This window comes from Embiotoca jacksoni, unplaced genomic scaffold, assembly GCF_022577435.1.
Source record: "Embiotoca jacksoni isolate LCO1_2020_lvr unplaced genomic scaffold, fEmbJac1.0.p SCAF_6, whole genome shotgun sequence".
NCBI lineage: Eukaryota > Metazoa > Chordata > Actinopteri > Embiotocidae > Embiotoca > Embiotoca jacksoni.
Window position 1 is genome coordinate 6013460 of NW_027185414.1, and position 72089 is coordinate 6085548.

Consider the following 72089-nt stretch of genomic DNA (forward strand, 5'->3'; position numbering starts at 1 on the left):
AATTTAGTAACTACAAGGTTACAAACAGGTTTTTCCTGTTTGCTGAATCCAGCTGTTCCATAGAAGAGCAGATTCACCTACAAATTTAACTGATTTTCAGCTTTGAAAAAAAATTAAAAGCTATAATCGTGATTCAATAAACAAATAAAAGCACTTAACTATAAATACATGTAGTTACGCAGCTTTGCAGTGAGGGTGCCAAAAACAGTAAAATAAGACATAAAAGAACTGCAGAGTGGTGCATCTCTCAAACCAACCCCATTCATCCAACAGACTTCCCTTTAATAACTAAAAAAAAAAAAAAAGAATGAGGGGATGTGATTTTCCATTAATCAACAATGGCAGAGCAAGCTCATTTGTATTGTTACAGAGTGCAATTTTGAATTTAGGACATTGTGAAGAAATGACCCCCTTACACATGTGAACCGCCTCTGAGAGGGGAGGCGGGATGGGAAGGGGGAGGGGGGGCTGTCAAAGCGATGTTGATCGATGATGCTGCCTCAGATTATGAACACAGAATTAGCACATTAGGACTTGTATGATAAATAGACCAACCACCAGCCAGCCCCTGAATCACCTCAAAGAGCTGCTAGACAAACTGACTGCACTCTCAGCTTAAGCTGATTTCAGTGGTCAGTGCGTGCCTGTATAGAACCTCTTACTCAGCTTGCTTTGGTTATCCAACCGGTCGTGTCACGTTAGGCAACAATGGAGCCTAAAGGTGATGACAAAACTCTTTAGATCTGCTCACACCAACATTTAAAAAGGCAAAATGTTGAGACAAATTGATTCAATTTAGATGAAGTCATTGCAAATAGTGGATTAACTAGAAGGGCCGTACACAGGTAAATGCAAACTTTTCAGAACTAGTTTAACTCTGACCTTTTAGGAAATGGAGAGCCAGAGAATCCAAAATGAAGGAATTTATTAGAGCTTATTAGCTAAGTTGCATCACACACTTTCATTTAATTGTCCTGTCAGACTAAACACATCTTCACAAAAGCGAAATGGTTATCATAGTTATGTGTCAGGACACAATTTCCGAAATAGATCTTTTGAATGAACTTTGTAAACTGCTAACTGTCCTGTTCGCAACCCGGAAAAAAATGTGTTTGCTCATTAATACTGTATACCTGAAGCTATATGAGTTATTGGCCACACCTGTTCAACACAGTTGTCACAGTGTCAACACATGCTGTATACACAGCACAATGTTTTACTATAGTATTTAAGGTGTAATGTGCTTACTTAATAATTCATTTTTTTAAGTATATTCTTATTGACTGCATTGCAAAATGTATTTGTTTTTCATTTTGTAATTCTAATGCATTTTGGCAGATTTATTAATTCTGTTTTCAATGAGATTTTTGATCAAATATTTTCCTGATTTACATTTTAAGTTGCTTTATTTACAAAATGATATATATTATTATTAAACATATTCCTAATATTAAACCAGTGTTACAGTTTTATACAGCTAAAAATTAAGCACTAAATAATAAGCACATAATATATAAGGAATTTTTCATCAATTGATAGTTACATTAGCTTGGCTTAGATTAGCATAGTATTGACAATCACATCGATCTATGTTAGTTTAAGAGAAGGATCACTTACTTACTTCGAAACAGGAAAATATTGTAAGACAACTTCTCAGCCGTGAAATGTCTTTCCCCGTTGCTTGGTGTTGAAGTGGTAACGTTGTAAAAACACCATTACTAAGCAACAGCAACGTGGAGAGCGTCTAGCCATAGAGGCTTAAGTTTTAGTAAGCCAACTGGGGGGGTAACGTAATGCAAGAAATGCAAAGGCACAAAGGAAAAGATGAGGCCGTTTGGAAGATCAACATTTTTCTCAGACAGTGTATTATCTAAGTTATGAAGACAAATGAAAAAATAACTTGCATGGCCTCTGCCATTTCAGTACACGTCAGCAAACACGTCACAACTCGTGAACTCGAGGCTTATAGAAAATGTATATTTCCAACGTCATGACCAGGAGTTCATAACATTCATATGGACTCCTGTGTACACGGTAAATACGACCCCATTTGAACACAGTATTAGATTACTGAAGCATGGAGGGAAAATACCATATTTTCAACAAAATTATTTCCTTTTCTTTAAAGTTAGATACGCAATGCAAAAGATGGATGGAGTCATAACTTTAGCTCATTACTGTCCCACACATCCAGATCAAAAATTCAAGGTTTGTTTGGGTCCTAAAAAGCAACACAGTGTTGCTACTGACATTGACCTCATCAAGTAAATATATCACAGCAAAGGACATTTGAGAAAGTCATAATCCTTTATGACAGGGGGATTAAATCTTATTTTTCCTTATCAAAGACAATTTTTCCAAGCACCTAATGCTCTTGTTTGTAGGCTATTCTAAAGTTGTAAATGATTTTACAAGTTAACAGAATGTTCTGTGTCATTTCTTGTGGTGTAGATTCCAGCCTGAACAGAAGTTTGTCTGACACGATAGAATGAACTTCAGTCACCTGTCCGAACTGTCTTGAATATGGCTGCAGTGAACGTACCTGTGACGCACAGAGCAAACACTGAACATGCTTTATGAGAGGAGCAGAGCCACTTCAGTGAGCATAATTGGCTGCAGATTCACACCTGACAGACACTGCAGAGATAAGGATGGAAATAGGAAACTTTTCAAAGTGCAAATGAGCCATTCATGACCTGTTTCTTTCAAGCAGTGATAAAGTGGAGATGTGAATTGATTTGGAAATATAAACAGTTGATTTTACACTACAACCATTATTGATACAACTACACATACAGTATATATAGATATATCTATACATAGATATATCTATGTCTATATATAGATATAGATAGATATATAGATATATCTATATCTATATATTAATCTCCTACTAATAGTGTGTGAATACATATTCTTTTAAATCGAAGCCTAACTTGTCAAACTAAACTGGAATTAATACTCATGCCTGGTCCACTTCTCTCATCTGACTGAATTTTTCCACAACAGCATATTAAACCAACTGATAGATTTTTATTACAATTTATTTGTTGGTTGCTTCTATCAATTAATTTTTCCATTTGTTGGTAATTGATTCATTGTTGTAACAACAGAAAGACCACATCTTAATATACTCCCAAAATAATAAAAGGAGCACAAAAGTGATTACAAGGACCAGTAAACTTTTTACAACATTAACTTGCATTTTCTTTCAGCTTCATAATGGAGCTGGATTCTAACATGACATACAGGAGGTGAAAGACTGGAGAGATGAACTATTTACTGCAAGGATAATCCAGATACAGTAGATAAACTTGTGTGTGGAAGCCATATAAACACCACTGAGCCAACATGCAACAACTCAGTGCTTCCATATTGTTCTGCCCTGAGTATGTTTATATTTTGAAGAAGTGTTCAAGTTAACTGTTGAAAATTGTTTTCATTGTTTCATGCATAAATGGGTGTGGTGCTTTTATTTTGACACCTGTAATGAAGCAGGAAGTGAGAGGCAGGAAGTAGGTAGTAGTAAATTGAGAGCTGTAAACTGCAGGGAGCATGGTCGCAGCTGTGGAGCATCCCATATTTAATCCACAGTAATCCTTCGTCTGTATTCCTCAGAAAGCAATGGCTGTACGTGTTTTATGTTCTTCATGTGTTGAATGATTGACAATGGTGACTTTTGTTAGGATTTCGAGGTAAATGTGAACATAAGGCTGTTTATATTTATCTGTTATTCATATTGCAGTCAATTAAGGTGTTTTGTATTTTCTTTTCTAGTTTCATTCCGATTCAACATTGTCAAGCTGGTTTAATTTGTATGAAGTCATTAAAGGACCAAGCACGCTCGCATTCCTGGCTCTTGAAAAGGAGTTTGGCTGGCTGTTTATCTACGTTAACACTTTGGAAGTAAAACACAGAGAGAACAGTACACACATATAGACTAGGAAGCCAACAAATATTATGGTAACTGAGAACTTCCAAAAGCTATAAAACATTTCACCATTTCTCATAGAAAAATTTACATTTTCAAATAGAATTTCTGCCAATCAACTTTTCTACTCCCAGATAGCGCGACCAGCCTGACAGACAGTCCACCATTTTGGATTGCTTGCCATGACATTCATGGTACTCAGAGAATTAGTCATAATGGTTATTTTGATAATGCGATGGCATTTCCTTCATGTGTTGCCAAAAGGCTGAAACTTTCAATACCTATCATGGTGCCCAGAGGATAGATCCTACAGACCCGAATGATTTACTTAGTTTGCTTCCAGGATCACCAATAAGCCAAATCACTTATCTGAAGACATATCTTAACACCTTCTCAATGTTTGGCTCATAATTTTGTTCAGACATTCATTGTTCCCAGAGGTTATATAGGAATGACTCTGGTGATCCTTTCGTAAACATTTTTGTTAGTTTTTGTTTGGTGGAACAACTCAACTACCAGATGCATTGCCATGAAATTTGCTAAGTTCCTTCATGTCCCTGTCAGGATGAACAACTTGGTGTCAGGTCAAAATGTCCCTTTTTTTACATCACTTTGGTTTATGACTAAATATGTCATAAAGCTAAACAGACAAAAAAAACATCCCATCAGACTCAGTGTTTTGTGCCAATTAGTAAATCTTAGCATGCTAACAGTAAGCTATACCTGCTAAAGATTTCATCAGTTTTCACACCAATGAGGTCCTCAACATGTTTTGCCATCTAAGAATTTGCTTGGTTTGTTTTGAGGCATGCAAGTATGGCCTAAATGCTTCCTACAAATATACCCAGCTCCACACCCGATTAGCATATTTTAGGTATTAGTCTTTGTTATAAGGCAAATTTCCATCCACTCTTTAATAAATGTGGCAGAAATGGTAATAAAATATTGATTCTAACTGATTTGATTGCTTTGATTACCAAACCTGACTGCAGTTGGTTTGAATCTGAATGATGACCTTCTTTTCCTTTCACCCCTCTTCTATGTTAATTTCAGTGTAATTTGCTTGCAAGCAGATACTAACATTAGTACCAATAACATAAAAATCTGTGACATTTATCTGCTTTTATGTTCTCTAAGTAGCATCATAATAAGAAAAGCAACATTTATCCTGCCTGCTGGATGCTCAGGAAGAGTCTGTATTTTAATATGTCAGATGCATGTAGAAAATGATCACCTGTAGTGTAAGGCTATGTGCAGTGTCTTCAGTATGTATGTGTGCCACAACACCGGTACCCATAATAAACATTAGGCAACGTGGCCTTTTAGGACTGTAGGTGATAATGTGTTGAGGGTAAGTGCAGACCCCTGGCACCCAGCGAGACCCCAGCTCTGCTCCTTCCCTCCCCTTTAGCTGGCCCCTTCCCTCTCTGCAGGCACCAAACAAAGAGAGGACCCAAACAATGGATCACTCTGAGAGCTGAATGGCTTTGCGGGTCAAGCACTACCCCCCCCCACCCCGCCCCCTCCGCCCTCCCTCCCTCTTTGACAGAAACACAACCCACACTTGTTCTGCTGAAGAGAGGCTGACCCTCCCGGCAAAGAAATAATGAACGCTGCCGGGACATTAAACTGATAAAACTACTGGGACTGAAATCAGTTTGGCAGACAAATCACCTCTAATGGCGAGAGGCTGGAGCCTGTCTTCTGTCCTGTCTCTCCCCTCTTCATTACAAGTCTACTGTACACTGTCCAGGCATCCACGCAGCCATGTTGAGCTGCTCGGCAGAGTTCATAGCTCAGGACATGACCTTTAAGAGCAGCTGTCCGCTCTTTCTCCAGGCATCGCTCATTTTGATCTCGTTCTGAGTTTTCATTCAAGGTTGCTTGAAATGGTGTTACGAGCGACGAGGTCATTGTGCGTAGTCCACTGGAGACGTGTTGGGGAGATATTTGTTAGGCAAATTGACTGATCAACTGCCACAGAAGAGTCTGTTTGTAAATAAAAGCTCCACCTATGGCGCCTCTCAGCAGCAGGGTTTAAACCAGACATTTGCATGTTTCATAGTCAAATTCAAAATACGTTTGCAAATTATCTCCTGAATTTATTGTGCTCCTTCTTCCTGGAGATTCATATCTGGCAGCTTGTAAATCACATCACACAATAATGAAGTAATTTATTTTCTGTGCATGTCTGAGCCTTTCTGTACATATTTGCCTGTTTTATGGGTGCAAAAACACACCCAAACATCTGGTCCTGTGAGGTTCAGGAATTATTTTAATGTTTTGAATTATGTGCGAATGCAATTAGATCCAGGTCTGTTCATAGTCAGCATAAGGTACAATAAGATGAAACTTAATTATCCCCATGGGGACCATGGGTAAGATCGTCATAATTTACTGATGCTTCCCTCTTCTTCTTCTTCTTCTTCTTCCTCCACTTTCACTCTGCCCCCTCTCAGACCGCTGTTTATCGGCTGTGTTGTGTATCAAGTGCATTTGAGCTCCTGTCAGATTTGTATACGGCTGCCGTGACACTTCCATGTGGCTTAAGCGGTGTTTTTTTACGACTCCCCGTCTGCATGGGCAGCTGAGGTCTGGAGGCATGCAAGCTGTTTGGTCTTTCACCTTCGCTCGCGGCCCCTCCCCCAGGTCAGCGGCCATACATTAGATCAAGCTCTGCCTCAAAGGGTCGAGGAGCCGGTGCCAATCACACAAACACACACAATGCAGCAGTGAGGCAGGAGTGGAAGGAAACTATACACCTCGCTGAAGCATGTGTTTTTCATACCTTTATCCCTTATTAATGAATGTATTTGTCCCCAAATAAAGAAGTAATCTCGAATTATTGTCATTAAAATGTTCACGTTTGTAAATTGTTATGAGATTTCCTGTATTATCTGCCCTGAGTGATTTATTGAAAATCTACTAATAGTAAGGCAAGGTAAGATCTTATTGCTTTAACATTTACTTGTGGTGCAATCTTATTCTTACATGTATTACAACAAAACATGGTCCATATGGTAATCAAAGAATAGTAACAAACAAATTGCTTAATGTAATAGGAAGGGTGAGTACTTTACATTTCCCTGATAATTTTTCTCTACTTAGTAGTAAAAAAAACATTTTTTTTTTTATTTTTATTTTTTTTATATACGTACTGTGTATTAAATAAGACTTACGGAACAGTTGAAATCATTTTACACTTTTTTTCTCTAATTTTAGGATCCAATAATACATTAATTGAGAAAATAATAATTGTTAGTCACAATGATGAAATAGTAAGCTTTAAATGCCAGCAGGTGTATACACTATAAAGAACAGTAGCAGTTCTCACTTCCTAGATGCCCTGTGTGTATCTCTGGCTGCATCTGCTGCTGCTTCAGATAGATTCATACACTGTGAGGAGACTCTATGGCTCATTTGCCTCAGCTCCTGCACCCTGAGAATTGACTGTGTAAAAGAATCATCCTCAGCTTGAATCTATTATCACCTGATCCTGTACTGTTGCAAGTATGCCAGGCCCACAGATGGAACACCTCACGTTTAACCCTTTCCCCATCTTCTCTGCTGGATAGCATCCCATTTCGCTGACTATTACCAAGAGTAAATGTTTTCCTTCACCCTCTCCAATGAGTAATTTTTGCTGTCGAACTTGTCTCTAACCTTTTCCTACCCCCTTTTGTTTGTCTTTTGTTTGGCAACAGCTGTTATCATGGATTTCTTTCTTTTTCTTTTTTTTTGGTCAGCTGTGATTGCTCCGGGCAAAACAGGAGCAGATGGTGTTTTGCTATGCATGAATGGAGCGTTAGAGGAGTTGGACTGAATAGGCCAAGTTTTGAATGGTGTCTACACAGCACCTGCCTCTTGTAGCAGCAGGGACATCCTAGTGGCATGATCTGTCTTGGCTTCGCTGCCATCGTAAAGGATGAAAGAAAGAAACAGAGGGGGAACCTTGTTGGGTACCGTCCATATTTATTGATTTTCCTGCAAAGTCGTGGCATAATGTGGTGTACAGTCAGTTTGAGTTAATTGGATGTGACACAGCGTGCACGTGTAATCTATCACTCCAGTCTCCTGGTACACTTTATCAGTTTTGTTGCCATAGAAACATGTTGGCTCTGTAATAGCCAATATTAACAGGCTAAGTAAGTTGCAATAAAAGGCAATTTCAGAGTTGGGATCCTCTGTTGAACACAAAGCCTATAAAATACTGATGAAATAAATCGGAAAGTGGCAGCGGGGGGAGAGCGAGCTGGATTTTACATTCTTAAACCAAACAAAGTCCAAATAAAAAGAAACTGCTATCGTTTCCATGCAACGCAGGGACATCTGTCAACCTCTGGGGCATGATGATCTGTCACAATAAAGAAAGCTTTTTCAAATCACTGACAGCTTGCTGAGCATTTTTTTTTTTTTCTTCATTTTAGAGCGACTGTATAGCTCGACTGAGAATAAATGCTCCAGATGCATTTGGTCTGCAAAATACTGACAATACACAGTACCATACTGGGCCAACCATAATAATCTGAAACAAACCAGCTCCTCACTCATATGTCCACTGGTGTTATTGTTATGGCGACAACTACTTCCAATAAACAGTTTCTCTTTGGGCTTTAGATGTTTGTTCCATGACCTTTCTGATGCTGACAGCAGGATAATAGCAATTTGCTTATCTGCTGTCACTGTAGTTTGTGCTCACTGGCAGAATTTATACTCAAATATATTAGCAAATTCTGGCTGAAAATGTATCATCACTCATGTAAAATGTATCTATTACTGTTCCTGCAGATCAGGATGTGTTTAAATCTTCTGTTGATTATGATTATATACTGTTGATCATGCACTGCGTAACACCACCAGTTAGTTACCAGAGTGAAGTATGTTGCCCGATTTCTGTAATTTAGCAAATGTGTATCAGAGCTGTGACGCTGGAGTGGTGCACGGAGGCTGGCAGAGGTCACAAGACCGGCAGATCAGACGTACCTTAACAGAATTCAACAAAAGAGGGGGATAAGCCTAATGGCTGAATCACTCCGTCTCCACGGCAACATCATTGTGCAGAAATCCAAGGAGGGAAAATGTGTGTACACATGCATGTTGCTTGTGCAAACATGTGGCGGAAAAGATGGAGAGGGAACGGCGAGAGTGCATCTCTGATTATTTATGCTTGGGCTCCTATTTTCTGCAGCTGAGCCAATTTGTATTTATTGTATTTTGTTTTCAAGATAATTCATAAAAATGAGCGGCGTCTTATTTTTTATTAAATTAAACTCCCAAATTAACCGGTGGGTATGAGAATTAACATGCCCGCGTTTATCAGAAAGGTTGTACAAGGCTATCATAATATTTATACTAGCCCTGCCGAATGTGTTATTAACTTTGCTCGGAGGCATCGTCTGCGAAGCTCCTTTAGTCTGGCAGGTCAAAAGTTCTCTAAACAAACGTTACCATTGGTCAGGGACGTCAACAGTCGAGCCTGCTTACAGAGCAGCCAACAGGCCACCCCAAACAAAGTTCACTATTCATCTCAGAGGTCAATAGTTCTCTCCGTGAGGCTCATCAACACGAGGTCAAGAATTCCTTAAATGTAGTCAGCCATTTGACTGGAGGTCTAGTTCCTCCTTGTAAACAAGGCCTGGCATTGGACTTGTAGGGTCAGCTGTCTCTGCGCTCGCCTGGACCAGGACTTATCAGACAAAAAAAAAAAAAAAAAAAAGAAGAAAAGAAAAAGAGGCCTGGTTTTTGTTTTGTTCTTCTTAAGGAGGCTAAGTTTAGGTTGTCAGATCAGAGTGGCAGGTTCTGCATCTGTGAGCAGACTGTGAGAGTGGCTGCAGCGTGGGTCTGATGGTCAGATGGTCAGTGTCAGCGGGGCTTTTGTTACACTCACATTGTATCTGTGCAGTGAACGGGAAGACAACAAAAGAGCCAAATAAATCATTAAAATACAGAATCCCTGAGCTTCCACATCTGACTCCTTAGTCATCATCGGCACAGTGCCGAGCAACTGACCTCAGCAGGGAAGAGGGGGACAATTAGGTCACCTCATGATTTCATTACTCAAATGACATATTAATGTCATAGTGCCCTTCATGCGTTTCATCAGCGTTAGTTAATGATGAGGACAGGAAGAAAGAGGCCCATAAGATATTGATTGCTTCACGCTTCTACGATCATATCATATTGCACTGTGGAAAAAAACAAAACAATATTTATCTCACGCATACAACAGACAGTCTGCTGCATAAAGAAGGTGCAATTTATTTATTCACCTATTCAAATTTAGCCAGGCTCCATTATAGGAGGAGCGCTGTGTTATTCTTGTAAATTATGTGTGTGTATAACAGTGTTTTGAAAATATCTGTAACCTTTTTATTGCACAGTCCCATAACTCCAACCCTGGCTGTGAGATATTTGTACACACAGTGACCGCAGTACTGAGGGGTTATGGAATAACAAGGAGCTCCATGCATTATTAATGGGCTCTGCTGTGAATCTGTTCAGAATAATAACAGCCATTTCCCAGAGCCTCATTACTGTGTGTTTTTAAAGCATGGGTTTGGTATCCATGGACACCCGCTCTCACATTCTCCTCTTCTCCCGCTGTATTGAGATTCAGGTCATGCACGGCACTTGCTGTTTTTAATTTTCATTTCATCATAAGCACTTTAAGACTGTTGCCAGCACTTATTTGCAGTTTTCCTGCAGACCTCTTCACTCGGGCTTCTGACAGGACAGATGCTGCAATTAATCACGGCAGAGAAATGGGCATCGTTTCCATGCCGAGCTGAGGAGCCAATCACCGCAGCCGCAGCAGCAGCGGAGGCAGGCCAAATTATAAACGCTTTCCCTAAAACTAACTAATTGAAAAGAAAGCAAAATTTGAAAATTCTATCAAGCCGCTATCACAGAAGCTCAGGAGCAAATTCTCTCTGATAATTTGTAACTAATATTAACCCGTGTTTAAAATGTCTCAGCTGCTGTTACAGAGAGAGCGAGAGAAAGAGAGAGAGAAAAAAAAAAGGGCCCTTCTCGGGGCCAGTGGATTCACAGCCTATTGTGAAGATATGATAATTATTGTTTGCCTGCCTTCCCTCCCCCACTCAGCATATTATTCAAGGGAGCTCAGCAAACCCCCGGGGATGTCTTGGAAATGAAGCGATTTTGAAGGGAGTAAGAAAGAGGCAGAATCCAATGCACTCGTGTGTGAGAAGGGGACTGTTATTGAGACAAGTACCAGTTACATTCTGACCTTGTCCCCTGTTCTTACACACACTTACAATGGACTTCCATTTAAACCAGAGAAACAGCACACACTATAATAATGCCAACATGGATGCTCATATATCCCTGCAAAGTATTTGTTTTCCCTCCGAATTACTCCATAAATATCTTGCAAAGAACTGATTTGTGTCTGTGAATGTTTATCAGTGTATTTATTTTCAACAAGGAGACATGAAGCAATACCTCATAGAAATGATGGCTAATATAACTTCTGAAAGAAACCGATTCCTTCAAATAAATATTTGTGATTGATAGTTTTAATTTTGAACAGAGACACAAAGAAATATATAATACTTCATACAAAATTATGGCTGCTATCATATTAGTGATGGAATGTCTCTGGATTCGTCTTCATGGCTGAGCGAAACCTCCAACATTAAAATTTACGTTTCCTATCGAGAGCTGAAAACAACTTTTCAAGAACTCCATACCGATATGCATTTATTCTATGGACAGCTTCCAATTCAGTTGGTTTGTAAGCAAAATACAAACAAAATTAATCGCTGCAATTGTAACTCATAAAAAAGTATAAAAGAGCAGAAATGCACTATGTGATATAGCAATCCACAGGTCGTTTAACAATGTTTTAATTAAAGCCTCACATATTAAAACTTTACAACAGGTGATATGAAAAATGTACAACATTTTCTTCTTTTTTTTTTTTTCAGGGACTTCTGTACAGCCGGCAAAAATACCTCCGATGCCTTTTTAGTTGGCTTTGGCAGTGCAACAAACTGGCTCTGCTAGTTTTCTTTTTCTTAAAACAGTGACAGTATCAAGGAGCAGAGTAAAAATACTTCATTCTCCAAACCATCTGCCTTGATCCGCAAATTTGTATTTACCATAAAATATCCCCTTTGTTACACAAAATAAAAACATAATTTAATTGTTAAACATCTGAAGTAAAAACAAATAGATTAAAGAAGAATTTTTTTTTGGGGGGGGGTGGTGGGGTTGCCTGTTACACGCTTTTGGGCAAATTGTTTGGAGGGTAGATTACTGGATAACGGAGGTCTCATCTCTCCCCACTCTACAAAACATGTACAGCAGATTACAGCTACAGTTTGAGGATGTAATGACATAAATGATTTATGGCAGTTTCTGTCTCAGTCTGTTCCGTCGTTCGTCCACAGACCTGCGTCCCAAGACCTTGTATTTTCAGTTCCCCCCCCTCATTCTTCAAAAGACATTGTCTGGGTTTGTGACATGGTTTAAATGTGTGTTCAAATATCACCGGGCCTCTGACGCGTGATGATTTGAACAGTAACACCTGCGAGAATGACGGTGAAAGCGAAAAGGTTGGAGTAAAGAAAGTCTGCTATATACTGGCCAGTGTGGGAACAAAGACTGATGTGTGGGTTACTGGTTTCCAGCGAGGAACCTGTGAGTCATTCAGTCCAGGCAAGAGCTGATAAAAATCCTTTTGTTGAAACGCATTCAAAACGTCCTTTTACTGCGCTTAACGGACAACTCTGGCCTCATAAATAAAGCTTTATTGTTAAATAAAACAGTGAAAGATACACGTCTTTCAACATATCGTGTGTCCAGTCAGTTCAAATTGACAACTGAAAGACCTCACAAACAAACAAATAAACAATCACTGGGTGCTCACCCTAACAGGCTTCTGCCATAGCTCAGCCTATTTCATAGACAAAAACCCAGCTAACATGTTTACCCCCCTGTACACGCATGTGCATATCTGTCTATAACAATGGACAACTTCTTGGTATAACATTCTAAATCTGACACACTTCTTAAGTGCAACTTAGAAAAGCAACGTGGGATGATGCTTTTATTCTATTCCTGTTCTTTGAGAGATAGGATTTCCATTTGGCTCAGTAAATGCTGACCTGGGACAGGACCTGGGCGTGGGCCTGGATTTGGGAGGGGTGTGGTTGCTGCTGCGGGGCTGGTTGGGGGCTGCCGAGCGATGCAGAGCCTCCCACTGAATGGGGAGTACCAGGAGAGTGCTGGGGTGGGGAACACTGGGATTGATGCTGCTGTTGTTGCTGCTGCTGCTGCTGCTGCTGTTGGAGATGTTGTATCTGCTGCTGATGCAGCTGATGCTGATGCATCTGCATGTGCTGCATTTGCATCTGCTGATGTTGCTGTTGCTGCTGCTGTTGTTGTTGTTGTTGTTGTTGCTGCTGCTGCTGCTGCTGCTGCTGCTGCTGCTGCATGTGGTGCTGCTGCAGCTGCTGCTGGAGGTGGTGCTGGAAATGCTGATGCTGCATCTGCTGCTGGATCTGCTGGTGATGCATCTGCTGCTGCTGCATCTGATGGTGCTGGAGGTGCTGCTGCATCTGCTGCTGCTGTTGCTGCTGCTGTTGCATGTGCTGCATCGCATGCTGTTGCACCGGTTGCATGGGAGGGCTCATCTGAGATACCGCCGTGGACTGGGCACCCGCCATGGCCCCTCCGGCGCCCATCTGGCCGAGCAGCTGCGGAGGCATCCCAGAGGGCAGGTTCTGGTGGGAAACTGTAACCGAGGTCACGATCTGGCTGCCCCCTAGTCTCATCTGCAGAGGTTTTGGGGCAATGGCCCGTGGCAGGGCTTGTTGAAGGGCCTGGGCAGCTGATGGCATGGAGGGGTGCTGGTTGAGGGGTGAAGGCAGCACCAGGCCAGGGGACAGGCTGGTGGAGGCCAGAGTCTGCTGCACCGAGCGGATAGTCTGAGCCTCGGCCGATTCTGCTGCAGCCTGGATGGAGGGAAAAATATAAAACATTATTTATAAAGCCACAGTTTTCACTACTTCCTCCATCTATAGGTGCACGGTACAGTTTCTACACCAGCTTCTGTTGTTTCAATCGTTAATAGGCCTCTACAACTTCAGTGCAAAATATGATGCAAAGAATCTTAAATAATTTAATTAACTTTTCTGTTAAATTCACAAATTTTTCAGGTGAACAGAAGAAACAGTTTCTCACCTTGGAAACCAGACTAGCGCGGTATGCAGCGAGGGCTTTTAAATATTCTTTCTTGGCAGCTTCTGTTTTGCTTTTGTAAACCTGTTATGACACACAAAAAAAAAAACGTGTGAATGGACAAGTACAACTTCTTTTAAATTAGAGATAATTACAATGACTTCAGGCAATATGGAGGACATTAGACAGATTGTATACATATACATTTGTTTCCCATCTAATCTAAACTTTTGCTAACTACATTTTATAGTACCTGCTTCTGTTCCTCTCCCAGACCGTCCCACATGGACGCCACAATCTTGGACACCTCTCCAAAGGTGGCATTGGGATTCTGACCCTTGATGGCAGCCTGGGTGTCTCTAAAGAACAGGGCGTAAGCAGACACCGGCTTCTGGGGCTCATTGGGATCTTTCTTCTTTTTCTTTTTCGGGGTCTTGGGCTTCTTCGTGGGATCTATGGGGGCGGGTCGCTTCTCCCCAATGACCTAAATTGACAGCAATAGTTAAAGAAATTAAGAAAAATGTCCTTTAACATCACCACGTCTATTTCCTACAATTATCCTTTAGCACAGCTGTCCAAATGATTTGTAACTCTTCACTCACCCTGTTACCGTCGTCCTGGTCGTCTTCGTTGATGGAGCTGGAGGGAGAGGGTGTGGCGGACTTGCTGGCAGGCGGTGATGGGGACGTGTGGGTGATGTTGGGTCCTCCCATGTTTAAGCTCAGCTGTGCGTTGAGTTGGGACTGGTTGATGGTAGTCAGCTGATTCCTTGATATCATGCCATTGGGGCTGTTCATGCTGATGATGGACTTCATCACCATGGCTGGGTTGGGTGTGTACTGACGCAGATGGCCCGGTCCAACGTTCTGAACGGAAAAACAAAGAGGGCTTGTTAAGAAAACAATAATATTATGTAATTTTCTTTCTTTTTACTATTCATTTGATTGATGCCCTTTCCTCTCTCTACTCGCTGTGACACCCTGCTGTCCAAGCCCATGAACCTGTATCTCTTTACCAGAGTAGAAACCGGGTCATAGGATTCTGTGGATTGTTATGTGGCAGATCACATGTCATAATATCCTGGGTGTTAAATGTCTCTATTACAAGCCATGATAAATTGTCTTGACACCCAAGGAGCCAACTTTACAAGCCAGTGATAGATGGCTACACAGCTCGGTTGATTCATTTCAAAACTCTATTGTATGGAGATCAGTGATCCAGCTTTAGACTGCCCTGTCCCTGAAGGGGAACACTGAACTCGTGCTGTGGTACGGAACTTCAAAAGCCACAATAAAGAGTGCATTTGTATGCATGCACCAACATGTCAGTTCAGCTTGACGTAGCCACACAGCTATATACTTTATTTAAGGTAAAGCTCTGTGGAAGAGGCACCTTTCATATATCATGTTTGACTGTCAAAGAGTGGAAAGAAAATACTTCCATGCCATCAACCTCATAAATCAACCAGCCGAAAGCATGAAGCTTCAGAGCACCAGACCTCCTTTCTGCCATCCGCAGTATAATGTAATAACATTTTCAACATCTATTTAACTTTTTACAGGTAAAACATTCAGTTCCTAAAAGAGTCTTAAAGAAGGTGCAGGCAACATGTTTGCAGTGATTGTGGTGCGGATGAAATTACGAGGCCTGCCAGCTCTCTAGAGGGAAGACTGATCAGAGAGCCAGCAGAGCTGACATGGAACAGAGAAGGCGACGTGATCACAACAGAAAAGGTGATTTGTTCTCCCTGGGTACATCCATCTGGTATTCAGCAGCGCAAACTCAATCTCTCCCAACATCAACACATCATAAAACCCACGCACCTGGCTTTATTGAAACAACCTTATGAATGCCCGTCTTCAAAAACAATATTGTGACACCGTTTCAGACGGAAACATATTGGATCTACAATCCATTTCTTTCTCATATGCCATGTCTACTGCTTATCATAAATACAATCTATGAAGTGAGAGCAGATTTATATTTACATGTGCAAGCAGGTTTCTGTGAAAGGCGAGGCCAAGTTGGGGAGAGAAATTGAAGACATATTGTCGTGATTCTTCAAATATGGAAATATCACACATGAAAGCTGCAATAAACAAGCCTGCGTCCAAATGAATGTGATTTACATATCTGAAACCCGCCATGTTCCAAGTGCTATTGTCATCTTCATTACTGAGAACACGATGGCCCGCCGTTTGCTCTTTGCTCGCTGCGAACATCAAAGATCCACACACTGAGCTCATTAGTCGTGGCCATCTGTATAATAACACTTTTGCCCAATCCTTATGGTGCAGTTCTGACTTAGAGCAATGGCCCATTCTGCCATTTGCTTGGAATACGGCGAAATCTTCGAAATGGCTTCAAACTGAAAGCTGTGCATTTCAAAAACACATGCGCTAATGGCCACAGTTAGGCACTCAATTATATCACATTCAACAGCCTGCTGAATATCGTATTCTGCCACATATTATCACAATAACTGGAGGAGCAGTCGCGGAGCTGTTAGCACCTCACGTTACAAAGGAGAATTGACAGTTACAGCAATGAGGCGTCAGCATTAGCACGTCTGATCTGAATGAAAACATAACAGCTAATAACAAGCTAGTCAAAGAAATCATCTTCAGTAATAGTTGTCTTGATTGTGAATCTCAATCTAATACTAGGATGTTTATTTATGTCCCTCTGCCTTCTCATTTGCATTTTGATTGCAGTATTGTAAGCAGTCGCAGCAGATATCCAACTAGATATTTGATAGTCATCGTAACGCCGCAAATAAACTCTTTATCTTGAGTACACAGTGGCCAGATGTGCCCTCCCGAGTCAGATTTGCGAGTGTGTCGAGGTGTGTTCTGCATCTGAAACACTAACAAGCAGAAATGCACTCTCTGATCAATAAAGGGCTTCTTTTTTTTTTTTTTTTGTCTTTTTTTTTTTTTTAAATGTAAATTCTGTTTGTAACATTTTCCTTTGTGTTGCTTTTAATGTGAAAGCTGAAAACAGCTAGCGAAAACAAAATGCTTCCAACAATATGTTGCAAAAAAAAAAAAAAAAAAAAAAAAAAAGGAAGAAATGGCTTTTTTTGTACATTATTGTTGGCCTCAATCACTCTTAACACAGCAAACACTCCACGCAGAGCCACATAAAGCATTCTGAAAACTAGCAGATGAGGAAAAAAAAAAAAAATGCAGACTATTGACAATGTGTGAAACCCTTTCCACAATAAGCACAGGCCAATAAACACAACGGCAGGGCTCAAAATAGAACATTATGCATTCACCAAGTGATAAAAATCTCAACACTGATGTCAATGAAAACAGGCTCCGGTCTGTTCTTACAGATATTGGAAATCAGAATTTGGGGAGAATTTATGAACAGTGGCACCAAGCTGTAACAGGCTGAAAAGAATGTTAACAAGTTCAATTTCCATTCAATCAATGCCAGAGCTCTTGGAAATGTTCCATGGCAGGAGAGGGGTAAAATCATCTATATGGTAATTATAAGGATGAATCCCCCAGTAACTTTCGCCAGCATGAAAGGTCAGTCCTATTAAAGATAGTTTATCAGCGCTCTGCACATATTCCTTTACTCGCCTTCTAAACGGGTACATCATTTTATTTTTCCTCCATTTTCAGCAACCTGCTGAAGTCTGTGCTTAAGCCAAATGAGAAAAATGGAATTTTGAATGCCAGTAAAGGCTATAATAGCACAGAGATAAATTGTTTTTCTTTCCTCTGCCCTGTCTCAGTCAAACACACTTCGCTCTCTTTCTCTCTCTGTGCTGTGCAAACTCAGTCCATCTATCTCAGCAACCTCTAACCCCCACTTAAAAACAAATCCCCCCCCTCCCCCTAACCCCCGTTCTCCTCCCCCCTCAGACTGAGGCCAGTAGGTTCCCTCCCCCTTGGTCTGCTACAGCCACTGACCCATACCCCTCTCCACCATTCCTCCCGGTGCATTATGGGTATTTAAAACTTGTCCAACATGACATCATTTCAGTTTGAGAGCTGCCTGAGAAAAGTAAATTACAGAATCAATCATGCAGAAGGTCAAGCTGAGACTTCATTACAAGTATTGCATGCCTGCATGAATATCTTTCATTTCTGACTGACCCAATATGTCACAATAGCTGTCTGTCGAGAGAGAGAGAAAAAAAGAAACGGAGCGAAAAGAAAAAAAAAAAAAATCCACTCTCTTAAATTGATGTACAACTCATGTCAGTGCTTCTTGACTTGGAAGGGAGATAAGAGGGAAGTGTAGAAAAACATGCTTTCTGCAACAGTGCTCACATTTTCCATTTGATTCAGGATATAGTGGTTTTTGACCAGTCAGAACTGAGGGTATTATACTCATTGCCAATCTACACAGTATCAAGGCATATCAAATCATGTGAACAACAAACTACAAATGGCTTTTTCAGCCTCACTTCCATCTCGCATGATGCAGCCTGAATAGACTACTATTAGATATTAGCATATCTTTGCTGCTGTAAAGCTAATGACATGTGAAACAGCTCATTGGTAATGAAAAATATATAATGCGTCACCACATGGTGGTAAATGTAATAAGACGGCAGGGCTCATATCTCCTAAATATTGATTTTAACATCTAATACAACCAACTGACTACTGTAGGTTTCAAATCCAATCACGGAGGACACGGAGCCCATTTCAGTACATGCCTACATGTGTCAAGAAAACCCTAAAATGTGGTGAAGGCACCAGGTGTTTTTGAAATGGAACCCAGAGATCCTCGCTGTGCAGCAGGGAGAAAATCGAGGAGAAATTGTGAATAAAGCAACACTGGCAGCTCGAGCTCCAGTACTATTTGGCACTATTGAGACTCAATCACAAATCAGGAGGACACATGCTGGGAGACAAAAATGAGAGTCAGAAGCTTGTTAGGAGAGCAGATTAAATAAATAATGACTTCAGATTCAGGGCTTGCCAGGCACATTGCAGCTGAGAAAATGTATTTCTCTTTGTAGAAGCCCGGCATCTGTGGCCAATTTGCAAGACATACGCTGAACATTAAGGGGAGAGGAATTAGCAGAACACTTGGCAATGTGATGACATGGAAGAAGCTTTAGAAAATAGCCCAGGTATATTCGCTGGTTGGGTTTCTCATTAAGTTCTGATAAGAGACAGGCTTTCACACACGCTAAGTATTCTCCACCAGTAAGCTAGCACAGAGGAAGAAAACCAAGACAAGTGTTTGGGAAATATGAGCGTGGTGGCTTGATGAAAAATGTAATTGCAATAGTGCACGGTTTATTTGTTTGCCCCTGCAGCCATAACAAATAACACAGAATGTAATCATGTATATAAGGTTGTCATTCCTTTATCAGTGTGCTGACAAAATGACAAAACACCCCTCTTAGGGCCTTCGTAAATCATTGTCTCTGTATATAGAATGCACTGCAAACAGCGCTGTTACTTATCTCGTTTAAAAAGTTGCGTGCTCTTTTCAAAGCAAAGATAAAACCAGAGATGAATAGAATTTCTATAGGCATTGTCACAGGACTTTTGGGGATCAATCCCATTTACAGGAAAAATGAAGGGCCACCGCAAGCCATCCTGCGGTACAATGTGCGATGACTGATAACGAGCGAGTGGTGTGCCAGCGACAAAGCCACGAGGCAAGGAGCAGAAATCCACATTCTCCCCTCACTTTTTAATAGAGTCTCTGCACAATCAGAGACATGAGCCATGCAAATGGTGTTAAAGAGGAATAATGTTTGAGAATCAAATCTAATCCTCCAGCAAGTCGTGAGAACAGTCAGGAATGTAATTGTGTCAAGGTTCCGTTTCTTCCAGATGCAGAAAGCTTAACTGACCATGAAATGAAAATTCTTTAGGCGAAAAGCCTGCTGGGGCTCACTTACTGTACGGGCAGAGATATTTTAAAAGCCGCAATTATTTTACATGGCAGAAGCAGGGAAGCAGGAAAAGGAGCTGTACATTTTATAGCCCCTTCTCATATGGAAGGTAAATAAATATGTGATATCAGTGTGATTTAACAAATGTGCTATCGAGAAGGGAGAGGAGGAGGAGGAGGGGAGCAGGGGGTGTAAAATACATTTCATTTATTCACACAGTTATAATGATAATAGCATCTCTTCTAAATGCAATCTGATTTGTGACTCACAAAGCAAATTCCGCATCTATATCATCATTTCTTCGCTCATGCCTTTTGTCCTTTCATTTCTTCTCTCCTAAATGAATCTTCCATTTCTGTAATAGGTCTGGAAGACGACTAGTCAGCGAGTGACATTTCCATTTTTCCCTCCTCAGTGCTCCTATGATTGTGGCATTTCAAAAATGCCTTTCCAACCCTGAGACAACAATCTCACAATCTGTAATACATAACAGTATCAACATAAAGAAAGTGATTATTCCACTCGGCAGTTCCATGTTTGACCATCCGTATCATTTGAGAGGAGGATTGAGCTACAAATATGTTCATCAGGACCTTACTAGGAGGGTAATTTTTGACACCTCTAAGACCAAGCTGATCCTAAACTCCAAAAACATACCGTGTGTCGGTTTTGAAGACCTCGTGTGACATTGGGCTGAAAGCATGGATCAGCATTTACAGCAGAGAGAGAGAGGAGAAAAAAAAAAAAAAAAAGCTTCTGAAGGTAACATGAATTAAATATGAGCATGTGAAACTGTGGCACTTTTGGGTCCCGTTTTCACTGTCCTTCTGGGGATGAATGCGCTTTGTACTCTAACACCTGTGATCTATTCACATCTGTTCACCTTACAGAGGGGGGGGGGGGATCATCCATGCTCTGGGTGCTTTAAAAAAAAAAAAAAAAATCCTCCCAGTAAGTAACACAATATCATGACATTTACTCAATGTGATCATATACCTCCTGTGTTGTAAACAAGGCCAGATGCTGTGCCAGATGCGCTGACAACAGGAGGTGTAGAAAAACTGTGAAGGTGACATTATGGTTCAGTAAAAAGGCCTCATTTAAAGATTGAAATCAGGGGTCTCCAGTAGTATGTGCTTCTAAATCATATCTTTCAGTTTGGATGCACCATCAAAAAACACATCCGGAGCAGCACTAGTGTAGGACTTCTGTGCGTACACCAATGACGATAAAATAGTGGTTTAATAGTGGTATGTATGCATGGCAGTGCTCACCACAGGATGGCCATTGTTGACAGACATCCCTTCTTGGTCCATCATGTTGCGGGAGATGGTAATCGAGGGCAGATCCAGGCTCTGTGGGGGGAACTGAGGGATTAAGGGACCCCTGTGCGGAGCTGGCGGCTCTGGCATTGCTGGGAACGGTGACTCGACGTCCGAAAGACCCAGACCGGACTCCGTCTCAGGTGGAGGTGTAATGGGAGGAATCTCAAACTCCTCGTCTCCCAAGCTGGGCGTGTGAAAAGTCTGAGAGAGAGAGAGAGAGGCAAAGAGGAAAACTGTGAAATCCAGCAACACAAAAACAGCCAAGAAGCATTTGCTGAGGTGGGCCTTATCTAACATGCCGGAAGGAAACCTTGAGGGATTAAATCAGACGACTTTGTTTAAGAGATGGAGTGTTTTAGTAGAGTGGTAATACACTTGTCTGTAAGTGCACTAAGATGTAACATTTCCTAAACCTATTAAAGTCCACTTGTGTGCGGAGGAAGACGTCAAAAGTAAAAATATCAAGCAGCAATCATGGGAGAGAGGGGATACATGATAAAAGCCCTTAATCTTGGGGATGGAAGATGTTGGGTTGAAGTGCAGTGAAAATACACGTCACAGGGAGATGGGTTTAAAGAACATTTTCAAAGATTATTACGCTTGGCCAGAAGTGTTTCTTTTTGTTCCCCTTGCCTGCACCCTTAAATCTGCTCATCAAACAACCTAATCCTTCTGCCTTTCAAATTAAAGCTTTTGGTCACACTTAATTTGCTTATGTGCCTTCTTGGAGATGGGACTGTTCACCTACTTGGGTCTTGTTTTCATCTGCACATTGCATTAAGCTGCTCTCCGAAAAGCCAAAATATTCATACCCTCACAATGACCACTCTGCAGGTCCACATAAATGCAGGGCCAAGCAGCATGCTGTCGGAGGTGCTGGGCTCAGCTTCTGTTGTTAAGTTACCGAAAGCCTCTTCAAAGCAAGGCTCTCTTAGTAAAAGTGACATGGTTTTAACTGCTAACACTTTTTTGAACACATAGTGGCAGAGTGCTAAATCACTTTAAACTCCCGGCATTATTGAAAATGTTGAACAGCAAGAGGAATGTAACAAAAAGAAGCCAGTATCTGCATCGGAAGATGCTTCGGGTTGATCTCGAACGCTACTTGCTTGGCCCTGGGTCACTTTTACTCTTTGAAATTTCTCAGACAATCCTGGCATGGAAATAATTGGCCAAAAAACAGGCGTAAACGGGCGTCTATGCCAATGCAAACAAGCACGAATGAGCCTCTCGTATGCCGATTCACCTTTTCACACACATGCATTTAATTCTCAAAGGGACTACGAGTCCTGGAGTTGATCATGAATTGCTTTTTGAGATAAACCCAGCGTCTTTGAGAGGGGTGCTGGCTTTTATCAAGCTCTCTTTTCACTCACTCTTACCAAAATTTGACAACCTTAGAGCATTTATCACATGTAAAGCATCCCGCCAGGCCTTTCAGTTTTAGCATGTTGTATAAATAGGAATAAAGTTCCTAACCCCAGCAGACGTGAGGTTGTACTGTACCTAAAACGACTACAAACTGATATTGACAGTTAACTACAGTCAGCAACGGAGCTAACAATCTTGTCTTCCTCGGTTCTGTCACTCTGTCTCCGGTCAGGGATGGAATAACAGAAGGGAGACAACAGAGGGAATATGCCAACACAGACCTTGATTAGGGAGTATTAATGTTCCTCTTGCTTGCTTTAGCACACAGACACTTGAAACTAATTCATTGCCTACTCAGGGCAGCTGTCTTGACAAGCACTGATGAATTCCAGTGGCAGGGGAAGCTAATAGAGTTTTTATTCTCCCATTTTCTTACTCTCCTCCTGCTGCTCCCTACCATCGTTTCACTTTTCAGCGCTTGTTTCACAGCCAGAGAATCAGTTCTTCTTCCAAAAGGAGTTAAGGTCATATTCATCACAGCCCGGGCCTCTGGCTCGCTGAGTGCAAAATAAATCACGCGCACCTTCTCTAGGAACCATTTACTATCAGTCCTCTGCTGTCATATTGTGCTTCAGTCCACTCCAAAAAAAAAAGAATCTCTGGAATTTAGTCCACAATGTCTGTTCAGCAGCATGTGGATAAAAAAAACAAAAAAACAGTATGTTTATAAAGTTAATAAAACAAAGCTGTCATGAGACATTAACAAAAAGTTTCAGTAGCACATGGACAGGATCAGAGGTCATCCATCATCACAGTCTTCATTCATGTTCTTCAACTTGCCCTGTGGTGCAGGGTCAGTCTCCATACCAGCCTTCAGATCTCTGGTCCCAGACTCATCTGGATCGTATCACGTAGCAATCTGAAGACACTGCACACTATTATAATTTTTCCAACAGAAAAGTATCACCCTGTCTTGGTCTTGCCTTGTCGACTATTGTCAGATATACTGCTCAGGCTGTGATACTTTGGCTGCATTCATCAACATAAGCCCTTGCAGGGCTGCTTCTGAGGAGGGAAACATCACTTACATTTTTTGCTCTTGCTCGACTTTGGATACTATTTGCTGATGTAAGTAGGTTTCCTGGGGTGTTACATTGTGTAAGGTAAATCAGGGCAGAACTATATAGGCCACTGGATCCTATATTCTGGTGCACCGTGGCCTGAATTACAGAGCTAACCTAGAGATTTGAGAGAAATGTCAAAGTGGAAGGTTGGCTGAGGTCAGCTCTACCTTTGTAGGAGAACAGCACAAGCATGACTGTGACCTTTAAGTGAAACACAGACATGTCGTTGAAGGAGAGAGATGATGGTGTTTAGTATTTGCTAAACAGCCAGGAAGTGGAGGATAGAGGAGGAGAGAAAAACAAGTTTGGGGAAGATGGAGCAATATCAGTATCAAAGACTGTGCTTTTGTGCATCTTCTCCCTTTGTTAATATTCGTATTTGATGATACAAATTAACATCAACAACATAGGTGCTGATAATGGAGGCATGGAGTTTGTGTCTCATATGGTGGTAGTGGTGGTGGGGGCATGGAGGATGTCAGTGTGTGTAGAAAGGGCCCTCTCCCCAGAGAAGAGGTGCCAGATTTTACTGGAACCCACAGAGTGTTACAGTGTTGCACAACGTCTGGTGTCATTTCACATAAAGCCAGTTTAATTCTGCACTAGGAGCAGCTTAGGGGGCTCTGATCGGAGATTAAGAGATGCACAATCCACTTTCTTCGCATCACCAGCCCGATTATCCATTTAAATTGTTCTGAAAGGCTCAGCATAGCCATGTGCCAAGCCAGATGCTGGCTTGGGATGTGCAGGCATGTATATGTTAAGGGGTGCGCAAAGGAGAACACAACAGAGTGAAAGAAAAGGCATAGTGTGTGTGTGTGTGTGTGTGTGTGTGTGTGCGTGTGTGTGTGTGTGTGTGTGTGTGTGTGTGTGTGTGTGTGTGTCTTTTCATTGGCAGCCACAGGGTTCAGTGGTATGTAGGGAGAGCAGGGCTTGGAACAGAGAGGCCTGATGTGCCCAGCATGAGCAGGTGTGTGGGAAATCCCCAGTTCTTAGGGCCTATTGGAGGTGGTAAAACTGGACCAGCTGATATACTGTACTCCAAATTATTCTTAACAGGTGTTACATTCTACCAAGTAAAACCTAAATGTGGGGTTTACTGGGTTTCAGAAGCTATACAGATTCCATTTGTTCATGACAGCAATGACTCTTTTATGCACACAAAAGTTAGTTTTGGAGTTCCGCAAGGTTCTGTGCTAGGTCCGATACTTTTCACATTGTATGCAGATGGAACCCTGTTATATTTATCTATGAAACCAGAGCAAATAAATTAATTTGTCAAATTTCAAGCATGTTTAAAAGCCTGGATGACAGTTGTTGTTTTTTTATTTCTAAAATAGGACATATCTGAAATGATTGTATTTGGTCTGGGAGTTGGCATGAATGAGTGCATTTCCCATATATTAGCTTTTTTTATTAATCAAGAATAGCATTTTATATGCTGCTCCTGACATACCAGGCCCTTAATAATCAAGCTCCATCTTGCATTAAAGATGTAGTGTCATCCTAACGGAGTGCTTCCCTTAAAAGAGTGCAGGCTTTCTGTGGTTCTGATATTTTCCAGGAGTAGAATGGGAGGCAGAGCTGCTCTGTGGAACCAGCTCCAGTTTGGGTTTGGGATAAAGACACACTTTCTATTTGCAAGACTAAGCTTAAAACATTTTGATTAACCTTAACTCATTATTTTTGTAGTGTCACTGTGTTTAATTTAAAATCACCAATGTCAACCTCCTGGTGGTGGGAGAAGAAATAAGTCTGGGGATCACCAAAGTCATACACGTCTAGAAACAATGACCATCTTGACAAAAAGTCTTAGTATTCCTCTTCTGGGCACCATGAATATGTTACAACTATCATGGTAATCCATCCTTTAATTGCCAAGACCTCTCACTAAAAATAAAGAAATGTCAACCTCATGGTGGTGCTAAAATTTAGGGGACCAGTTATTATGATTCATCCTCTGGAAATTATGAATACCTGTACATGAATTTCATGGATGATCATCCTATCCAGCAATTGCTGAGTGATGGACTAACTGCTCGACCAACACGGACACATCCTTACAATTTTGCTGCTAGTTTAGTGCAGGCAATCTTCACAAAACTGTGTGGTAACCGGTATAATGCAGGTTTATAAAGAATATATGAACCTTCTTTGAACTATTTTTGTTATAAATGGAACCTTTCAACAATGTTTACAACAACAGAAATATAGAGGGAGGCGAATAGGGTGGGAATCAGTGAATTCTCCCTTCCAGTGTTTTATCCCTGTGATGCCACGGTGCTTTTTCAATATCGGGACAAAGAGCAAGAAAAAGCTTTTCAGGCAATAGTCCCAGTCCTTCAATAAACATAGTAATGCAATTCACAGATGCAATAACCAAGACTTGTTAAAGGCAGCAGCATGCAATTACTGCATTTAATAGGCCTCAGAATCAATAGAGGCTGGATTGAGGATCCAGTTTCAAATATCTAGACAGGCAGAGTGCAGCTACTCAACTGACAACATCAACCATGGCACTCCTAATCAGCATTATTTCAAATTTGGATCATTTGTAGTCCATTTCTACATATTTATAGTTCATTACATGAATGTAATTTGATTGAGAGAGTAAAGTGATACATCTGAGTGGAACACAATCTCAGTGTACAGTATCCTTTTCCCTGAGGGAAGCAGTCAAGCTTTCCCTGCTAGGATGTATGCTTTACCAGGCACACCAAGGTCATCTTATCTCATCCTCTAAGTGCATAAGGTAAATGATACACTGGCCATCCAAACAGCAAATAGGGGTCTGCTGATCTGAGAAGCATTCTGCCTTTTGAACAATACGTACTGCATGCAATTTAAATACACAGCATGAATTGGGCTGGATGTAAACAGGTTGCAATTTAGCTTTAAAGCGTTTGCAGTGAAGCAAACCAATCTGTTTATATGGTAAGTTCTGAAGAGAGAATTTACCCATGCTCACTCCTACAAATAAAAGGATATTATTTCTAGACTTGAGAAAGTTAGGTCACACCCGCCAATGGAAATATCTTCATAGAAACCATGAAGGCTATGTCTTTATATACAACATCCACACTGTTTGATTTGAAAACAATAGTTAACCAAATGTGGCGGCATAAATTTAACTTTGCTGTCAAAGTTAGCTGTTCATTATCAACGAGACTTCCTCTATTACTGTAATCACAACACAAGCCAGACACATTAAGTAGATTAATATGGCATTAGAGTGGATATGGTATGAAACCTCACAACTCAAAGAGGAAGTCACTTTAGCTCAGGTTGCAACAAAACAATACATTGGACACTCCGCTTGAAAAGAAAAATCTATACTTAAGACTTTGTCTCTCTCTTCGTTTCCTTCAAAGCACAATACCATCTGTGCCCTAACACTGGAAACAGTTGTTCCTTTTGATAAAATGCAAATGAGCTGGGCTGTTTTTTTTTTTTTTTGTTTTTTTTTATCAAGGAGTACCCCCTTCCAGCCAATCCCCCCCTTTTCCCTTACTGCCACAGTGGGCCCTCACAGCTGGGGGCTGAACGCTGTTGAGCAGCCTGTGTCGGCGTGGTCCCTGCTGCACTGGGCCACGGTAGCCCCTTGGATACAGAAGATTCGCCCACTCAGCGTAAATGTGGGGGAAAATTAGACTTCTTCCATAATACTCTGCCGGCTTTGTGAAGAGGCCACTTTGTGAACATGAGGTCGCGCGCTCCCCAACACTTATGTGTGCCTGCCCGAGCTTGAATGTCACAGTTGCATCCCTGCTGCCCAGCTGACATGAATGAAAACAATAAGGTTAACAATGATATCTAGCTCTGTATTTCCAGACTGTGTAATGATGCTCTGCTGTGTGTTTTGTAGCCAGATCAATCTGTGGAAGAGATTGGACCATTTGAACCACAGAGGATGACGGGTATTTTTGGTGCACTTGTCTTTAATGACAGGGCAGCGGAGTGGGTGGAGGGGGAATAAAATGGGTAAATTTAGCACACTGTTAGGACTACTATGGCTCACAGAGGCGGTTAGGCCTATATACCTTCTGAGAAACAACTACTTCCTTTTTTCTATAAATGAAACAGTACAGTGCAAAGTTATTCCAGCAGCTCCACAGGCAAAGATTGTTGGTAACATTTAACTTTTGTTAGCACCAGCAAATAGAGTGGCTATTTATAGTGACACAACTCTTATCCTTCTTCATTATGTCTTTCAAAAGAGGGGGAAAACAGGTGTTTGTATCCTGAGCTTCCAAAGATATCACTTCATCTTACAGAGTGCACAGTCAGATCACATTAGCTTCAGCTCTCAGAAGTTCCTGCGTGACAACATAGGGAGAGCCTGGTCATCCTCATCCTTCTAGAACTGTAAACTCTTGTATGGGTTTTAGAACAAAGAGGAATCTTTCAGACAATAAAAAAAATGCTGCTTGTGATCAAAATTAAAATTCATCATCATGAAAATATCTTATTGTTTTTGACATTGGTTTTTTATTGTCACTAATTTTACCCATCTGCACATCTTTAAATAAAGATGCTAATTTGCATATGGAAAAAGTAAAGTGTACTCACATCTCCGGCAGCCAGCAGGGCACCATTCGCCTCGGCCATGTTCATGTAGTTGTTGTTGTTCTGGAACTGCAAATGAAGACAACAAAACCACAATAAGCCCACCAGTGTCCAGAAAACATGCAGTGTAACCCAAGATGCCCCCCCCCTCATAACAGACACCTGTCACTCAAACAGATTGTCACACTTCGACTCTGAAAGTTTGCACACCGAGTTAACCCCTTCTTCGGCACGCACAAGCGCATTCTGCCACTCTGCCATTATTGTGACATGACGAGAGGCACGCGAGGGGCCCAGGCCAATTCAAACCAGGGTAATGAGAATCTGGTCGGGCTATTCAGCTCTTATGGGATGGCAATTAAGGATACGTTTGCATCACAAAGCCAAGTATCACCAAGCAGTGGCAGGTTATTAACTTCAAATAACCTATGGGAGAGAAGTGATACGGAGGGGAAATAAGGAGGTGGCGGGTGTTTTTAATATGGGTGGAGTACATTTTGGGTCAGTGGGAGCTGGGTTCAACAATTTATTTGGCTGACATGTTTTTTTTGTATTTAACCAAGCTTATGGGGGATCTGATTTGAGCATTAAAGAGTTTTGGATTTAGCCTGTTTCACTGAGTATTCTGCTCTGATATTTACATGTTAATATCAGATAAATAACTGTGTGAAACCAAGTCAACAGTGGTGGATTTGTGAGTGCCACACTGTAAAGACACATCAGTGTTTAAGGCAGCTGATAAGCTATTAAAACCCTGTACTTTGGTAAGAAATAACATGTTTTCACAACATCGCCCCGCCCCTCCCAACCCACACACAGCCTGCTGGCAAAATGGCAGCCACTTCCTTTCTTTGGAGACACAACCACGCTGACAGGTAGGAACAATGGGACATAGAATGAAGAATTATGGGCTAGCAGCTGGGCCCAGGAGCACAATGCACCTCTGTGTGAGTGAGGAGAGCAAAAACCCAGCCTACACAGCTCAGAGGGGAAAGAATCACTGCGCGTTTGCGTCTTCATGAGGTTCCTCTGAGAACACTCTACCTATTTTCAACAAAGCTCTGCAGTAATCTCTTTTGTGTGTTTATTACAAAGTCACTCTCTTAAAACACCATGAGTGACTAAAAACTCCAATAGACGGGGGAAGAGAGAGACAGAGGGAGGGGGGGAAAAAGGCTTCTTATCAGAGCAGAAACCAAACAATAGTGGAAACAAATTAAGATCAGAGTGAACTGAGAAGTGCATTAATATATTTTCTTGCCCTTTGTGTCTTTTTCTATTCTCCTTTTCTTCTGAGTGGTTAGTATGCGAATGTAATTACCGAAAGAACTGCTGCTAATCAACTGCGAATGGTATCCATTAATTAGTCTATGCCCTGGAGAGAGAGTGGGGAGTCAGCAGCAATGTTAACAGTGTTACGCACCAATGAGAATGGGGAGCCACAAGCTCTGCTAGCAGTTGCTGAAGCAGGTGGTTTGAGCTGTCGAGGCCTCCGGTGCGGTCTTACCTGGAGCTGCCCCACTAAACTATATCTGACTGGAGCGCTGGGGGTTTACATGTTTGCACCAATGCGCAGACAAATGTAGAAAGACACACAGACTCGCGGGCCTCAGAGTGAGAAACAACTGTCAATTGCGAGCGCTCCTTCGTTTTCCCAGCTGTGTGTAACTTCAAGACATGACACGGCTGGGTTACGTCAGCCACTCGGCTGGTAATTAACCTTATGCTGAGCTTATCTTGGAAGTGTTACTCCGTCCCCCTTCTTCTTTTAGATAATAAATTGAAGTCTCAGAGATATCCCTCTCTATTCAAGCACTAGGAACATTGCTCTGATTGTGGGGCGAGATAGGGCTTGGTGCAGGGCTGTCTCTGTTTCTTCTGTCCCTGCGTCTCTCTAGTGACGGTCGCAGAATTTCAGGAAATCCCACACAAATAACATACATCTGAAATCTATCCGTGACTTTTAATATAGATATTTGGATACATTCATGCCTGTTGCCTCGAAAGAAAACAAGCTGTGAAAGCTTCCTGTAAGTGGAGACGCTTTTGACTCCTTGCAAACTTCTTCCTGGCATTAACAGTCACACATTTTAAACTGAATTACTTGCCATGTTACATATCACTGGGTAATGCAGATGACAACTTCACAAGCATACAAGTGTTTGCAAATCAGAAAGTGATGTCTTATTAAAACAAACATCACACTGAGAGGTATGGCTGAATTGCATTCTGCAAGTACGGACATTGATCCAAAGCACATTTGCTACATTAGAGAAAACAGAATCAAGTTAAGACCAAGTGCCAATTAGTGGTGTGAAAAGCTGTCTCTGTGAGTCATGTTTTATTGCGTTTCCAGGGCCCTTTAAGAGCAGTTCTGAGTCGCTGCGGCTCCTCAGAGAACTGTGACTAACATCCCAAGAAATGTCCCTAGCCACTGGTATCAATCTTTACCATTAAAAGCTGTACCACGTCGGGCCGTAGGCCTCGGTGGACGACCAGTGCAGAGAGTGGAGATTGTTATTGTTATTCCCTTGTCATTTCTTAAAGGGGGAAGTAGGGGGGTGAGGGGTGTTGAGGGGGGGGTTGCATCCGGTGCTCATGTTTGCGGCAGTGCCGATTGAGTCAAATGCCAGATGAAATTAAGTGTGATTGGAGGGACCACACAGCTGACGGTAAGGGACGGCGCTAAAATGGGTCAGCGCAGACAATGAAGGCTCTGTAATTAAAATGATGTGACGAGGTAGACGAGAGCTGCCATGTGAGGGGCCAAACAACTGTGTGCATGTCCACATGCGGGGGCATTTTAGAAATAGACATGAATGAAAAGTTAAAGAACTTGATTTTTGCAAGTTAAATGTTCCTGGAATACAAAATACTGGCCTTTAATGTCTAGTACGCCACTACAGTCAAGGTCCAGGCACTGATGTTTCATGCATTCAAAAAAGAGCTGCATCTCACTTCTTCCTATTTCCAGATAAAATGTACTTCGCGTGCTTTGCCTCTTCCGGCAGAGGGGAACCATGGGGAAGCCATAGAAAGTGGTGCTCTAAAATAGCTGTGAGGCTTTTATTAACAGAGTGAATTCTCGGTTAAAGGTGCTCTGTAATATGAGCCGCACCAAGAGCCAGACATGGCTACACGGCAGAGCAAACGCTGGGCACTCTGTGTTTTTATTTCTCCTTCTGCACCAGCAGCACATTTCTTCAATAACTGTTTAACAGCAGAGAATTAAGAGCTTACATGCACCCTGATCCTGACGTGAAAAGACTCCACTGTCTGCATGATCGCAGGCAGACAGAAAAACCAAGCAGCCTCGCAGTGAATGGGATGAATATGAATGTCTAGGGTTTTTATGTAAATGGCGTTTTCTTTTTAATCACAATAATACTTTAGAGATGTTCATTATCAGACCGGACAGTTCTAATCACAATTTAAACGGCACATATTTTGTATTTTTCTGAGTAAAGCCGGTGTAATTTTGATGCGTTTTTTTTGCCTTCACCTTTTAAATCCCAGCGCAGGAATATTTGTACGAAAGAATGTCCAGTGGGAAATAAGGTGTTTTACAGCTCTTACAGCAAACAAAATTATTTCAACCTCAGGGCGAACACAATATCGCACCAACATGACCCCATCTCACCCCCAATATGATGGAGTAACCACACAGATCCTATCAGTAAACATGAACTGGACAGACCGAGATCCACAGAATACACGCCTGAAGAGCCTCTGATAGCACAGCTGCCATCCCTGCATGCATACAAATGGAAAAACATGCACTGGCCCATTATCTGAACATCAAATACTGCTTTGTCAATGGAGAATAAATGATAAAACATGACTGGGAAAATACAGGATGACATGCTTTTTTTTTTTTTTTTTTCTTAACCATTGAAAAAAATAAAAAGAATAAATGCTTTCTTTCAATCTGCATTTTCAAATCGACTTCAGTTGAAAGGTTTTGCATTACAATCAAAAAGTCACAATATCTGTGCTGTCTGTCAGCAGGTAACCAAATTGGACACATTCTTGCTCCCCACTGAAAACCACCAAACTAATTCAATCAAGAGCCCAGGCTTTTCCAGAAACAAATCAACTGCTGACAAGCGATTTTACAGTTCAGCTTGAGCTCGGTAATCACAGCCTAGCATGTGTTCTCTGGAACATGACACTTGCGCTAATATGTTCTCCAGTGGTCTCCATAAAAGACTGCGAAAACACCACAGTTAAAACTCAACCTCCAATCCTGAGAAAGCCGCTGTAATTTGCTCTGTATTATTTTATGTAATTTCCTTTAGAGCTCGGCCGAGCGCCAGGTTTGAGCCTCTCATTGAGTGAAGGGGACAGGGGACTCAAAAGAGCAGCACCGTTTCCTTTTCTTGCCGTCTCGGCCGGGCTGTGCCGTTGCCTCTGGGAAAGTTATCTTCCCGTTCCCTCCTCACCAAATACATGCTCATTTATAACCCAATTCAGCATAAACACTCTGCAGCTGCCTTTCTGGTGATCACAGGGCTTATTCACGCCCAGCAGCCTGCTGCACATGCAGCGTGAGGCTGACATATATAGATATATTTCCTCCTATGTGTGCAGAAGTCAATTTGTAAAGCAACTCCACAACACAGCATGTCCACACAGTCGGCTTGCAAGCTCTGTTCTGATCTGCGAGCACGATCGATCAGTAATTCAGTTTAAAGCTAAAATCATTACTCCCCCAGCCCAGCACTGTTTTCCACCATTAAGGCTGCTAGTCCTCAACTACACAAGGTAGCACTGAGGGGAAGTTCATTGTAAGCATCTCACTCTTCCTTCGCCTCTCAGCGGCAGCGTGAGAAAAAGTCTTGTGTGGGATCTGAATCAAGCTGATGACAGTGTTGTTCAGGCTGTGTGGTGATTATCTCCCGTCTCAAACCACACAGACCACTCAGCCCTCGACCAGTGTCATCACAGCTTGCTTTACTTTAGTAAACATGGACCTGAAGGAATACTTTAAACCCTTGCAGAGATACCACAACTCCCACAAAACCACTGGTCACAGGGAATCATTTTAACAGTGCTCTACCTTTATTTAAGGTTTGACTGGAGATTGTTAAACATGCGAATCGACACCTTTAACTTTTTAAATGTCATCACATAAGCCTCTAAAATAGAGCAAAACATGACAGACGGGGTTGTCATGAGCAAGCCCAAAAGCAGAGCCTCTATTCTTCAAATTACTCTACATGGTACAGGAACATTATAATTCCATCAAGGCACATGAAAGTAAGTTTGCATATCCAACCAAAATGACAAGCTTAACTATCAAAATAAAGGAAAAACTTACCAACGATTTCACAGCTCAGCAAATATGTATTATGTTTTTTCAAGCTTCCCAGTCATTATGGCGGTGTTGAAAGACAGTAAAAGGCAAAGTATAGTTTGTGCGTTCAGCATATTCCTCGGGGCTAAATTTATATTCAGCACAGACACGGTGTACAAGAGTGATAACATGGAGACACAAACAGACCAGGGTGAAACAGCATTTGTAAGATATTTACGTTGCTTTTAAAGTATGTGCGAATGAGATTAGTTGTGTTGACTGCATCAGTTTGTACATTAGTTTGGAAAGAGAAGAGCTGTCAATCATGGAAAGGTAAACTTCTGGCACACACTTCTTTTCTTTTTTTTTCTTATATCAACACATTTAACCACATCAGTGCTAAACCACTGAGCTTGTTACGATGACTGAAAGGCACAATACCAGTGATTTCAGGGCTCTTATGTTGAAATTTAATGACAGTTCTCCCAATTTAAAAGCACCATATAACAGGACTAAGAGTCTATGGCCATGCTAATGGTTCTGTGAGGGTGTATTCAGGCACAGAGCTGCTTTGAACTAAGTGCGAATGTCAGTATCCTAAAATGCTTATGATAAAAACACATGCTGACATTTAGCAGGTAATAATGTACCATACTAAAAGGAAATGTACTATTTGCCATCTCAGTTTAGTGTTTCATAGAGGTGGGGACATGTCTTGATACTAATGCAGACATGTAACATTCTTCATTGATGCAGTGATCAATAATAATCATATATTCGAAATTGTAGCGCAGTGTTTCCCATTCACACAGTAGTCTTTACTTGTGAAGCCTGCAAGTAGATAAAATGTGTGGAATTTCAGACGAACTCATTTTTGGTCACGCACGCACGCACGCACACGAGTTGTTAGCACTGCAGTAACTGAGCGGGGGTGCTCAGTGTTCTCTGTGGAGCCACCGAGCTAGCATCTAATGATAGCCTGCATGTGAGTGTTTAGGGAACATCAGTAAATTGCAGCCTCTACCTGTAGTCTGCACACAGTGAGTTTGGGGATCATCTGTACATTGTAGTATCTACCAATCGTTTGCACGAGGCGTTTAGGGGACATCTGTAAATTGTACCGTTTGCCAAAAGCATGCACATGAGGAGTTAAGGAGACATCTGTGAATTGGAGTGTCTCGCCACAGAAAATAACCTGGGTTACACTGAGATTCATCGTGAAATTGAATCATTGACAGGCAGATGAATCGAAAGCAAATCAAATCTCGAGGTCAGTTAACATTCACACCTCGTGTGTTAGCATGCTACCAGTAACGCGCACTTAACAGAGAGAAGCTGATGAAGCTGAACCTCAGAAATTCTATTAGTTTTGCTGGCATTTTGTCATAAACCAAATTGGGATGCATCCATAGGGCACCATGAATGTTAGGTATAAAGTTCAACAGCAATTCATTCAACAGCTGTTCAGCTATTTAAGTCGGGACCAAAAGGGATGACTGACTAACCAACAGACGGACATTGCCAACACAATAATCCAACTCTTATTTGGAATTGTCCTTAGTTTAAACATCAAGACATAAAAGAATGAAGTCTCCTATAGTATTCAGTTCTATGTGTTAATGTTGGTTTTAAGAGTAAACACAGTGACTGCAGTTGCACATTATCACCCTAATTTTGTAGCACAGCCACAGCCAATGGCATCATGTTACACAATGGAGCTAAAACACACTGAGGCTCACCATAGCTACTGTTTTTCTCTGAGGCCAAAGAGTTGCAAATGCTGCCAAAACAAAGATGGTCTCGGCATTTGTCATAATGGACCAATAGCCTGAGCCCAGCAGTCTCAATACTCTGCAGGTCAACATCCAACATCCCGTTTCTTTCCCTAGCTGTTGAGTCTGCTCTGTACTCTCAAGAGCAAATCCTAAAAGAAAGCGCAAGCTAAATGGGGTTCCATCTTTGATCTGTCGGGGTGTGAAGCCATTGGCCCGCAGCCACAAAGGAGCTTAGTCGATGGAGAGGGCCTCAGAAACATGGTGTAGCTTTCTCACAATGGCTGCTGTTGCATGGACATGCAGCTCTTGAGGAAGCAACATGAGAAAGGCTTGGCTTGCTGGCGCTGTTTTGCTTTTACTGTGAAGCCATGTCTCAAGGCTGTTTACTCTCAGCAGCTTTGATGCAACTCCAATTCAAGATGGTATCAGAGGTGTGGATTTTAACCAACGCTTCCTCCGCTCTGCTTGCCATTCTTCTGCAGAGCAGAAGGCTACTGTTGGGTTAAGGCAGCTAACAGCTAGAAATCACATGATTAAATGTCACACAGGAGAAGAACGGCTCTCTGCCACTGGAAACAGGTTTGTTTTTGGTGGCACTAATGATGATGGTTGTGCTACTTCTCTCGGTTTGTCAGATGGCTATGAGCCGTGGGACTTGGATTCACATAAAGCTCTATTGAAAGCTGCTTGGAGTGGAGTCTTCTCTTATTGCTTAAGTGGGACAGATGCATTTTTCTATTCCCTGTGTGCCGTTATTGTCTAATACACTCATTATAAGTAGCTTTGGGAATGTGCGCAGACAAGAGCTTTTAGTGATGGACTCCAAACAAACCTCTATGTCCTATCTAGTAATGTCTGAAAAAGAACATATTTAATTGTGTGAATAAAAACAATAAATTATACATTTATAGTGCAGATAAAAGAAGCCTTAAAAGAGCTGTTGTTCTCCTGTACAAGCCCGAAGCATTGAGAGCATTAAGATACTCAATCCTGTAAAAGGCCATACTGCATATTTTTTGTGAATAATGTTGCCAAGATATCCACTTGGTTTAACTGTATGGGATGCTCATAAACATTAAAAATGTTTCTTTGAAAAAATTGTTTACAAAAAGCCCTTTAAAGTATATAACCAATTGAATCTCATTTGCAGCTATGTGTGCAGCCAGCTGGTTGTTTAGTCTTAGTTTCTTCATCTGTTCCAGTTACTTTCTCATCAAAATTCTTGAGCACAGTAACAGATTTTTTTGAAATCCTCCTGCGTGTATTGTGACAATACTTTCCAAGTTAGTGTGCAACCTGTGTCGTTTCTGTTATTCTTACCAGAATACCACAGTAAGCACAAACCAGGCAGTTGTTCAATCTCTATAAATCTGAAAAGCACAAACTGCTGAGCGGTGACTCATATATCAGTCTATTATATACTACAGGGCTGACTGTATTAAACAAATGGCTCGGCCTGCAGCTGGAAAAGAGAGGCAATATAGAGAGAGCAGAGGTTATTGTCTAATTTAAATCTTGGCTGCTTTCCCAGAACTGTACCACATTCCAATTTGTGGCTGTGTTGCTTGGCGCTACTGACAGAGGTCCGGCTGCAAATACTCTTGGGCTTGTCTCCAGAAATGTGTCTCCAAACTGACAATCAACAAGTTGGCAGAGATTAACGGAATGACGGGGGCAAATTAGGTGAAATAATGAAAATGCGCAGATATAGAGGTTTTTGCTTTGTGCTGTTTGTGCACTTTTGTGTGTGTGGTTTTTTTTTTTTCTTCTGCTTGTGTTGCAATAATGTATCTATAATTATTAAGACTTGATGTGCATCAACACAGGCTCATAAAGAAAACCAGTGCAGTGATTCTGTAATGTCTTTGAGTTCCATAATGAAATAGCAGCTGGAAAAGACATCTGCGAACACATAGTAGTTACAGTATGGTTGAGTGAGCTCTTAGTAGCAATTAGCTGTTTCAAGCATTTTCTCCTTGGCATACTATTGTCCGTTCATCTGCTAGATTGACAGCACACCAGGACATCATTAGCAAACCTGACAGCTGTTGAGACGCAGACATTGTTTTTCTGGTGACAGCCACCATCAGGCTAAGTGCTTCACTAGTGTTTTTAACAGTATTTAAACTCAAAATGTCACTTTAACATTTCCTACTTCAAAAGCAGTGTGAGATTAAGATACCAGCTTTGAATAATTACAAACACTAAGCTTCAATTTTGATTCCATATCATTGCGCTGACATTTAAAGAGCTTCGGAACAAAGAGACATTACACATCCTTTAGTCATAATGCAAAAATGATTCCTTTCCTCTGTGGGAAAACAACAGGTTGGAGATCAGAGCAGCTGGGAAACCTGGAGGTCTGCTGTGTGTGGAAGCAGCACTTTTGCAAGAGAACAGGGTAAGTTAGCAAAGTGTTCACACAAGGTAAAAACCTCTATGCAAAGATCTTTTTTTGTTTGATGACACTTGTCAGTGTGTGGCCAATCAAATTGGACAATCCAGACCGATTTTCCCTAATGATAGTATGAGGCAAATAAGTGAACATCCATTTGTCACACAAATCTTATACTTGCATGCACAATATATACACACTGCAGTTAAAGAAAACACACACAGGAGTGTACAAGCAAATAGCCCTAAATCTGTTCTTTTTGATCATGTAAAGTAACCGTACACATTGAATTTATACAAACCCTATTTACAGCTCTATTGATTTGCTCCTTTGACCACAGCTCCCTTGGAGCACTTTTATCCCATTTCTCCAGTGCAGGCGGCTAAAAAAGGGGGTCACTGACATTTTCTGTATTTGAGCCTTAACCTCTATTTTAGAACCATGCTGCGAGTTTCTCCACTAAAATAAATCAGAGCAGGGCACAGTCGGATCTGCACTCGCACCTTCCTGTGCACATGTTCTCCCATCACTCTTCATTTGTCTTCATTAGGCTTGTTTGACCCTCTGCTGCAGTTCTCTGCAAGTATATACAGTATATAGTATACAAAGAGTGTATACTGAGTGTGTCTCAGTGTGTGAGATATCTTGAGGCATCTTGTTCTTTATAGGAAGAGGTGGTGAGCAACTAAATGTATAATTCAACAACCAAAGCTTTTACAGGCCAAAATACATGGAAAAGGGTTTCTGACAGGTATATTCAGTCAACAAACCCTGAAAGATAAAGGTCACTGATCCAATTAGTATATATCCAATCAATATATTAAACAAGAGTAATGAGAAAAAGGAGTGATTTCAACAGGGGGCGCCATGCTGTAAAACACTGGCTGCAGCTTTAAGTCGGCGTGAGGAACAAAATTCCCACTGTCAACTTGTCATCGGCTAATTTACCTGGAGCCAGAGGGGGAGATTCACTGGACACATAGGGAGAGTTAATCTCTTCATTCATCTTCGCTAAAGAGATCGACCCAATTAGCTCGCCACATTGACTGACAGCCCTTGTGTTTGCTTTTCTCCCTCGACTTTCCCCCTGCTCCTTAAATCAAGAATTTATGCAGGCTCCAACTGAAGGCCTCTAAAATTATTCGAGAGTACAGTACAACAGTGAAATAATCAAGATGTCTTTATTCAAATCTGTCGAGTCTGAAATATTCACCACTGCAATTTGCTGTGACTGATTAGCCAATGGAAGGGTTGCTTGGGGATAGCTCTCCAGAGCTCTGTAATTGAGCGGATTTGACTTTGGAGAGTTTTCTTTTCTGCTGATAGCTACACACGTTCCCTTTTTAATGTTCTTTGCCTTTTTTTAGCCTCTCCTAAGAGCCAGTGCACATCACAATTATGATGCTTGCAGAAACAGCAGTATGTAGGACAGTTTATATTCTAATTGGAGCCCCTAGAAAATGTGATTCCACATCGTGTTTCATCTGATCATTGCCCACTGTATCAGTGGCTGTAGCCCAGAGACCAGTCAGTGCAGAGATGTCAGATCTGGAAACTCAAAGATCAGGGACACCAATAGCCCTCAGGACTGCCACTGTGGTCATCCCACAATACACACAACATAGAGAAGGTTGATGCAAATGTCTATGCGCCACTACAAATTTTGTATTACAGGATATGAAGTCTTAGAAAATGCTTTACCAGCACTTTGCGCTACTACTTCATGAATGTCATCATTTGGCACCTTTTAGATGATTTGCTGGGGAGGATTCTGTCTTTAAAAAGAGATAGTTTGCCAACCAAAACAACTAATTATCCTAAAAGCTCCTTTATTTTTGCACTTGCAGCCATATGGGGTCTTAATTTAGAGAGAGCCTATGTAATAACTGGAATAAGAAATAACACATTCTCCTTCTTACCACTGAACTCACAAGTAATTAAATGCATCATTGCACAATTTAATCCACTCAGGGTTTTTCTGCTGAAACAGCTTTGCTTTGTCTGGTATGACCAGATGTTGTGGACGTTAATGTTAGCTAATATTAGCAACATTTAGATAGATACTATTGTTTAATTTGCATTTCTAAATTCTCTGACTTTATAGTGCATTTTACCATCATGTTGTAATTGTCAGAGTTGCCACTGTAGCTAAAGGTAAGAGAAGCTAGCATCTCTGATGAAACTAAATACTACTTTCCTTTCACACTCACGTATGTACTTACTCAGGTATGCATTGATACAGCAGGTGATGACCTGTGACAGTTTGACAGATGTAAGGTTGTATACTGCAGCTGCCTTGGGGGATTGCAAAGCTTATAAAATGGATGATAAACAGTGCACTGAAAGGGTAAGCCATCAAATAATGTCTAATAATGAGCTGTTTCATTCTAATCCTGTATGGGTAATTATGAGATTAATATGTCAATCCTGGTTTTGGCAGGTTCAGCAGCCAGGCTATATTTACAACAATCTTTGTGCCACAATGCACTGAAAACAGCTTTCTTCTTTCACTTTAAATCTCATTTATTCTGTATGGGGGAAGAAAAAAAAAAAATGCTGTTATTCTTTTCCAAAACACACCACTAATGCTCTGGGGTATGATTTGTCATTGTTATTCAGTGCTCGCTCACCTACACTTAAAACATGATCCTTCTGGATTTTAATTAAGCACCAAGGTACCTCCCAGGGGGTTCTGGCTTGGCAAAGGAAACTACTTTGATTTATGTACTACTTTGTTGTTCCTCCTTGAAGCTTGCCTGTTATGAGAGACTGTGGTGATGAATGAAAGAGCTGGGCAATTATTCTTATTCGTTAATTAGTTCCTGTTGGGGATGTTTTCAGGGAAGAAAAAAAATTAACACCCTCCAAAAGTGAAGCTGAACATGAAGCTGTCCCGTTACATGTCAACAATGTCAACAACTATGTCAGGAGTGGGTACACTGGGTATCCGAATATAAACAGGCTGCGTGTTCATCCATGTTCAGCTAAATTTGGTGGAAATTCACAGCTAAATCACCTAAAGCTGATAGGAATTTGCCTCTGTGTGTCAAGCATGCCAGCAGGATAATGCAGCAATTTACATGCGTCCCCCTCTGCCCACCCCACCCACGCAGCACAAAAATAGCACAGATCAGCAAAAATACTTATTTGTACAACACCATGGAAATGCTATCTCAATAGCAGCAGTATTCAAACATAATTTACTGGCTGTTAAATCAGTAATTAACAGCAAACACTGTAGCAGCTTCAGAGAATTTCATTATTTCATAATTTCAAGCAGAAGTGTACATATAATTTATTAATATGCCTCTCAAACTTCTGAGTATGACGTTAAGACATGTTTAAGTATATAAGATAGATATGATTTGATATGGTTATTTGTATTAATGTACAGAAAAATATTTGGTACTGTACAGTGATTCATAAGAAAAAAAAACAGAACAATAATTCCCTGTAGTTAAAAGAAGGCCATCACATTTCAGATGATTCCAGGCAGCCTCCATATGTTCTATAGCATCCCAAAGGTATATACTTGTCAGTTAATGCAAAAATATTGTAGTTATTAGTAATGGTATTGTGTGGATCGCAGCCAGTTTTCGATACGTACTGGCAAGAGTACAATCCAGACTACCCAGGTGTACAATATGCAGCTGTTTTCATAACTGGCCCTGCAATAATAGATGACAAGTACACACAAGTGGTGTAATATTGTTAAGACAATTACTGTTACTTTAGTCAGTTTATACAACATATTATATTCATAGATTGTGTGGATCCAGTAGCTGAAGTTTCACTTTTGTAGTCATTTAAGTGTGTCAGCTGATTGCAATGTAAAAGGTGATATACAATCGCTCTCTACGCCACATATCCACATTCACAAATCAAAGCTGAAGACACGTCTGATGAAGAGATTTGAAAGTGTAGATGGTGAGCCACCTCGGTGACACAAGAAGAGGAAGACCTTGTGTGAGCTCTCTCTCTTGGATGAATATCACAAGCTAATGGAGTCTCAAAACTACAGGGGTGCTGTGGGATCACTACGATTAGCTTGTGGAACTGCTGAAGGTCACCACTGCTGAGCTGAGCAGCTACAAGCCTTCATAAAACCATGCAGCGTATCATTATTTTCAAAGTGTTTCATTATGGATGGTTAACCTTGGCTAACTCCAACCTAACACTTTAATCAGCTGCCTGTAATGCCTTTGAAACAGTGTAATCATTCAGCTTCTCTTCTTGTTTATCAGCAGGAGAGAACAAAAATGTAGTTAAGCTTATTTTTTGAAAAAAAATAACCTTTTCCCAAGCTTTTGCAGGTATTTGAAAAGTTACACTACGACTCAGAAGCTCCAAAGATGAGAAACTAGATCAGTTTCCTTGGAAGGAATGGTCATTTTGAAAGAAAAGGCTGTGCAGGGAGGGAAACCCTGCCAATGTGGAGGCCTCAGACCTTGATCTTGTTTCTACTTCTGCCATCCCACACTATGACCACATGCGAGAGTTCAGTAAACAAGGACATGCTGAGAATGAGTCTCGACTTCAACTCTGGAAAATATCAGAAGTCGGCTCAAGAATTTCACGCACCCCATTCATAATCCCGGTCGAGGTTTCAGGGACTAGACTCTAGTTTGTGGCAGAAGCTCTTTACTGAGGCCGGGTCCATTGTTCCTTTTGATTGTGTAACTGAATAAAAACTAGATGGATTCATGAATATTGCATGATTTACATCAGATGGAAAATCTCTCTCAAGACTTCTCAAAACAGTGATATTTCAGTAACATGGTCAGAGCTGAGCTCCTTCAAATGAAGACAGTTGATAGGCAATTATAGTTAAAAACATAATGTAAGAGAGATGAGTCAACAGAGTATTTGAAAAAAAGTATAACATCTTTCTTTGTCTTCCAGTCCTGACAACTAAAGCATGATTAACATCTTTATGGTTGTGCTAGGCAACCATAAAAAGCTCTTGGTTGAGGGTTAAGAAAAGATTATGATCTTAGATCAATATTGAAAAAGTTCAGCGTATCGAGTCTTATGGTTCAGGTCAGGTTTGCACAGGCTGAGCAAACACAAAAGTTCACAGTGAGAAAATCTAAAGATTGTTGTAAAAAATGAGCAAAAAAAGAGAGAGTGGAAGTGAATTAATATGGAAGAGACATTCAAGTGCAAACATATCCTTCTGAGAACAGCTGTTCTGTTGCCCTCTGGGACTCAACAGTCAAAGACAATCCTGCAACAGTGCTCTATATTCTGATCTTGACATCATTCAACTGAACAATTATGTCAAAAAAACAGAGCACTCATGTCAGAGAATCCTTATCAGTCTGCAGCACGTATATAAAAGACCCATTCAAACAGTTGCAGGGTGAGATGGTAGTTCTCTGATTGTGGGAGACTATAAAAGCCTGTTTAGGGGGTGAAGTAGGTTTATAGGCTGCAGTATTCTTGCTATGGTTGTTACAGTAACATTATCCAACTGCCACTGACTTTATGTTTGAGAAGGAGCAGTTGGCAATCACTGACAAATAATCACAGAAACAGGAGGCAAATCAGTGATCAAGGCTGTTTGTTTTACTTGTAAGCTGCAAATACATCTTCTTTTTTTTTCTGAAAAGATGTTTCAAAGGTGGCGCTTGCATATTTTGCTGCTTCAGTTAAGTCTTACTTGAACCCTGCGGCAGTTTGTGCCAACATGCCATCTATTTGACCGTTCAAATAAAGGTTTTATTTACCCGCGTTATTTAAGCTCTTTGTCCAACGGGTCGGAGGAATATTTGCACACCTGCTACTATTGTCAGTGCTTTTAGTGCAACCTGGTAACATGCTGCATTATGGGAATGTGTGATGAAGGAGGGGGGGCAGGAGCTTTAATCACACTGTGGAACATGTCATACTGCACACCTGCAGCCCAAACTCCTCTAATGAGAAAGAGATTCACACTGAACCTGATACACAAATAAGTGTTGGTACAGTGAGTAATATTTATCCGAGTAGGCTGCTTTAGTTTGAATGGTCACAGCTAAATTGGAGTACAGAGAGAAATCCTGCACCCACGCCGTAATTATTTTCTGGTTGACAAAACTCTTATGCATTTTGGGAATAATATCTCCATTTTAAAAATGTGGTATTCTGCAGTTATCCCAACTGGACGTTTACTTAGAAGTACATATCAAAAACAGCTGGAGGAAAGAAGCCTAATATAAAGACAGAAGCAATGAATTCGACTGGTTCTGGATAGAAAATATGACCCAAAACTGTGTGCGATGGAGGACATCCGTCAGTAGCTTGTGCTCCTTGGAAAGAGCCAAGAGTTTAAGTCAAGCAAGTCAAGTTAAAAGGAATCCAGCAGAATGTTTTGATGCAGTCTGTGAGCCCATTAAGAGAATTGGACATTAGATCTATGAAACATGGAATGGCTGCCTCTCTGGAAAGCTTAAAAAAAATGAATGTGTCTTAACAGTGAGGCTAACCACTAAAGAGACACAACACTTATTGAATCAGCCAACCAGAAGTGATTGACTGGTCCTTTTGAAAACTGCTTAATTCACAGTAAAAGCTGTTTTCTGGGGCACAGGGGGAGTTCTCCCCTCTCCTTTTAATAAGTCAGCAAGGTTCATGCTGTCAAAGATGTAGTGAGCCAAAACCAGAATAAAACACTTGATCATGGAGGAAAAATATCTCCTGTGGAGTCTCTGCTTTGATTCAAATGGGCACAGTACTCGCAAAAATAGACATTCAAAATGGCCTCTGGACGTTAATGTTTACTTCGGACCTCACAAGATAAATTAACCGAGACGGCAGTTTTACTATTTCTCATGTCAGTGTTAGCAAAACTCTGGTAAACCAAGTGCTGCTGGTCCTTGAGTTAAGTAGAATCTCAGTCTTATCTTCACATCATCAACTCCTAAAACTAAACCTCAGCCGCCTCGCTGACATGGACGATGTCATCTTTTCTTCCTTTATAGGGAGCTGCAGATAAGGTTAACAGCTGTCTGGTAGTTGAGTTCAGTGTCTGGGTGCGTCTATGACCCGTGAATGTTTTTGGAGTGGGATCAGTTTTTTTGTGGATCTCCTCACAAAAATCACTTTTCTTTAAATATGTTAGTGTTTTATCACACAACTTTTAAAATTAAAGGGCACGTGGATAGCTCTGCATGTTTTATTAAATTCAGTTGTGTCATGTTTGATTCGACTAATTAATGATGCATCAACTATTTACATATTTTGGAGAAAAAAAAAAAAAAGGAAAGCAATTTTTATCTGAGCAACATATTGTTCCATACTACACATCTGAACTCTCCAGTTTGATTCTTATGATTCATGGGACAATGAAATAACCAAATAACTTTTGGAGCACTTAAATTAGTTTGAAGGGTGAAGCAGTGATAAAATGTGTCTAAATGTGACTCCATTGTACATCCATCCTCTTCGCACGGCTGCAAGATGTTTTTGAAACACTCATGCACCTACACATAGTCCAGAAAGAGAAAGTTGTTTTAGTTCAGTCGGGAGGAACAGTGCCAGGGTTAAAACATAACATTGTGTGCATATGGTTTACATAACATGTAAGCATGGATTCTTGTACTGGTTTACCCTGGGGCCCTTATTTGTCACTGGCCATGAGATCACATGCTCAGACCACATCAGTCCACTGAGATAGTCTTTTTCTACTGCCATGCCAGAGGGACACGTGGGGCCCTCTGGGTCCTCAACCCACCAGTTGGGAAACAACTTCAGAGTGTGAGGTCTGCCTAAATGAACCGCGCTGAGCAATGCATGGGGAGATGTAATGAAGTGGATTTATGAGCAGTGATGGCAGGATTACAGAGGGTCTTTACGAGTGCTGATCTGGGTAATGGTGTATGTCTGTCTAAGATTTCAGGGCCTTTGTCACATCCACCTCGTAAACAAAGCAGACAACCTGGTCTTGTGTTTCCCACAGCCTCACACTGTTGGTTCAGATCAACAGATTATTGTGGTATAACAAGTTGAAATGAACTGAAACAAATTCAGGGGGACCTGCTAGGTAGGTGTGTGTGTGTGTGTGTGTGTGTGTGTGTGTGTGTGTGTGTGTGTGTGTGTGTGTGTGTGTGTGTGTGTGTGTGTGTGTGTGTGTGTGTGTGTGTTCGCGCGCGCGCACGTGTGTGCCATATGTCAACATCTCAACATGATCAACAAAGTAAAGAGAGTGACAGCTGTGATAATGTGCTGCTACACAAATCAGAAACCATCAGCCTCATGGTTTGATAAGAGGCTGTTAGACCTCTTGTTTAGGCCTCCTCCTCTCTTACATATGTCTCTGTTACTGCTGCATCTTTGTAGGATCATGGCAACCATCATCGATATTGTTCAGAAGAAACACCGAGCAGGAAGCACAGCGCTGTGTGTTCACAAAATGTGAACATCTGCTCTATGTAGACATACGTGTAGTGTGGTCTGTCACACAGAGCGCTCATTCTTAGAGGCAGGAACTCCAAGTACAGTGTGTCTCCGAGCGGGCGAACTAAAAATAACACTCTAGTCTCAGTGGGAAAATTAGGTGTTTAATAAATCTGCTGAACTACATCTCCTGACAAGCTACAATTAAAAGACTCAGCCATACACATCAGCTATTCACTTCGAGGACATTTACACATTTAACATACACCTTGGAGTCATATCCATCAACTGTTGAGTTTGACAAAGCAGACAGCCTGTAAGGTTACACCCCCGCACACTGCACTACCGCACACACGCACATTTAAAGTTGTGTTTGGATATGTTTAGAATGTGTGTGATGAAATGGCACCAGCTGTGTACACTGGAGAGATGCACAAGGCCCCCTGGTTGAAAGGAGTGTTAACCCCTTCCCTCCCGATGAAGCAGAAAAAAAACAACAGAGACAAAAGAAGCCTGGCACATTATGGTTTGGACACAATACGAACTTATTGCCTGAGGGTTGGCTGCTGTGAAAGTACAGTAATTCACTTCAACCCTTCAGTCTTTGCTGCTTTTGCTTTGCTTACATATGTATATGTTAGTAGGACGCCAGTGAACCAGAAGAAGGCTTCTGTCTTAATGTTAGCACATTTTACAGACTCAATAAAATCCTCTGACAATTGCAGCTACTTCATCATGTGAAGTCTTGTGTAACGTTTTGCTTTTACAGCACAGTCAGTCTTTTATAACAGAGATGAGTTGATCACTAAATAGAAAGGAACTGGTAAACAAACTCTCCCTACATTTAGTTGAAAGGCAAAACAAGTAGAACATGTGCAGTAAAAGAGGGTGTGTCATCAAAATCATTTCTCAGAAAAGACTATTATTATGTAGCACCTATAAAGTTGTCAGCCCTGGTTGATTTGGTGATGCTTGTGGTAATTGGTGTGGTTTAAAACTCCAGCAAATGCAGATTGAGAAGCTACTCTACCAAATGAGCAACTGCTCCATCCGTTTACAGTGTAGCCAACCAAACTAGTGAACATGTTTCAAAGAAAAAGTTAGTCAATAACAATTACACACAGACGTTGGTTAACTCGTTAACGTAATCCTGTAATGAAAAACATGCTAAAATGTCCATCGTTTTATCTTGTAGACACTTTGTTGATGTATGTTTTTAATCTAGCGGGGAACTCAATACAGCTAATAAGACTACAACATAGAAAGGGAATTACTGACTGCAGGCAAAATACTGACTTGTATGTTTCTATATAACACCACACATCAACAATAACAGTCCTGCAGGACCATTACATCTACAATTATAATATAAATCCTAAATTAATCGATATGTTTATCTATAAACTCCTGCAATGCTGGCATTGAAATACTGTAATGTAGGACTGGCTGATATGGACAAAGTCAAACATCACAGTATTTTTGGACCTATCATATCAATATCATGATGATATTGTAGGGATGACTATAAGTACTTTAACTAAATATTTAAGCAATGGACATGTTTTTATAAATAAACATCGGTAAGGTGAATATAATAAATGTTGGTAAAGGCAAATGATAGAAAAGTTAGAACAGTCTGGTATGTTCAGAAAAGGACATCACTTCACTGTAATGGAGCCTCAACTATTATGCCATATCAACATATTAGATAAAGAAATCTAAGACGAAATTGTATGTATGGTAGTCTAATGTATGATTAACTCCGAACTACAAAGAGCTATGATGTCTCAGTGGTGCTGGAATTACTTTTGCAAATAAACCTTCAGTGTTAGCACCAGTGCAGGTGAAGAGTTTGTATTAACATCTGTTGGTGATTTCTTGGCGCCTGGAGGTAATGAAAGCCCACACTAAATGGATACTGTATCTGAAACATTATTAAACCTTGAGGGGGAAAAAAAGACCAGATGGCCATAAATATGGGAATAACACTGGGTTTCTTTCATGAAACCATTAAAGTCGATCACATTTGACTTTTACAAATACCAAAACCAGTCAAAGCCCACCAGCTTCTTGTCTTTGGTTGAGGTGTGCATTGACTGAGAGGCCTGCCCAGAAAAAAAAAAACATGTTAGCGTCAAATGTCTTGCATCACTGGCATCTCTAAAAATAAGAAATTAGACAAAACAGAACCATGCTTAAAAATATACTTGTAAGCCCGTTCATCCATTTAAAGTTTTCCAAACTTTAAGAGGCAGTTTTTATATATTTTACTGATTACAACCAGGTGTTCTCAGCAGAAGCCGAAGAGCCGGGGAAACTAAGAGTCATTATCAGATAAATTGAAAACAACGCAACCTGAAGTAACAACCAATCAGTAAAAGTAGGAGCCTTGGTGGGTATGCCCTTGAGCATAGCTGATCCGTGTTCAACCTCAAGTCTAGGTAGTTTAAGAGAAATGGACCCTGCTGTGACAGCCATATCACCCACCCACACGCTCTGCCGTTAATGCTTCAAACTCAGAAATAAACCTTCACTGCATTTCGAGTTTTGACAAACTGCATTTCATTCTACCAGATTACAAGGAAGGGTTTTTCTTCCTAAACAAGATTTTATGGGCATTATTCCGCTGTGTGAAGTTGTGGCGTGTTTCTCTTCAGCACCTCTTTCTCCTTCATCGCTTTGCCAAAAAAACAGGCAGCTTCATTAGTAATGACGGCAGCACCTAATTAAGTTTGTGCCACTCGTTGGGATTTTTCTGTAAATTTAAAACAATCTGTGATGTTTCAAAGTGCCGCTGGGCCCCTCTGTCTCTGTTGTCATTAAAATTGAACATTTCCTGCGCCAGCGTTTTGAGAGGGGATTTCAAATCAAAACGGAGAATCTAGTGAACGTTTTGCTGTTTGCAAAAGGTGCTGTGACAGCTTATAAATAGATTAAAGAAGCAATGCTTCAGTTCTGTGTGACTTGTAAGCATGCCACATCTTTTGGATGACTAACCGCCCTGCATTGTGCTACCTTTCAGCGATCTGATTCAAATAAATTGGAGGCTTATTTGAAAGATGTATGCAAAAGGACCTATTTGTTCACCGTGGAAGGGCATTGTAATTAGCATGAAATACATGCTTTGTACTCGCTCTTTCTCTCGCTCTCTCTCTCCCTCCCTCCCTCCATCTCTCTCCCCAACATAACTGGTAGAGATACTGGATAAGCACCTTCTCACCACCCTCCCTCTCGCTCCCTGCCTCCTTTTGCATTGTGGCCAATTACTGTTACAGATGGAAAATTTCACTTGACCTGGGGAATTTATGAGCAGGAATAAAATCGCGTTTTAACTCTTACACCAATTCAAAGCAATGTAGTTAAAGTTTCTTAAGGCTGATGAAGACATGATGAAATTGGGCACATATGACAACTTGGCCAAATGACAAAGAGCTGATGAAACAGTGAGACAAACCTGGTAACTGTTTTGAGCAGCATCAGATTGCAAACGGAGCTGCACTATAGGGCTGAATAATTTGGGGGGAGGGGGGGAGTGTGTGTGCGTGTGAGCGTGTGTGTGCGTGTGAGTGTGAGCGTGTGTGTGTGTGTGTGTGTGTGTGTGTGTGTGTGTGTGTGTGTGTGTGTGAAGAGGGGTGGGGGACGTAGGAGGTACCATTGATTAGACTTGATAAAAGGCAGCAGTTATGTGATTTCTGTCTGTCATAATGATGCTCCCTCTTGCTGGGGTACATGCGAGTCAAGCTGCTGATGGATCACAGGCCCAGCAGTTCAAGTGTTACATCACACACACACAACACAAACTGTTTTACATAAACCCTGCCTTCCATTGAAGAGCAAATAAACTTGTCACACCTCAGATATGTTCCCATTCTCAACTCAGACACAGAGGTGCTTGCATACAGATGTATGGAAGGGACTTTAACAACTTGTAAACAAGGTAGAAAAAGCAGCTATGTAACCAGGCATCGAGTGGGTAAAACTGTTATAACTGATGCCATGTGTAAGATGAGTTCACAGCACAGCGCTGACAATGATTGCATTCATACTGATCAGATAAATAGTAAATCTATGTCTCTTTGTGTGTGCATGTTTTTCCAATTAAGAGATGTTGAGAATTGATAAATCAGAGAGTTCATTTTAAGCACTGTCTGCAAAAGCTATCAACAGCATGTGTTTAAGCTCGTTAAATAAAGTTGAATAGCCTGCAATTAACCAAAGGGCTGACATCCATTTCTCCAACATGCTACTTAAAGTGCATCATTAAGAGGAGCAGTTCGTTTGACACTTGATACACAGGATCTTATGTTCATCACATTCTAACTGGGTGCTGATGCAATGATCCACCGCTGATGTTGAGGAACATGAAACCGTAAAGGCAACAGCGCCCAGGACTGTGGCTCACATCACTCTGGCGAGAGTTTGGCAGTGCAACGAGGCAGGTCTTAGCTGGACAAAAAAGTAACACTGTGCCACTACACTTGTCCTGTGCTCCCATTTCCAGTACTAATGCACAACAACAAAGTTTGCGGTAAAAGGGGGGGGGGGGGGGGGGTTATTAATTAAGCAACCTCTTACAGGAGAGCTAAGATTGAAGGAGGGAGGATGGAGAGAGGAAGGCAGTTCAAATTACATGAACTTAATTTAGGGCAGAGTTTCACTCATCGGGGGTTAAATCAGCCCCGGTGCATTCATGGTTGCAGCAACAACGTGGTCACCACAAGACAAAACAAGAATAGCGTAGAGCACAAAACAAAAGGCGAGGAGGGTGTTCTCACCTTATTGAAGTTGTAGTAGCCCAAACAGTGGGCAAAATCCAGGTTTGGTGGATCTCCCGGAATAGAATTCCCACCAGCAGTCGGATAAAATCTTACATCCATGGTGAGAGGGAGCCGCGCAGCTGTAGCTGTAGCCTGCTTCTGCACGGAGCTCAATGGGTTTCTGCCGTTTACAATCCAAGCGCACGGAGACGGAGAAAAGACGGGCAGCGAAAGTGACCCGAAGCTTTGTCGGGCTAGACGAGATAACACGGTAGAGAGAGAGAGAGAGAGAGAGAGAGAGAGAGAGAGAGAGGAGGGAGGGGGTGGGTGGGGGGGGGACAGGTAAAAGTTTGTGATATTCCTCCTCTACACCTGGTTCAGCAGCTTCATTTCTGAGGAAGCCCACATGAAGGTTGGACTGAGCCCAGGAAGCTGTCCCTCAAGAGGAGCAGACGCGGTGTGCCCATGCATTTACACACAGCTGCTGCTGCTGCTGTATACAAAGAAGCCACGAGATCGGCGACTGAGCGTGGGGTCCACCTTCTCTTCCTCCTGCTGCACGCGCAGGGACAACAAAAACAACAACAAAAAAAACTGGAATAAAGTGGCGAATATAACCGCGAAGTAAAAAAAAAAAAAAAAAAAAGTCCGCACGTCAAAACAGGACGCGTATCCTCCGCTCGTTGTCTCTCTGAAGTGTATTTCTCCAACTTAGAAAACTAGTTGGTGAAGCAGTTTTTGAGGAAGCGGTAGCTGAGCCGGCCGCCCGAGCCCATCTGCTAAACGCAACGTTTGTAAAAACAAGCAGAACACCAACTCCACAGATGGTGCAATTAGTGTGCGTGATGTAGTACACTGAGTAGCCCCGCTCAGCTCTCGGCTCTGCCTGTCCTTAGTGATGAACAAGGCAAAATGTGTGAACAAGCCAGCCACTCCCCAAACACACTAAGCCACTCCCATGAAAACACTGCATTTAAATCCATGTGACATCTTGGCATAAGATAATTAATCACAATTAGGGGTCTTTTTTTATTTTATTTTTTTTGCATGTCTATGTGAAGTTTATTGTTTTAACCCACATTCAATTTTTATGTCCTTTCAAACTGTGACTGATTTATTTAGTTAATTGTCACAGCCAAACATAACTTTTTTTTATCATGTTTTAACCTACATCACTAAAGCTAATGCTGACAGGTAGCAGCTGCCTTTTTTTTTTTTTTTTTTTTTTTTTTAAATCCAGCAGCTTTTTAATTTGTTTATTGTTCTACTTGTTTTTGCATGTCTTCTGCAATTTTTTTGTGTATAATAAAAGGCACCACAACTCAAGGATCAGGAAACAAGCTGGGTGCACGGTTACTTTTCAGTTCAGTTTGGCCACATTTCGCTTTTGATATACACCTTTCATGACAGACATTTTGACTTGTCACAGAAGATAATGGCGTCACCATCTTGTTTTTTGGGAGCCAGAAGTGACCATGTTTGGACGAGCTGGAGAGGAGCAAGCTGTGGATCTGACTGAAAACCTGAGGACACTATACCTGCCTACCTATAGCATAAATATGCCTGCACTCCAGGCCTGTCAATCAAACCAGACACCCCCCCCCCCCAAACTTACCTCTCATTGAATACTAATATCTAATTAATTATGGAACTATTTTCAGATGGACAACCAGAACACTGACCAGAAAGAGTGAAATCAAGAAATGACACCATAATGACTTGTTGAAAAAGATTTATGACTTTATTTTCTGAAAGAAGTTGACACTTGGGAATGGGAGTCTGTTTGAGACAGAGGTATTTTAAAGCTAGCCCCTACTGGCTGTCAGTGATATTGCACTTTATGGCTTATCTTTTCAGATCCGGAGACTACGTCCATTTTTCTGTGCAGTCTGAGGTCTGAGTGTGTGTTTATGTGACTAATTAAACTCAGACTCAGAATTTACCACTAACTTCCCAGCCTTTAGTTGTATTATTCCTGTTTTCTGATCACACCTTTATTGTCATACCACTTGCATGTTTCTCCACATCTGTAACTTTTTCCACAGTTTGTATTTTTGATGTCTCTGTCTGCACAAATAAACAGGAGCAGTAATTTCATGGTGACCAACTGCAAACAAAAGTTATCAATTTGCAATGTATGAGGGAAACAATCCAGGGTTGGAGCTACTCCTTTGTAGGGTTACTAATATTATTCCAGAGATACAACACTTAAACTGATGCTCAATGTGACGACTTATATCCTGTGATCCTGCTGTGAGCAAAAAGCATGAAGCTTTCTATTATAAGCATTAGAATATGTTTGCTAGCTCAAGTAACTAATCCTTCCACAGTGCTATGTGTTTGGATCTGTTTTACAAACCCTTTTTCAGGTTACACATTTTGACTTGTCACAGTGAGGAAAATCCACTTGTGCTTTCCTCATTGTGTTTGTGAAAAAGATCTTTCCGTTGAAGTTCACTACAATTTATTTGTTGGGTTGATGAATTGCTTTCTTGAAAACTGAAAAACGGGCAGTCACACCATGCTGTGGCTTATCCTTGTGGATAACTCAGGAGGATGGAAATGTACCTGGCATCTGTGTTTTTATCATTTGGCTAGCTGAGGTTGTTTGGTAATTGCTTTCTGTTATTATTTCATTCAAAGATGAATGTTAAACCTAGTGAGGTGTCCTGTCTTCCATTTGACTTTAAACTGTGCATGTTTTTATCATTTACAGTGTCTTCTCTTTTACCAGTTTGTATGCACACACATTCAGTTGCACTATACTGTGATATTTTAGATACTCTTCATCACCTCCTCATATGTCAAATACAGTTTATCAAAATCATAAGTTAATTATTGAGTAAGTAAATAACAGCCTCTCCACAAACCAGACTTAATGTTATAAATTGACCATGGCTACGGCTGTGTTTCAGACAACATATAAAAATACTACTTCAATGCAAAAACAATGGCTTATTTAATAATTATAATAAATAAAAGAGAAAAGTGTAAGAAAATAGCACAGGATGAAGGTGGTGGTGCAGGAGGCTGCTGAGGAAATAATACACTGCTCTTGTTATGCTAAACGTGGAATTTGAAACTATTTTTTTTTTACTTTCATGATATCAATACATGTGTTTTAAATGTGTCCTCATACCAAAATGACAGTCAGTTTGTCAGTGTCTTACAAAACAACCTATATGATGTTTCAAAATGACTCTTTTTGACCTGCCTATTATTCATGTATTATTAATTTCAGGCAAACACGGCCATATGGGCAACATATGGTGCCAAAATCAAGTTTTCATTTTGCACCTTTGATTTGCACAGCTTGAACAAGACATGACATATTTCATTGGTGCTGACTTTCATTAAAGGTTTGCTTAACAGCACTAATTAATCCACATATAACTTAAGACGAATTAATACGACTGTATTGCTAAATTAATTAAAAAAAAAAAAAACATTGATATGGATGAAGACTGACCAGTAGCTGAGCCTGATCACCAAGAACAGCCAACACAGCCAATTTCAATGGGAATGTCATTCGTTCAATGTCACATACAGTATATTGTATATGCAGCAACCAACAACAGATCACTGATTACAGTTATTGGATTACAGAGCAACAATAAAAATCTATTATGTTGCCAAAAATAATTGTACCCTCCTGAAATTCATCGTACACAGGCATATACCTTTGACTCTTTATCAAAGAAAGGGATCTTTTTATTGCAGTTGATAATTGCAGTGGTGATTCACCCTGGCAGTTTTCGTCCCCGCCCTTCCTGCTGAAAATGCTTATGTATCCCTGGCCACCTGACACAACCCTGTGCACTTCACCACTGTAAATGCTCACTGTACTTGAAGCATGTGCACAATTCTCCCAACACACCTCTCTGTTTTCAAAGTCAGAAACAAAACAAGACTTTGCAAGTGTTACTTTTAGGCTGCTGCCGTTATTTCCAGACAACCAGATCAGAGACATTATTTTTGAGTGGAAGTGCCCCACAGCATATGTTTACACCGGGGAGCCACAGAAGCCCACCGACTGGAAGATTGTGTGATCAGGTTTATAGGTAGCTGCAGTGGAAGAGTGAAAACAGGTAAAAAATAGTTGACTGTTTACTAGTGAAACAGTTGAAAGGGTTGCGTAAAAGACAGTCAGAAAGAATTAGAAAGCAGAGCACTGGAAGTAAAGCTGGGTGCAGTAAACAATACTGAGATGGCATTGGAGGAAATATGGTACTAAAATTAAATAGGACACAAGGTATTTGATTTATTTTGTGATTATCAGACAAGATGAATAGTTAATTTTTTTTATTTTTTATATAGCATTCCATTTTCATTGCAGACAGTTTGACTTGTCGTAGCAGGAAAATCACAGGTATTGATAGCATTAATGATGTTATGTTAAATTATCCCGGTAAGTCATGTTTTTTTGTGTTCCATAAGGCCTTGGTCCTTCTTATGTTGCCTTTAAAGTAACTTTAATTCTTTTATGTGTGAAGGCTTCTTGCTCTTTTTTTGTGCTTCTATTTGGGGTTTTTGTGTATTTTCTTTGAGACAAGTATAGAATGTTATCGCATTTATGCTGAGCACTGTATAATATTTCCACTGTACCTTTCCAAATCCTGTGCAGATGTGTTTTAATGATTGATTTTTGTATCCTTTTCATAATAACAGAAAAGAAAAGTTTGTGAGACATCACACACAATACTAAGAAAAAGCTTACATGGACGGACCACAGGCATAATTCATGTTATCAATTACACCTGTGATTTTCCTGCTATGGCCTGTCAAAATGTCTGTAATTAAAAGGGAACATGTACACAAACTGTCACCAATTTAATATTATCAATAACTCGAATTTCACAAATAAAGACAGGAAAACATGGAGAATATGGGATTTGCTGTGGACTATACCCCGAGCTGTGCAGTAAGCACATAAAACAGTATTTTCATTCACCTGTCACTTTCAGATCTCCAGAGTGGAGAGAAGAGGTCAGAATAAACATGAAAATCAATGCCACTGGCCATGAGAATACATCAGCCACGTTCTGCTGTTATGTCATATTTGTCTGCAAATGTCAGAATTTCTTTATTTACCATGAAATCTCTGAAGTGGGACTTTTTTTTAAGCAAACATTCACAACTGTTAAATCTTAACCGTTCTCCCATCTAATAATCTAATCTGTGATGTTACAGAACAGTGTTACTGTATGATCTATAACACCACCTGCTTTGAATATTATCAGCCCATTCAGTTGCTATTCTTAGTCATCATAAGGACCATAGATATGGCTAAGTCAATTCAGTACGCTGTTACCAATAGCATACGTATATGACCATTGGGGAATATTAGCGAGAGGCATAGTGAAGCATAGAATGTGTATAAAAGACATCGTAGCTTCCAGCTCTGAACCATGAAGCCAATGCAGAAGTGCATTAAAGTGCAATACCACCAACGGCCATTTGGGGTTGGCTGCAAAAAGCATCTGGCTCCACAGACTCCCATTCAACTTCTCTCATGAAATACTAAGTTGATAATTGTTTTCCAGAAGTTATGATGGTATCATTAGCTAAAGTCCCTCTCTTTGATCCATGTTCTGGAACAAGGGTGTTTTTGGTGTGTGTCTCGTTTGATTGACATGCCTGGGGTGCAATCATGTTTCTTCTGTAGGTAGGCGTAGTGTCTACGAGTTCTCAGTTAGTTGGTCGGGTTTCTGACGTCACAGTTGGTTGCTGCTTCTATCGGCCCTCTGTTGTCATGGTAAAAAATTGTAAACATGTGGTCAGTGTTGTGTTGAGGTTGCAGTTTGATTAAGTTTCAGCACCAAACTACTTAGTTAGGTTTAGAAAAAGGTTATGATTTGTGTTCCTTACATAAGTTACGTTACCTTAGTTAAATACATTATGTAAGTGAACTTAATAAAGTCGGCATTTCCTTTTTTTCACACGGGACACAAACAGTGTAAAAGTCCTTTGTTTGAACCAGCTAATTACAGCCAACCTCCTCGCCACACAGACGTTGTTGCTCTTTACATTACCTGACTTCCTCCTCTGCAGCCATTATAATATCTATAATCACTACAGGCTGCGGTAGGTACAGTTTGCCCAGTTTAAAGCATAATTATGGGAGTGACAGCAACTGCTAATATTCCGATTAGGCGATAACACTGTCACAACACTTTGTAAAAGTTCAAATTAGCTCCTACTTCTTGTTTTGTAAATTATCCCAGCCCTTCAACTCTGGAAATGATTATTCAAAGTCAATAGATATAAAGTACAATATAGGTTACATGTTTTGTAACTATATCTGACAAATGAATTTGTGTTTATAGCAGTACTGTAAATGTACTGTATGTATCAAATATAGAATAGCAATAACATAACGTAGCTATTTTCATTTCCTATAGAATAAATCCTACTGCATTTCTTTACATGTTTAGATAACATGCATGTTTGTCTTTCCAAGATAGGGTGCTTTTAAGCACTTAGTACGACACAGAGGGAAACACTATGCAAGTGGGATGTGTGCTGGCATGTAATATACGCAATTGGCTTAATCAATGACATACAGTGCTTAACTGTGCTGTACTGTGCTGGAGGAGATAATCCTCATTTGAACGCTCTCCAGTGCTCGCTTAGAGATGGTCAACAATCCATGATAGTCGCCAGGAAATCTACTTTGTAATTATGGACACATTGATGCGTATGCAAACCATTTTTCGTCATGTTCCTGTTTGATAGTGGCTCTTGCATGCATAACGAAGCAATGCCTTCACATACTACACACACTGATACGCCCACCAATCAAATCTCATTCACTCATGCACACACAGCCAAAAAAAAAAAAAAAAAACCCACGCAGTCTCCCACACACCACATATCAGATAAGCAAGCTCCACTACATTCCCAATTCAGCCTGGTTGTTGTTGTTATTTATTCCTGTTTTTAATGTTGTGTGGCTGTGCAGGCAGAGAGCAAAATTAATTTCCTTTCTGATGGTTGGGTATCAGTGTCTCAGCCAGATGAATTATGCTTCTCTACTATATGTCATTTCCTCTCAGCCTGGCAACACTGGAACCATTTGGTAACATGAAAACAAATTATCTTCTGCTGGCTCCTGCTCAGATTCAATTAAAGCGGTTCAGAGTAATTATATGGAGATACAAAAGAGTAATAAATGCAAAATAATTAATTAACCTAATAATCTTTGTCTATTGCACAACCCCCTTCATATTAAGTGTGTGATTCCGTCAATGTGCGACACCTTCACAAATCACCGATGTCTGATGTTTGTCACTGAAGTTCCACTGAGGACTGTTATATTAGGTGTTACAAAAACACATTTGCTATCTCACTTTTGTCATTTTAAATACTGTTTGAAGTCAGGCTGAGGTACTTTTCATGTGAGTTATTGTGATTACTATCACCATTACCCATGGAGAAAATGTGCAAATGACGACTAAAAAAGGTCATCAGTGACATGAACTGCGGCAATAACACAAAAAATAACAAACATATAGGGAGAGATTAGTAGATAAGCAGTAGATTATTTTATATTATGTTGTCTTTATAGTTACTTTATCGTTAGAATATAGCAAAATTATTGAAAATTATTGTTTAGAAATTTGTTAGAATCCTGAAAGAAGTGGAAGTGACAGTTGGAATACAATTAGCAAAACAAATTGAACTAGCAGAGAAATGGAAATGCCTAAAAATTTAACATCAATGTAATTGTAAGCATTGCCTGAAGTTGAAGTCTTCATTTACAATAAGTGTTAGTGAAATGGACGGGTCAATTGAGTAAAAGATTTGAAAGGAGCTGAAGATTAAAGTCCAAGCACTCTGAATGAAGAAAAAGATGCAGTCAGTCAAATAATACAACATCAAAGCAGTGGAAGTAGTTGAAATGTTGAATAAAGGGTCGGGTGGTGTATGAAGTGGTCATTGTACCGAAGCTGAACCGTTAGTTTGAGAGCATGAATTTGTTTGTCAGTTGAGGCTGAAGGCAGTTAATGTGTTAGATATTAAGAGATAGAAGCAGCATAAATTTTGGTAGTGACCACAGGTTTTTGCACGTGAAATCCATATGCTTTTTCTGCAACGGAGTGGTCATGCAAATTCATTTCCTGTTGCTATTCAGTCAGTCAGGGTTAATTAATTAACCTCTCCTTGACAACATTTCTAATGTCATGAGGAATATCAAAAAGTATTTTTAACAAGAGTACAAGAAGTATGACACAGCCAAGGCAGAGGGCGTTTTTATTCAAGTCAGACAAAACATCATGCATGCCGTTAGAAGAGTAAAATGATTGCAAAACTGCACGGTCGTTTCTGTTGGGTGTTACTGAGCAGCCACTCCACCAAGACTTAAAACCACACGCACATTCATCGCAGACAAATTCAAGTCTGACACCTTCTCAGAGATAGACAGTGGCCTGCAGCTAGACACTGAACACGAGGGGATAACACACTCCAAACCTCACAGCAAATCAATATAAAACTCACTTACAACTTTCATTACTGCTCTGAATACATGTCCCATATAAAATATGATAATAATTATGCTCTTCAGTTACTATCCGCATTTTTATTAAAAATCTTAAAAGGCTGTGAGTCCGAAAGGGAGAAAAAGCAATAAAAGCTAATCAATGGTGTTACAGCAGTGATAATCTGTTTAGTAGGTCAGAGAACATGTCTCTTTGTAGAAAATGGGTTTTCGGCCTGAAGTCATTACACATCAGCTTTATCCCTCTGTTGCCCTCTCAGATAGAGTTCTTAAGTGATGATAATAGCTACGACATGGTCATGAAGAGGAGCTCTGTTTTTTAGAAAGAGAGTTTTTCTCCAAGATAAGGTCTGACTTCAATACACCATCTAGTTATGAGAACGTTTTATTTTGTATTTTTCATGGCTGACAACATTCACTTACAAAACAATTTTAGATGGTGCAAAGCTGAATAATATTCTGTATTAATTCACAGGAATGAAGCAAAGCTAGTTCAGGTCAGTTCTATTGGCCAAATCATCCCACGGATATTCAGTTTGTATATGTGTAACCCAGTATTGAAAGCTGCACCTATAAATACTTTATACTAAAAATGTATAAAATGATAATATATAAAGTGAATGTGACAAATCCTCAGAGATTTAAAATCACCAATTCTAGTTCTCCTCAGTTTAATAGAGCATTTTAACTTCCTTCAGCAGATTGTTTAGGTTCAATAGAGGGCAGTTGCCAACCCATAACCTACTAATGCTGTATATGATCATTGCATTGATCATCACTAATTTGAGAAGTTGAAACAGACATTTGCCCATCAGTTGCTTTTGTTATTCTGTTATATGGTAGCCGCTGATTTATAATAAAGATCTTATGGATTGTGTTGGATCTTAGACCTTTCTTTTACCACAAGTGCCCTGCTGACAAAGTGTAGCTACTGGCTGGTGAACATGGTGGAGCATTTAACAGAAATTACATTATTTATTGTTATTATTTTGCTTTAAAAAGTAAAACAATCAAATTGACACAGCAGGCATCGAAAATTTCCAACCCCTGAATTTGTAGAAAACTTGGGTGCATATATTTGATGGTGAACTTTGAAGAACTCCCTCAAGCAAAGTTTTTTTTTTTTTTTTTAATTAAAATATGTAATTTCAACTTCATTTTTGATCAGTCACCATTTCTGTGAAAAACTTTCAAAAAAGTTGTAAAAGCTAGAGCAGTTAATAAATACCACCCAAAAAGCTTAAAGACAAAACTTGCATTAACTGGGGAACCAATACAACCATTACATCTGGGAAAAGTCATTTAATTGGTTTTTCACAATAACTTTTACATAAATTGTTCTTATATAGTGTCCAAAAATGCTTGGGTGCTGCACCTAAGCCTTATAATGGTGGGGAAACCTCTGCACACTTTGGTACTAAGGCCCATTGCCCATATATTAAACCAATCAGTAAAGTTGAAATACAGTATTAAAGGTAAACTAGTTTCATTTTATTCCTGCTGGATTTTCTGTTACTCACTGCTGAATCATATCTCTTAGATTTGTATATGAATATTTGTAATGCTGTTACCTGACAGGTATTCAGAGAAAACATTATCAGTAAAATTGTACTTCCTCCCTACGTACTTAACATTCATGCAGTTATATTGAAACATTCGTACATGAAATAGGAAAATACAGTGTGTTCAGTTGCACACAAAATGAAATGATATGGACTGCATTCTGAAAAAAATAATAATAAGAAATGTCTGCAGAAGAAAAAGAAAACACTTTTCATTGCTAGACATGCTGCTAGCTATTTTATTACAGTTCGGAGGCCTGTGTGGACCAATAAGGAGCAAGGACTACATACTGACAAATCTGCAGGACACTTCATTATATTATTCTCAATTAAAACCTGTCCTCAGCAGCATTAGTCATCTTAGCACTCGTCATTCATACTAATTAGCACTTGCCTTCTGTGCCACATGCTGGAAGAGGATATTTCAATATCCCATTAAGCGATTCCAAGATATGCCCTTGATTGACGTTCCCTTAAACCCGGGGAGTAATTACATTATATGCTTCAGTTTTCTTTTAATAATTCCAGATTTCCTCAGGTTTTTATGAGTTTTATATTTAATATGTGTTAGATTTATCCATATCAGTACTGCAAAAGAAGCAAAAAGAGCAACATAAACACAAGACATCCTGACATGCTGACTCAGTTAATGAAAAAGGCTTTAAAACATTGCACTACATGACTTAAAAAGAAATACCTAATTAGAATACAGACAAAACTACACAGTGACCACATTTACACACATCTATTTACTGTATGATGGAAAAAATAATGTTTCAGTTCTAATTTTGAAGTCTTTTTCCTATATTTTTGTCTATATTTCGCGTGAAAGTCTGTGCTTCAATTTACGTACTTGCTGATGGAAAGCTGCACAAGGGCCTAAATGGCTAAGCCAAAACAGCACATAGATGAGTTTCCTGAATTTTTTTTTTTTCTAAGAAATATTGCTGGTAAGTTTTTAAAATGTAGTTTGAGATGTACTTGTGTTGAACTGAGGTGACATCTCAGCGGCAAAAAGTTGCAAAATTAGATGAAATATTCTTTAGTTTTTATGATTTGACTGAACTGGCACTTTTAGTTATTCGCAGTTAAATACATGTTCGTCACTGATATGCCGATGTGGGCTGTAATGTAGACTATCATTGCAAATTGTTTGGTTTTATTTGTCTTATATGGTAAAATAATAACTCTAACTTAATGGCTTCAATAAAAACATGTTGATGTAAACCTCCATATTTTGTCGCTGTCTTTTGAAATATTTACTTCAATGCAGAGAACACGCCACAAAAATGTTAATTACTGTGTGTTTTGACAGAACATCTGTTACTCCAGAAAGGTTTGCTCATGAAAAATGTTATAAATGTATCCCATAACGCTGCATGTATTCTAAATGGTCCAATGTAATGAGTTTTTTTTGTAATGAACGTCCACTGCATGATGATTAATAGTTCTGGGCTCTTATTTGCAGAATGCAATCTGTTATTCTGTAACGTGTCAAGGGCTCAGATCTTTTTGTTTGCCTCCCAGGCTTAGAGTAGAAGAAGCAGTTCTTTGTTTTGCTTCACATGTGAATTACAGTGTTCACAGGGTAATTGTAACCTTGTCATAAAGTGAAAAGGCAAACTGTCACAAAGATTATAACCTATTCTCAGCAAAAGTGTGAGTGTCAAAACAGTATGAAGGTAAGGAGAGGGGAAAAAAAACTACAGGTATGTTAATGCATGCATTGTAATTTAATAGTCTCAGATTCGTGAACTGAATTTTGCTCATCATATTGCAAGCTCCAGAATTTTAAAAAAAAACCAAAGTCATTTCATCAAAATAAATCGAGGCACACAGTTGCTGCACTAGAAATGGACATGCTATTGTACCATTCGCTGATTCTGGGGCACTATAACTTCTGCAAAGTATCAATACCACAAATACAAAGTCCTGTTTTGAGTACCAATAAAATGAATCCATTACATTTTTGGACACACCCTGGGCACATGCAGTATTTGCATCTCTGCTGCTCTTGTGTGCACGTGCTCGCAGATGACCTTTTTAGTTGGTAGAATTCTCATAATGCGCATTTGTTTTCTAAAAACTATCATGTTTAAACATGCATGTGATGAAGTCATTAACAGAGAGTATTCAAAAGAAAAGCCACATGTTTGTGAAATTATACTTTCATAATAAAAATATAATCACATAATTATTAATGCATTCCGTTTGTAAATCATGATATATTTCTTTCCCTCACATGACAGTACCACCATTAGCAGCCTAACAATAAAACGCATTGATATCTGTGATCTTCGCGCTGCTATTGCTAATTATAAACCTGACTTGGGGGATCAAATATATCAAAGGTTGTCTTATACTGTGCGGCAGCATGGCACTTTGTCATATTAAACAGGCTTTAGGAAGTTGTTTTTCCACTTTTTTGATAGCAGACAGTAGAAAGGTGAAAGCAGATGAGTGGTGAGACAGAGAAGGACATGGCATGCAGCAAAGGTGATTAGATCAAAATGATGACTCACAAACCCTATCAATGTACAAGAGCCTTGTCATTGGGTGATTTTGCAGACACCTTGCAATATGTTCAATGGCAATGTTTTTGGGTTTTTTTCACAGCCTCTGCCAGTGTTCACTTTGCGCAACATAGAGCGCTGTTAAGGGTTAGCAAAATATTCACTCACATGAGCTGCACGCCGATACAACAATAGTACCAGGCTCCACACGATATTCATTCACATGACTCTCTCCACCTTGTTACATATTGTTCGGTATTCACACAAGGCTGAGGATCCAAACTCATGACACCAGAAGCAGGAGGTTCAAGCAAACGCAAGTTTAACTCACAATTTCAGAAGTATGCAAAACAGACAAACAAAAATATACAGTCAGCTGGGGCTGAGCGTAAAAATACAAACAGGAACAGTCATGGAGTCAGCATGGGGGGTCCAAAAACAAAGGAACAGAAAAGCGATGAACTGACACTGAGAAAGGGAGTTCCACAGATTAAATACACCAGGGAGAGGAGGACTACGAGGGATAGCTGAAACTAATCAGGACGGGGAAAATAATCACACAAGCGGAAAACACACAAGGTCAGGATGTGAATCAAACCAAGACAAAGGGATTGATTGACTACCAAAATTAAAAAAGACAACAAATAAAATGCACAACCATGACCCATATAGGGATACCACTTCCTGCACTAGTATTGAATGTTGGCATTGTGTTTAAGTTTGTGAGGCCCACAATCATCCAATATGGATGAAATTAGCTGGTAATGACACTTCCCTGGAAATAAAAAGAGATTTCAACAGGGATCGAGGGATGTGAATGTCGGTCTGTCAGTTTGGTCCACACTGACAGGTTCTACTGTTGATCCTCTGATGTTACCACTCGTGCTACGAGCATTGACATTTTGGCTTTTGGTGTAATTCCTTGACAAAATGTTGGATGGCTTTCAATAGGATTTAGTAAAATATCCATGTTGTAGAAAATTCAAGCATGCTAAAATAAAAAATACTAAACATTATAACTGCTAAGCATCAGCATGCTAGCATTGTATTGTCTTTTTGTGTATATGTTGGCATGATGACGTTAGAATTTAGGTCAAAGCTCTGCTGTGCTTGTGTTAAACCTCACAGACCTGCTATGGTTATTGACTCTTGTCTGTCTGCTGCATGCGAGGCCATTTCCCATTAGCTTTAGTTCATGGCCATGATTGTGGCAACTTGAATAGGAAAAAAGGATATTGTGGGATTTCTATTTAGAAATACAAAATGTACAGACTTCTAAAAGCCAAGCTAATTGATATTATTCTCAGATCATTATCGGTTTGGTGTGGGTACCATAGACTCTGATCATCCCAGCACATTTGAACTCCACATTGCTTATGGCAAAACAGATTTTAAAGGAAGAGCCACAGAGGGAGAAACGTCTTAACAAGTCCTTTTCTGTCTCAAAAATGTCCTCTAATCAGAGTAATAATGCTGATACCTTCACAGCATCAAAGACAGGTTATTCTATTTGATCCAGTGTGACCATTCTCCACTGCTTGTCACTGGTCATATTCTTATGTTTATATCAAGGGTTTGGAGGAATCCTCATGAATATTTATGCCCCACTGCAACTGAATGCCCAGCATGAAATGAAATACTGCGCTGCTTGAGGGTTGTTTGCCCTGAGACACAAATCTAAATCTACATATTGCCCATTGCATACAAATAATAGCGCTATCAGGCCTGAACCTGCAGGACACTTCTATCTATAATGTACTAGTATGTTGAAATTTGAAGATACCAGTTAATTTCATGGAAATTTAAGTACAATTTTTGATGTTTTTCTTTCTACATATTTTAAGTTACGTTTATAGTTTAGTGTTTAACATTCACTCAACAACACACTCAAAAGTATAAAAGCATCACTTTTGTTTTTGGCTCCCATTGTTCTTGAGTCACAATAAAAGGCCACTCTAAAATGTGCAGTTTTGTCATGCAACATAATGCAATTGGCATTCTCACTGCAGGAATTTTCACCCATGAATTGAATGATTATTCCAACAGTAATTACCATTATTACTATGAGACATTTTTACGCTGTTTCCAAGATTTTGGCTGTACATCATCACAACTGCAGACCACTTGTAACCACGCGAGTCCAGGACTTTCACATCTGTTGGCTTCACCTGCAGAATCGAGGAAGATCAGCCATCAAGCTGATGCACACGTGAAATTGAGCCTAATACTGTAATAAAAGGAATTCAAGACAAAACTGCACATTTTAAAGTGGCCTTTTATTGTAATCAGTCTAAGGCACACCTGTGCAAAAATTATTCTGTTCGTTAAGCATTTCGATGTGCCAAACCTGTCAGGTGGATGGATTATCTTGGCAACACAGATTTTAGCAAATTTGTGGGAGATTTGTTTGAGAGAAATAAACCTTTTGTGTTCATAGAAGAAGTCTTAAATCTTATACTTTAACTCATGAAAAATGGGAGCTAAGACAAAAGTGTTGCATTTTTCTTTTTCTTAAGTGTACCTTAAACACTGAACTGAAAATGGATGTCTGTAGCTGGACAATCACATCACGCTCTGAGCACCAGACGGACACAGTGCATGGGCTCTACGAACACAGCATCATTTTCCAGCTACATTAAAATAACTGCATTTTCTCTTCCACGGTCCAATAACTGAAGAAAGAATCTTGATTTGTTTTCCCCTATGGCTGCAAATCTCATTTTTATAGCACAAGATATTATGTGCAAACCAATTCCAAATCCACTTTTCCAGTCTACTTTTCCATTATCACAATAAAATCGGGCTCATTTTTATGATGGCTGAATGTTGAAATACATTAAAATGGGTCTGAGAATAGCCTTGCCCTCTTGGCCGTTGTCTTTTGAATTAAATGTCAACACAGGTGTAAAACAAAATGTAACCTCATATTCTGCTGAATATAAATGTGCCATTTACTGATATAGATGAGTCTGGAAGAGAAAGAGGCTCATCTCTGTGCTCATAAATTAACTAGGGGCTGTCCGTGGTTGAGTGACACATCTTTGATTTGTTGCCAGCAGTTAATTTCAATCCAAATCCACCAGGCTGCAATTTCTCACAGCATTTTGCTTCCTAGACTGTCATGCTGAGGAAAAAGGAATACACCACCATCAAATAAATGACATGTCATGCAACCTTTCAAAGGGGCCATTTGCTAATGTAAGGTAAGGCAAACACTTGACAACTTCACACCTTCCTTTAAGTAAACATGAGCAGTCAGTCAGTTAACTAGTCAAAACTAATTGCTGATGGTGCCTGGTAACAATCGATTTAATGATTTCCACCACTGATATTTTTCCACTGTAATTGATTTCCACTGTGTAATTGTGCCGGGACAAATGCAGTGTTTTCAGTCGAGCGCTGTATCAAGTTGTGCGAGACGAGGCTCAGGAGGGCAGCCAGTTTGGACAGGAGAAAAGCAGAGGGGTGGCTGGATCTGAGCCATGACCCTTCTACTGTCTCTCTCCAAAACTGTCATTTCCATTAGTGTAGACTCACCAGGGCCCTGACAAACTCTCTCATCCCCTCCAACTCTATTCGACTGAACAAGCACTGGACTGTGTCGTTAAATTCTTCATAAATGGTTACATTTTCTGAAGCATGAATAGCTCCACGGGGCCGGTAAATGAAATCAGTACACAGTATATAACAGTGCAGCATTATACATAAGTTTCCTCTAATGCTGCACCTTTCATTGGCATGTGAAACAGGGTTTACACAGAGCGGTTATGGACTACAACCTGGATCTGGCCCAATTTGAGAGGTGGAATTTGGATTTGCAATAATGATAGCTTTAAGATCATTTTCTATAAAGGATGTGGACCATGAGGCCTGCACATGTGGTTGGTGACTGATTATGAGAGAGCTTTAAATGTGCTTGCATAACACAAGTCTGGCAATTCCTCATGCTATTCATCATTCTCAGTTCAATTCAAATAGCAACAGTATGCATTTTGACAAGAACTGGACTTCAAAGGAAAAAAATCCACGTATATTAATAATGTAACTTTTATTCTATATCAGCCAATGCAGAGTGCTCAATCTGAAAATGGAATCCTATACATGTGAAATAGCCAATAAAATTGAAGACAAAAGACTGAAAAGAGAAAACAAAAGTGAACTAAAATGAAGAAGGAAAGAAGAGGAGAGGAGTACAAAGGATGAAATGCTCTCTGCAGACAATCCATTTACTCCCAAACACACCTTGGGTTATTGAGAACGATAACAATGCGGCAAGGGCCTTTTGTATTGCAGCGCGCAGACACATGTTTCTCCTAGCCTGACATAATTGCCATTCTTCCTCTATTTTCTATCTGGGCAACATCAATCTCTGTTGCTGGTCTGTCAGAACTGTCGGAGGCGCCGTGCTAAGTCAGGCTTCCCGTATCAGGGCTTTGTGAAGTGCTGGAGCTAAGCACAAGATGCAGCTGAGGATGAGAGATCATACAACTGGCTCAGCCAAAAGGACTTCGGCCTCCTCTTTACATCATGTGTCACCAGATAGATTTAGTGTAAAACTCTGACTTCAGCACCAAAAGCTCCATATAGGCTGACAAGGAACAAATTGATTATTGTTGTCTCTGTGATGTCTGATATCACATCGATAATGTCTGAAAATGGAATGGCAAAAGCAGGGGGCCATGCGGCAGTGCACATTAGAATTAATGATGATGCAAACATATTAGATACATAAGTATGTTACGGAATCATATTTGGGAAAAAGCATGTTGAATCATAAAATATGACTTTGTGCTGTCTGCAAAAGCTACACACACACACACAAAAAGAAATCCCGTGCACTGTGAACATAGACTAATCACTGTTTCAAAAAAATTTCACAACTTTGGGATGAAAAAGATTGTTTGAGGGGAGAAGCAATATTTCACTGGGTGAAATAGGTGCAGGCAATCTGCCTTTGGAGTGGAGAAGGCAGCAGTGTTTTATAATGGAAGAAATTCAATGTGACATGTCGAGAATGAATTGCTCAGTCAACCAGAAATATCCCTTGTTCTAATGGCTTGGGACATTCAGTGGCGTGTTCTCTCCTCCCTCTCCCCCTCCCCACATATTTCTCTCCATCTCTCCTTCCCCTCTATCTCCCTCTCTGTCTGTATAAACACAACATAACACACATCTGTAATGAGCAAGGTTATAAATAGTCCTTGATTGCTTGAAATAGCCCCACCAAAACATGCAGCAGCTAAATTGAACAACTAGTGGAATGAGAACATAAATGACCTGAAAAACATTTTATCAATACTGACCTTAATAAAGAGGTTTCAAATCGCATCAATCCTTGGAAATATTCTATGCAGACTGAATCTGTATCTGATGGATGTGAGCATAAAACTACTGTGCACTATTACTTTCCTTTTTTTTTATACAATATACATACATTGTTGTTGTTTCATGTAAATTATGTAAAGCGGTGTTGCTCCCGGGTTATTAGACAACTTCTCTATGAGTGAAAATATAAACGCTAAAGTGAATATATATATATATATGTCGTTTTAGGTCGTCTCCATGCTCTTGAGCATGTGTTTAGATTACAGGAGCTAATCAGGGCCTGTTTTTTACCAAACATTTCTGTGTAATATTGTTTGTTCTGGCAGGAATATGCAACCCTATGCTATTTCCCTGGTGATTTACTGTATGTATAATTTTTGGAAACTATGTGTAAATGAGGAAAATATTTTACTAGAACTGTAATTAAAAAACACAATTGTGAAGCCAAAAATGCTGTGTTCGTCTTTTTATTTATTACCAAAAATGTAAGCCATTTTACAACACAGTAAAAGAGGAATAAACTTATGTAGGTTAAGTACATCTTAAAAATTACAGAAGAGGAATAATTCTGTTACTGTTTAAGATTAAGTATTTTGGTTTGAAAAGCAAGTCAGCCTTTTAATTTAAACCAGGCATCCTGTATCATCAGGCATTTGTAACAAACCAGCTAGAAGAAAATGCAGTGAACAGCAGCGGTCAATGAGGTAACGACATGTATACATCTATGACAGCTTTGCACTGAAGCTGTTAAAATAAGGTTCTGATGAAGACTTTGTAAGTTGATATGCTTAAAAGCATCTTAAGATGTTCTTAAAAGTTTAGATAGGAGATTCAGACAATGGTGATCACCAGCTGATTTTATATTTATTTTTGACACCTGCAGATCTACCTGATAAATATGTTACTAGATGATGTGAGGCGAACACCTATTGTATATTGATTATCAAAAGTGATACAGACAGGTGTTGCTTAGTATTTTAGATACTTAGTGGTAACAGAAATCATAATAACCAGACAGCAACCAATTTTTTACTAATTCATTTTGCTGTTACATCATGATAATTAGCTACAGCAGAGTAAATTTACAGTGACAGGAAACATAGTTGTCGAAATGATCACTGGCTGGTTGTGATCAATAATTAAAAAACACTAATGCTCAGTAGTGCCTTTAATGGTTTCTTAGTTCTTGAGTATAATGGCGGACTTGACATTTTACATGCTTTACAAACATATAAATGCTCGTAGTTTCATCAACACAACGGCGCAAACACGGTGATGTTGTAGCTTTATCTGTGACGATAATGCGGTGAGATGTATGCGCTGCAACTGCAGAAGTGTATTTTTCCCTGGGTCACTGCAGTGTTGTGATATGTGCACTCTCGCTGCTGATACAGAATATGTATTCTCTGCTCGGTGAAGATAGAGGATGCACTGTCATGTATCCTTGTATATTGTTGGTTTTGGAGTGTATACAGTCTATGATTGGCACTTTAGATATTCATCCTGTCCCCAAAACATGTCTTACCTTACATGAAATATGATTTCTGGAGAAGTGTAATCATGGGTTGGAAGATTGCTTTCTATTATCCGGGAGTGAAAATGATAAATTGGTGCTGGGAGGAAAAATGCTTCAGATGTCAGTCTCATCACTGGGCTATTTTGCGCACATGCTCAGTTTCATTGTGTCAGGTGTCTGATCGAAGTATTGTTGAAGATTGTGATGATTCTCCTCTCTCATCAGCAGAGTTTTGTGAGGACTGACACAGCATATAATCTGTTCTCAGGATGAGTTAACCTGCAGTCAGCGCGGGGAGGGGGTCTGTGCTTTTCTGTGAACGCCTTCTTATTCACAAGAGTTTGCTGCCGTCCTTGTGCTGACATACAAACTGGAAACAAACCAAACTCAGAGACTAAAAATATCCCAGGATTAAGATAGGTTATCAGGCTGCTGATAACAGCCTGAACAATACATTACATATTAACCAACATTCACACTCTGGGGTTTCAACACTTGTGTGCTGCATAAGATTACAGAGGAGCTATAATTTTCAACACAAAAGTGTGCCTAGTTTAACACAACACATGTTTGTGTTCAGGTTCATTATTGGATCCACACTTATAGATGCAGTTTCTACCCGTTATAATTATCTTTAACATTTAACGTGACAAAGACAGTGTTGTTGAGACACATTAAAGAAAAGTCTGGTGATATTCTGTATTTTTCTTATTGTCAAATTTGTATTGTCTATCCCAGAAAAAGATCCAGCCAACACAAACTGATCATATCAACAAGCAGTGTCTGGGTAGACCGAGCCTCGCACAGCAATAAACCTCCATTGTTGTCAAAAAGTATATAAAAAAAAAAACCACATTATTGCACCAGCTGACATGTTCCATCATTAAAGTGAGCATGGGCACAGCTGAAAATAGTCCCCAGTAAATACACCATTAGTGCTGAAAACACCTGTTTCCAGGTGTTTTAGGGGGATATTTGGCCTGTTTTGAAAATGAAAGTACATACTCATGATGCATTGTTAAAGATTTACATCATCTGTCTAAGCCAGTGGGTTTTGGGCTGGGTGCCACAAACATGTTGTAAAGTATTAGGCAACAGACTAATGCATTGTTAGTTTAGTATTTTTTTCATATAGTTCTCAATATAATAAAAATAGAAAAACACCAGCCTTATTCTTTCAGGGTTTTACATTAAGTCTACTGTATATTTCAGTCAGGGCGTCAAATAGTAGCCTGTTATCACCAAACCCAAATTCACTGCCTGAATATATGGTCTGGTCGTACTGCATTGAGGATTATTTCCAGTTGTTTACCCTAATGGGCGTAGTCTGGTTAATTTAACTGATCAGCATTGACCACTATAGGAAGTATCTCAATGTAAGGAGCCCCATCTACAGAAAACACAATCCATGAAGTATGTTTTCACAGTACTTTATCATAAATATGCAAGTGAGATGATGATTGTAAGTTTGTGTTGGCTAAAAAGTTAACACCTGCACTGTCAGATGTGTTTAACAGCAAAATACTGTATGTATAACAAAATCCAAGCAGTGCTGTTAATGCAGCATGCAGTATCCCAGCTGTTTGTGGCAAAAACCCACCACGATCCATCGGGTATGAGGTCCAACAAAGTGGGCTGGAGAATTTGTTATTAAATCATTAACACTGGAAATC

General features: G+C 40.2%; 1 protein-coding gene across 1 annotated transcript; it reads right to left on the reverse strand.

Annotated features, from left to right (window-relative positions):
• Nucleotides 1-11453: 11453 nt before the first annotated feature.
• On the reverse strand, nucleotides 11454-51867 carry tox3 (TOX high mobility group box family member 3). Its single transcript, XM_069174325.1, has 7 exons — nucleotides 51019-51867; nucleotides 28405-28470; nucleotides 21290-21541; nucleotides 14740-15003; nucleotides 14391-14621; nucleotides 14141-14221; nucleotides 11454-13911 (listed from the first exon to the last, which is right to left on the reverse strand). The coding sequence occupies exons 1-7, from the start codon at nucleotides 51118-51120 to the stop codon at nucleotides 13048-13050; spliced, it is 1860 nt and encodes a 619-aa protein (XP_069030426.1). The 5' UTR covers nucleotides 51121-51867; the 3' UTR covers nucleotides 11454-13047.
• Between the last annotated feature and the right edge of the window lie 20222 nt (nucleotides 51868-72089).

Excerpts from the sequence above, each read along its gene's own strand:
- tox3 (XM_069174325.1), bottom strand. The coding sequence starts at position 51,120 with ATGGATGTAAGATTTTATCCGACTGCTGGTGGGAATTCTATTCCGGGA. Across the intron at positions 14,622-14,739 it reads ACCAGGACGACGGTAACAGG|GTCATTGGGGAGAAGCGACC; the intron begins GTGAGTGAAGAG and ends CTGTCAATTTAG. Across the intron at positions 14,222-14,390 it reads TGGGAGAGGAACAGAAGCAG|GTTTACAAAAGCAAAACAGA; the intron begins GTACTATAAAAT and ends GTGTCATAACAG.